The following is a 72,089-nucleotide window of genomic DNA, read 5'->3' as shown; positions in this document are numbered from 1 at the left end:
CCTAAATCTCCTGACACAGAAATATTGTGTCAAAAATATCGTTGACAATAATATTGTTTTCCTGTACTTATATTGTAAATACAAATATACACAAATATCATTTTTTAAGATACATATGGTTTAAATAGTAAATACATTAAAATATACCATTAATATAATGTAAAAATAAATATATTTAAATAATATATAAAATATATATCAATATATACTTACTTAAACAAAAACACACACATACATGTATATATGTATGTTTCATTACACATATATAATGTAAAGTAGTTTTAAACAATGATTTCAATTAATATTCTAATTTTCAAAAGTTTTTAAAGTTAATAATATAACAAATATTTATATATATATATTTTAGATATATTATAGATAATATATTTATATATATATATTACCTACTGGCGGTCGCCAGTAGGTAGATATAGTTAGGACCTATTTTCAATAGGAAATCCGTAACATTCTATTTGGAATAACTTTGGCGCCGATTGACAAATCTTCGCAAAATTTTCCAAACTTTTGGCCAGCTCCGGTCCGCTCCTATCCAGAAAGTTTCACGGTGATTCGTCAAGCAGGGGCTGAGAAAAACGGGGGTCCCAAAACACATTTTCCCATAGAACTTTTAGCCGCAGCTACAGCCCGAACTGCTGAACGGAATTACACCAAATTTGGCAAAGAGGTAGTCCTCAGTTCAAACTTGTGCCTTTTCCTTAAATGGTGTAAATCTGTTCAGTAGTTTCTGAGAAAATTAGAGTTAAAAGTACATCTATATCTATGGCCTCAGAGGATCCGTGCACCCTTCCGATCACGAGCTGAATTTTAATTGGCTGCCAACACTCTGAATCAGGAAGTGTTGGCAGCCATCTTGTGCCTCAGTAGAACCGATGCACAAGAAACCCTCCCAAAAAAGGCACAAAACGCGAAAAGGGGGCAGGGTAGAAACACCCTGACCCCCTAGGCCTGCTCAGGGGGTCCCACAAGGAGCTGAATTTCTACGTTTTTTTTTTTAATGGTTTTTCACCGTGCGCGCACCCCGTGATTTTTAAAAAAAAAAATTAAAATGTTTTTTTCTGCCTTCGGGGTCCTTCAGGGACCCCCTGACAAAGGCTAGGGGGTCAGGAACTCTCTACCCTGCCCCCTTTTCACGTTCGCCACCTTGCTTTTTCACTCTCGCACTCAAAACAAACAAAATGGCGGCCGACACTTCCTGATTTCGACCGATTCGAACGTTGACTGACATGTAACCACCAATCAGAATTACGCTCGCGCACGTTAGGGTGCGCGCACGGTGAGCGTACGGTGTGCGGCTATAGATATTTATGTACTTTAACTGCAATTTTCTCAGGAACTACTGAACAGATTGACTCCATATATGCAAAAGGCACATCCCTGACCTGAGGACTACCTCTTTGCCAAATTTCAAGTAATTCTGTTCAGCCGTTCGGGCTGTACCTTCGACTAAAGGTCCTATGGGAAAATGCATAGGGAAAACGCGTTTTGGGAACCCCCTTTTTTTTCGGCCCCCGCTTAACGAATCCCCCCGAGACTTTCAGGGTAGGAGCTGAGCGGAGCGCCCCATTAGTTTTGAAAATTTCGCGAGGATTCGTCAACCGGCGCCAAAGTTATTCAAAATAGAATTTTTGAGATTTCCTATGGAAACACGGTCCTAACTATAACTATCTACTGGCGACCATATATATTACCTACTGGCGGTCGCCAGTAGTTACCTACTGGCGATCGCCAGTAGGTAGATATAGTTAGGACCCTGTTTCCATAGGAAATCCGCAACATTCTATTTGGAATAACTTTGGCGCCGGTCGACGAATCCTCGCGAAATTTTCAAAATAGGTGGGGCGCTACGCTCCGCTCCTACCCTGAAAGTCTCGGGGGGATTCGTCAAGCAGGGGCCGAGAAAAAAGGGGGGTCCCAAAACGCGTTTTCCCCATGCATTTTTCCATAGGACCTTTAGACACAGCTACAGCCCGAACGGCTGAACAGAATTACTTGAAATTTGGCAGAGAGGTAGCCATAAGGTCAAGGAAGTGCCTTTTGCAGGTCTGGTGTAAATCTGTTCAGTATTTCCTGAGAAAATAGCATTTAAAAGCATATATATATGTGGGCGGAGCCTAACCACACATCTCATCCTGAGATCTGATTGGCTGTCAGCACTTCATCCAAGAAGTGTTGGCAGCCATCTTGGGACCAATATACATGATAGCACCTCATTAAAAAGCATTGCAGTTAATAGAAGGTTTTAAGACTTTAGTTACATTATAAATCATTTGTTGATGGTACCATACTCATTTTAGGAATTGTGGTATGTTCTAAGGTGATTTCACCATGTGAAAAAGCCTTCTGCTGGGATATCATGATTGAGAGAAAAATATTTTCTCATGCTTTTACCACAGAGGTTTGGAAGGTGATCTATAGGCTAAACTGAGAGCTTATTTTCTGTAAATTCACATTATCTTTCTCAGTCATGTGAGAATGAAGTCTGACATTCTCAGTAAAACATGTACATCCAACAAGGGCAGAGACTGTCAGTTGATTCCTTTGTGTTCTACTGCAGCTTCCCAGAGTGTTCCAAAGAACTACTAGAGCGCTAACAGTCCTACTTATGATAAACGTATGGCACACCTTAAGCCATCTTGCTTGGATTAAAGTGGTAACTCTTAAAACATTTAATTTAAAAAGGAACAAAATGAGGGGGTTCATTTTTCCATAAAAAGTATTATTAGTGCTGCAGAAAGAAAAATTAGGGCACATTTTGAGTGACTTCTCAAATCCTCTTCTATTTCATTAAAAAATTCTGACATGCAGACTGAAACATGCACTTTCAATACCAGCAGCAGTTTTCCCTGGTGAGCAGTAGCTTTACTACAGTGATCTAATGAGCAAAAAGAGTGCTAACATTCTGAATTTATGGCAAATGTGTGACACATCTGAATGCCTTCTTGATGGAATCAAAGTAAAAAACTGAAAGTATTTCCTACTGAGGAGACTGCAGTAAATGAGGAAATTAGGAAACTTCATAACAAATAAGTCTCCCAAGATGGCCACCAGAGACAAAAGAGCCCAAATGTAGCCCAAATATCACCCAGATGTAGCCCAAGTATAGCCCAATGACAGAATGTCCCAGAATGTTCTTAAAAACAACTAGAGCGCTTACTGTCTTCATTATGACAAAAGTAAGGCACACCTGAAGCCATCTTGATTGGAATAAACTGGTAACACTTAAAACATTTAATTTAAAAAGGAACACAATGAGGAGGTTCATTTTGCCATAGAAATTATGATTAATGCTGAAGAAAGAAAATGAGGGCACATTTTGAGTGACTTCTCAAATCCTCTTCTATTTCATTAAAAACTTCTGACATGCAGACTGAAACATGCACTTTTAATACCAGGAGCAGACTTCCATGGTGCAGTAGTTTTACTACAGTGATCTAATGAGCAACTAGAGTGCTAACATTCAGAATTTATGGCAAATGTGTGACATATATGAATACCTTCATGATGGAATCAAAGTAAAAAACTGAAAGCATTTCCTACTGAGGAGACTGCAGTACATGAGGAAATTAGGAAACTTCATAACAAATAAATCTCCCAAGATGGCCACCGGAGACAAAAGAGCCCAAATGTAGCCCAAAATCACCCAGATGTAGCCCAAATATAGCCCAATGACAGAAGTGTGCAAAACACTTATTATTTTGTGTTTTTGCAGTGTTATATAGTGCAGACTTGTCAGGTATTGGAGTGCTTTACATGAGCATTGGTTACATCACACAAGAACAAATTCATTTTGGTTGTAGACATGGGGAGACTAAGTGATTTGACCAGAATCACAGAATGTCGAGCTGAAGCAGAAACTTCAACCTGGTTCCCCAGTTGCAAAGTCTGCAGTTCTGGAAGTAACACCACATCCTCTCCCCTAAGTGCAACATTTAATCAAGTGGTCAACTGGATAAAAAAACATAAAGATAACAAATAATTTAAAAGTGCTTTGTCGCTATTTGAAAACTCAGAAAATATGTCCTTATTTTAGTCTTTTAGAGCACTAACCATAATTTTGATGCCAATAAGACCCTCTCATATATGTAATTTCTAAAGGAAATGCTCTAGGTATTACAGTTTTGATTACATCAAGATGATGTCAGGCGTTCCACACTTTTGTAATAAATATAGAATGTTAGCAATCTAGTTGTTCATTAGGATACTGTTGAGAGGCAGAGGCCAGGGGCACGGACTCTGAAAATTGAAGGCAGGTAGGAGGGTGCAAAGGCAACAATTTAACCACACTGAGCAGGCAGGAAGGGCCGTGGAAGCACAACAGACTATGGAGGGCAGTGGAAAGGGGGGCAGGGGCAACAAACCAACAATACAGGACTTGCAAGAGAGGCTGTTGGAGGGAAGATCTATTACGGGTCAAGGAAGCTAGGGGCGGTCCCCAGATCCCCGGGAGCCACCACAGAACTGAGCAGGAGAGTGAGTCAGGGACAAAAGGGGCACCTTAATTTGAGCCGGGGTGCCTAGGAACGCTTGCTCCAAAAATGAAGAAAACAGACATATGAGACATGGAATTGGAGGCAGAATACAATGGCAGTTTAATGAGAAGATGCAACTTCAAAGAAACCGCAGAATGGAGACATAAAGTACAAAATACAGAATCCAGATAATCATACAGCTGTCATAATATTCTCTGTATCTCAATTAATGTACTGACAGAGAGAGAGAGAAAACACATCTATAAATGCATCATGAGAAACAAGTTACACCAAGGAAAATGTTACCTAGGAACACTCACGTTTACTCTTAGAGCAAGCATTCCTGCAATTACAATACAAAATCTTTTAAATGCAAAAGTAAAGAGAACAATGGTTAAACATAACATGACATTTCATATAGGTAAAATAGAATAAGATACTTCAAGCAAAGCAGAGCAAGACATTTTAAGCAAAGGAAGACAAGAGCTCCCAGCTCTTGGGGAAAACCTGCACTGCCTGTTAACCTACATACAGACGGCGAGGTAGTCCGTCGATATCTGTGGGTGCTCCCTTTTTATATCATTTTGTGGGCTCCTTTGCACGCTACATCTACCTACGTATGCTACCCAAAAGCTTTGTCTGCAGATTTTACCAGACATTTCGTCATTTACCCACTTAATGCTGACAATGGACTGGGTGAAAAGGTCAGTCTCTCAGGCCAATCGCTTATCGTAAGTTCCATAGAGCAAGCAGAAAATAATGGGTATTGTACGGGAATTCAATATATTCATGTATAAAATCTCCTCAGTTCTCCTAACTTGACGCTCTGCGGTTGCCACTTCCTTAAAAGCGGGAAACCTGCCCAGGAAGCAAGTACCAGTCCAGGATGCAGCCTACTGTATGTCGACAGCTTCAGGGGGATGTTGAACTTTGATACCGAGCACGGAGCACTCGGGTAGGGTGGGGGCTACTAGTTTGGATCAGAAGGCCTCGCAGACCTGCCTTCAGACTGCTATACACTAAAATTGCAGAGCTATGGTCAATTTAACAAAGAGGCCTACATATTGAACAGAAGGGCCTACACAGGGGTTTTATGCTGGCTGAGTGGTAAGGATGTCTCAGGATAATTATATAGCAACACAGGACCCGCTGGTCAATTTAATACGGCCTACAAATGCAGCTGGCAGGGCAAGGACAAGGGTCTCATACTTCAGGTGTGGACAGAACGGGCCAGGGGCCCCCTGTGATACAAAATCTACCCTCCTTCAAGGCTGTGGCAATGTAATAGACCATTGTGGGCAGAAGGAAGAGGCAATGGTAGTACAACCATACATGCCAACAGACCCGATTCAGCCAGGAAACGTCCAATGTTTTTAAGCTCAAATGGGCTTTATTTGATCTGTCTCCTGTCTACAATATCCTCTTTTTCAATGTAACTCAAAGGGGAAAATCAATACCCCAGTTTTTTTTCAAAATCTCCCTCTTACCAAGTTCAAAATGTTCGCAAGTATGGTACATTGGATCATGGAAGGAAATGGGATAGGGACATAATGTTCGCAAGTATGGTACATTGGATCATGGAAGGAAATGGGATAGGGACATGGACTTGGATAACAGAGGACAGGAGGGACATGGAGAGGTGCACCAAACTGACCCTGCAGGGCAGGCATCAGGGTTTGCAGCAGCACAATACACCACACAGGGCATGCAGGACGGGAGTGCAGCACAACAATCCATAGAAAGCAAGAGGGAGGGGACAGGACCATGCACATGGACAACAGAGAACAGAGGGGCAAGAGGCAATGGTAGCTAGCTGACCATAATGGACAGACAGGAGAGAAAGCTGCAGTATAACAGACCATAAAGGGCAGGAGGGACGGATCAGGGGCATTACAATGGAACAGACAAGCCAGGAGGGAGGGAGTAGGGCTGGGGGCAAGGGGGCAGGGCAGGAGCAGCAAGATAGCCATGGAGGTCAGGCAGGATGGGCAATAGAAGCAAGACACACCATGAAGAGCAACAGTGAGACTGTGATGGCATACACACAGACCATGGAGGGAAGGTGGGAGGGGGTCAGGGGCAGCTAACTGACCACACAGGGAAGGTGGGAGGGGCCATGGCAGCACAGAAGACCATGCATGGCAAGTGGGAGGGTTAGTGGCAGCACAATGGCTATGATGGGCAAGAAGGAGGGTGGAGGGGCATGCACAAAGGACGATGGAGGATAGAAGGAAGGGTCAGGACCTGTGCACAGACAAGAAAGTTCAGGGGAAGGGACCTCACAACAGACCACACGGGGCAGGCAGGAGGAGCAGTTGCAGCACAACAGACCAGGGAGGGCAGAAGGGTGTGGCAGTACAATGGACCATGTAGGACAGGAGGAAGAGGATAGGGGCATGGCATGTGGACAGGCAGGGTGGAGGTGGCAGGGACAGGTTACAGTCATCTGACAATGCTAGGCAGGTGGGAGGGGAGTGGCAGCTCAACAGAACACTCAGAGTAGATAGGAGTGGCAGGTCCATGGGACATGGTGGGCAAAAAGGATGGAGCAGGGGCAAGACATCGGAGGGCAGGGGGAAGGAGAATAGGGGCAGCAAGCTAAGCACAGAGTTTAAGCAGGAGGTCAATGATGGGGCATAGAATTGGGCAATGGAGGGCAGGAGGAGTGGACTGGTACATCATACTAAATTGAGGGCAGTGGCAGCACATCAGACCATGCATGGCAGGAGGGAGGAGGCTAGTCCATGGATTCACACAACAGAGGATAGGGAGGAAGGGGATGGGGCAGCAAGCTAACTGTTCAGAGAAGGCGGGTATTAGGAACTTTATTGTTTTTAAAACATTGTGTCTGTGCGAACTACTTAAAATATGAACAAGTATGCAGCATAATCTCACTTTTATTCAGGAAGAAGAGGACGTTTGTGACTGTGACTCCGGGCTCACTTGGCAGAAACACCCCCTGACCCTCCACCCCCTATCGCAAAATGTAATGCCCGTGAAAAGGGTAGGTGAACACAGTGTTATATAGAACATAGTCCTGAGAGCACGATTGAAAATGAAAACTAGATATAGTGTATGGTATAAACTATGCACCAAAAAGTGTGATATAAGATGAACCGGGCGTGAAATATAATATGCAATACATTGTGCGCAATGACAGATTCATGGGAGAGCGCGAGATAGCACAGGCACTAGCGCGTGCTATGCGATATGCGCCTTGGAGTGTAATATGCACAGGGCAGTGTTGTGTAACCTAACTAGTCTCTAAAGTTGTAATATAAAATATGTGCTGGGGAGTGTAACGTTGCATATGCACTGTGACAAAGATATGGATCCCAGATTGTAATATGTATGGCATAGCACTGTGCGTTATAACATAGGCATCGAGAAAGGCACGTTAGATGGGGCAATATAACCCGTGCGAAGACAAGTGTGGCATGACATATTCATGGGGTGGTGTTACAGTGCACATGGGCTAGAGAGTGTCATAGCATATGCACTAGCTAGTGGAATACAACACAGAGGTGTGTGGCACTCGGCAGGCAATGGTGGGTGTAACACAACATTGGGCTCTGTCAGGAGCACGCTGTGACTCTCAAGTGATGTTCGTCCCCTTTCCAGAGAGTAAAATAAAAAGTATTACACATCCGGCAGTGGATGTGTGTTTTATTAACCGTGAGGGGGGTTTCTTGCATAGTTTTGGTCGAATTTTTGTCGAATCCCCTTTGAATGGCTTGGTGTGCATGTGTATTAAATGTGCCCGTCAATAGCTACCCATGTTTGTATAAATAAACGACAAGGGTGTCTACCAGGATTAGGCACGGTAGGGCATCAGACATGTCAGAGCTTCACTAGTGGTGTAAATACATTCCACGTGGATTCATTGCATGCATAGTCGCCTTTTAATGAATATCACGCAAATCGTCATGGTGATAGGTATGTACGGTTTGTCCAGCATGTCCTAGGTGTGTCTATAAATATATATTTTTTTAAAATAATAAAAAACAGTGGCCGGCCCTGGGGATTGGGGTCAAAAAAATATAATTAGGAGACTGGCCCTGGGGGATGGGGTCATCAGGGCCAATAAATTAGAATAAGAAGGGGAACCAAACAGCCCCCCTTCTTAAAAAACTAATATAAATAAAAGACTGGCATCGTGCCGGAGGCCATGCCCCCTCCGTGCAGCACTCTGCAAACGCGCCCCCAACAGGCATCTCCAGTATGCGCCAGGGAGCTGCGCTGCAGCCAGGTGTTCTGAGGCCAAGCCCCTTTTTACACCTCTCTGCAACGCAGCTCTGTGGCGCTTACTGGAGGTACCTAGTGGTCTAGTTTGACCCTAGGGACCCTTAGGATTCAGGGGGACTTAATCTCTCAACTTAGAACAGCCACAGGGCGCGTTTACACAGTGGTGAAGGGAGGGGACGGGGCCTGAGGTGACGTGTGCAAACACGCACTATGGCACGTTTTAAATTGGGGATATAATTTCCCTTCAATACTGAGGGCCCCTGGGGGCTAACTAGCCCACCAAGTGCTTCCAGTAAGCGCCACTGAGCTGCATTGCAGAGAGGTGGTCCAGGCCGTGCCACTTTTTACACCTCTCTGCAACGCAGCTCTGTGGCACTTACTGGAGGTACCTAGTGGGCTAGTTGGACCCTAGGGACCCTCAGGATTCAAATGAACTTAATCTCCCAACTAAAAATGGACACAGGGCGTGTTTACACAGTGGTGAAGGGAGGGGACGAGGCCTGAGTTAACGTGTGCAAAAACGCCCTGTGGCCTGTTTTAAGAGGTAGTTTTAATCCCCATGCCCTATTATACACTAGGGGCTTACAGAGGAGGTCATGCTAATCACAGGGGGACCCCAACGCATAATGTTCCCTAGTGTATGTAGGTGTTTTCACTGTATTCTAAGTGTCTTTTAACATAGCACTGGCTCTAGGACTGGTTAGTCAGACTCAGTTACCACCAGTATCCGTCTGAAAAAGTTGAGGGTACAGGATGATTTTGCAACAAGGCTTCTTTCTGCTCTTCTTTTTGTTCTTTCTGCACGTTATCCTTCTTCCTGCACTTATCTTCGTATTTGAGGACTTCTGTTGCTTCTTTCTGCACTTCTTTTGTTTCTTTCTGTGCATTTTTTCTTCTTTCTTCACATGTCCTATCTCTGTAGGCATAGTTAGAAATTAGCATTTAAAAAACCTTTGAAATTCACAGAAAAAACCATAGGTTTCAGGCACGTTATAGTTAGGAATTAGCATTTAAAAAACCTCAGAAATTCACTGAAAAAACCATAGGTTTCAGGGGTGTTATAGTTAGCTGGACTTTTCACTTGTACAAAACCATTGAAATTCCCCCGTTATAGTTAGTTCAGCTAACTATAACTCGCGCGCCCGCAATGCACTGCTGATGACGTCACATATTACATCACTCATGACATGGTCAGTGACATCACTCATGACATCACTGATGACATCTCAAATGACATCACTGATGACATCACTGATGACATCATCCTTGTGATAGAGTGGCAGACCTCCTCTTCCCCTAATATAACCTTTGATACACACATTCAAAAATAGAAATTAAAATTTTAAAAACAATGGACATACCAATACCAGTTACAACAACCTATACAGTAATTCTAAGATCCACATACATATCCACTCATTCACCAACAGTCCTATACAGTCACTCATACATGTACTCACTCATCATATGTACTCATACACCTATACATCCTGTTACACAATGCCACTCATCCATAGAGGTACTCACACACATAGTCACTCATGCTAATAAAGAATCAAACATACATTTACTTGCATATACAGTTATACACACACCACCACACTTACTTCTACGGAAACTTACACATACTTAGTCTTTTAAACAATCACTTATAGAAACACATACTTATTCATATAGGAACTCTTTCAATCTCTCACTGTCACATATACTCGCTTATATACACCAATAGTCACATATACTAGTTTAAAACATATGTAGTTACTCATAAAGACACTATTGAGACAGTCATTCACTCACTAACACACCCATACACTCACTCATCCACCCATAGAGTCCTGCACACATGCTGTCTTCAACACATACAAAGAGTGAGTCATTCATTCATGCACCTATGCACTACGTAATACCCCCACCGAACCATGCAGACACTCAGACTGATACTCATAAAACCAACTAATAACCTATATAAACACCCATGTAGCTACTCACCAACCCATGCAGACACTTATACACAAAGTGAGAGACTGATACAGATATTTACATATTTAAACATTACTCACTAAGCCATGTATTCACTATGAAACACTTAATCAGTCAGTTACACAATCAATTTTTCAAAAACAAATCATCCATTTAGACACTTATATACCCATTTATTCTTCCATCGACCTTGAGATATACATAAAGAAAACATATTTAATTTTCAGAAACACACACATTCACTGGATGATGTCATCAGTGATGTCATCAGTGATGTCATTTGAGATGTCATCAGTGATGTCATGAGTGATGTCACTGACCATGTCATGAGTGATGTAATATGTGACGTCATCAGCAGTGCATTGCGGGCGCGCGAGTTATAGTTAGCTGAACTAACTATAACGGGGGAATTTCAATGGTTTTGTACAAGTGAAAAGTCCAGCTAACTATAACACCCCTGAAACCTATGGTTTTTTCAGTGAATATATATATATATATATATATATATATATATATACACACATATATATCCAACAAACAACAAAGTTTGCCTGCAATGGAGGAGCCTCACAACAGGATGTTCAATAGCCAAAACTTCTTTATTGAGGGGGTTGCAGCGAGGAAACAACAGCCATGCCCCACCAAATAGATTGTCCAGCCTGACGCGTTTCGTGATCTGCATCACTTCTTCAGAGGCAAAGGAAACTGAAGAGGCGGCAGCACAGCAGTTTTTGAAGCACCCCACAAATGCGAGTCTCCGCCCCAGTGGGCGTGGCCTCTTCCCGTGGCCTGATGGTTATCGTAGTGCCCAGTGTTGCTCGAGTGAGATGCCATGCTTTTCCCAGGCTATTCCCCTCCACCCACTGTGGTGTTTTAATTGAACAATGTTTGGGGGCTAAAGAGTAATAAAGAGTAGTAGAGTGAGTAGTAGAGAGTAGTAGAGTGAGTAGTAGAGATTGAGTAGTAGAGAGTGAGTAGTAGAGAGTAGTAGTAGAGAGTAGTAAAGAGTAGTAGAGATTATTAGCGAGTGAGTAGTAGAGAGTGAGTAGTTTAATTTAAAAGGAACACAATGAGGAGGTTCATTTTGCCATAGAAATTATGATTAGTGATTAAAAAAGAAAAATTAGGACACATTTTGAGTGACTTCTCAAATCCTCTTCTATTTCATTAAAGAATTCTGACATGCAGACTGAAACATGCACTTTCAATACCAGCAGCAGACTTCCCTGGTGAGCAGTAGCTTTACTACAGTGATCTAATGAGCAACTAGAGTGCTAACATTCAGAATTTATGGCAAATGTGGGACACATCTGAATGCCTTCTTGATGGAATCAATGTAAACAAGCATTGAAAATGCAATAGGTCTCGCCCTTGTTTAAGTTAAAGCAATTCTGTTTGTAATTAGGTGGCTTTTTAGCTTTGCTTGTATTAGAGTTTTTCAAACTTTCATGTACATACCATGCATATGTATGCATATATGTATATGTTTGCATGAATTTATATTTATATAGATATGAAGATTATATTTATATGTTTATATATTCACTGAAAAAACATAGGTTTCACACACGTTATAGTTACGAATTAGCATTTAAAAAACCTTGCAAATTCACTTAAAAAACCATAGGTTTCACACATGTTATAGTTAGCTGGACATTTCACTCGTAAAAAAACAATGAAATTCCCCCGTTATAGTTAGTGCAGGCAACTATAACTCACGCGACCGCAATCCTCTGCTGATGACGTCAGATATTACATCACTGTATTTAGACACTTATTTACCCATGTCTTCTTCCATTAATCTTTAGCTATACATATATTACAAATATTTATTTTTCATAAAGACACATATGTCATCAGCGATGTAATATCTGACGTCATAAGCAGAGGATTGCGGTCGCGTGAGTTATAGTTGCCTGCACTAACTATAACGGGGGAATTTCATTGTTTTTTTACGAGTGAAATGTCCAGCTAACTATAACATGTGTGAAACCTATGGTTTTTTAAGTGAATATATATATATATATTTATATATATATATATATATATATATATTACCTACTGGCAGTCGCCGGTAGGTAGTTATAGTTAGAACCTAGTTTTCATCGGAAAAGCATTTTTTGATTTGCTAATAACTTTGGCGTCGTTCGATGAATCTTGCGAAATTCTCCAAATAAAAAGTCTATTCAGTTCAGCTCTTATCCTGAAAGTTTGGGGATAATTTGTTAAGTGGAGGCTGAGAAAAAAGGGGGGTCCCAAAAAGTATTTTCTCCATGTTAATTTCCATAGGAAATTTTAGCGAAAGGCTACAGGCCGAACTGCTGAACGGAATTACACAAAATTTGGCAAAAAGGCAGCTCTTGGTTCATAAAGCGACCTTTTTTTAATGGTGTAAATCCGTTCAGTAGTTGCTGAGAAATTTAAAAAATAAGAGTCAAAAAATCTATTTCCCATAGGAAACTTTAGCCAAGGCTACAGCCCGAACGGAATTACACCAAATTTGGCAAAAAGGTACTGCTTGGCTCAGAAAGCGTCCTTTTTAAAAATAGTGTAAATCCATTCAGTAGTTGCTGAGAAATTGTTAAAAAACTAATATTGATATCTAGGGGCACGGTGGATCTGCGAACCCTCACGACCACGAGCTTCATTTTAATTGGCTGCCAACACTACAAATCAGGAAGTGTTGGCAGCCATCTTGTGACTCGGTAGAACCGAGTCACAAGAAAACAGAAAAACAAAGGTGAAAAAAAAGAAAAGGGGGCAGGGTAGAAACACCCTGACCCCCTAGGCCTGCTCAGGAGGTCCCACAAGGACTCCCAGGGCAAAAAAAAGCATTTTTTAAAACAAATCGGCAGAATTCGCGCTCGGGTCATGAATCCCTTTGAAATTTTTTAAAACAAGAAGCGCAGGCTCTTGCACTTTATTTAATTGAGGCCCCCGGGTGGGCCATATCCCGGGGGCATTTGCAATAAATACACGTGTGGAGGCCCCCGCAGCCCAGGGTACGCCACCCCTGGGGCTTGCTTAATATCATGTGCGGGAGGGCACTCGGCCCTCCTGCATCCCTGGGGACAACCACCCCCTGGGGTTTGCTTAAAATGATGTGCGGGAGGGCATTTGGCCCCCCCGCAGCTCCGGGGACCACCACCCCCCCCGGGGCTTCCTTTTAATGTGTGGGGGCCTCCAAGGCCCCTCAAGCCCCGGGGACTGACACCCCTGGGGCTTTTATTAATTATTCACAGGGGGCACATGGCCCCCCCCCGCAGCCCCGGGGACCGCCACCTCCCGGGGCTTCAATTAAAAAAAATTAAGAAACCTGTGTGGGGGGCTCGAGCCCCCCACATGCCCTGGGGAGCACCACCTTCCCCGGGCACTAATATGCAAATGCAGGGGTCTGTTACGAACCCCCGAGGGGCAGTGCATTAGGTGAGAGGGGGGCCCTTCATGGCCCTGGGGACCGCCACCCCCCAGCGCCAGCTCCTGCAGTGTCCTGGGGTGCCCACCCCCGGGACTCTGCTGTTTGCTATGACAGGGCGGGAGCTGTGCGACTCCCGCCCTGTCATAGCACACTCTGGTATGGATTTTGTAAGCGAGAGCAGGTTTCCTGCTCTCGCTTACAAAATCCAAACCAGATTGTTTTTCCACACAGGAAGCTGCATGTCAGTAGCTCCCCATGTGGAAAAGCAATGCCGGCTCCCGCAGGAGGGGGGAAGCCGGCGGGACCGTGGGGAATTGGGGTCCCCGCACTGTCCCCAAAAGATAGGGCTGGCCCTGGGGGATGGGGTCCCCGGAGCCAGAAGTGGCCCGGGAGGGGGGCCACGCGGCCCCCTCCCCTAAAAAAAAAGAAATAAAAAAAGGCAGGCTGGCCCGGAGCATGGGGTCCCCAGGGCATAATAGGCCTCCCTCCCAAAAATTTAAGAAACGATAGCCAGGCCCCAGGGGATGGGATCCCCGGGGCCAGAAGTGGCCCAGGAGAGGGCCACACGGCCCCCCCAAAATCAAATAAATAAATAACAAAAAAAAAGGCCGGCCCCGGGGGATGGGGTCCCCGGGGCCAATAGAGGCCTCAGGAGGGGGGCCACGCAGCCCCCTCCATAAAAAAAAATGTGGCCATGCCCCGGGGGATGGGGTCCCCGGGGCCGGAATTGGCCATGGGAGCGGGGCCCACACGGCCCCCTTCCCATTCCGATTTTCTTTTTTTTTATAAAAGGGGTCAGGCCCTGGGAGATGGGGTCCCCAGGGCCCAAAAAAAGGAAAAAGAAGGGGGATCACACAGTCCCCCTTCTAAATAAAAATACATTTTAAAAATCCCCGCCCCCTCCCAGCAACACTCTGCAAACACGCCCTGTGGCGCGTTTTAAGTTGGGGAATTAATTCCCCTTCAATACTGGGGGTCCCTCGGGGCCTACTAGCCCACCAGGTACCTCCAGTATGCACCACAGGGCTGCGTTGCAGAGAGGTGGTCCGAGGCCACGCCCCTTTTTACACATCTCTGCAACACTGCTCTGTGGCACTTACTGGATGTGCCTGGTGGGCTAGTTGGACCCCAGGGACCCTTAGGACACAAGGGGATTTAATCCCCCATTTTACAATGCACCAGGTGGCGTGTTTGCGCAGTGGTGCTGGGAGGGGGTGTGGCCTGATTTGACAAGTGTGCAAACGCACCGTGTGGCCCGTTTTAAGTTGGAGGATTAAGTCCCCTTCAATCCTAAGGGTCCTTGGAGGCCAACCAGCCCACCAGGTACCTCCAGTAAGCACCAGGGCGCTGTGTTGCAGAGTGGTGGTCCAAGGCCACGCCCCCTTTATACACCACTCTGCAACGCAGCTCTGTGGTGCTTAATGGAGGTAGCTGGTGGGCTAGTTGGCCCTTAGGGACCCTCAGGATTCAAGGAGACTTAATCACCCAACGCGTTGCACACTTGTCAAATCAGGCCACACCCCCTCCCGGCACCACTGTGCAAACGAGCCCCCTGGTGTGTTTGCACAGTGACTTAATAGGGATGTCATAGTTAGAAATTAGCATTTAAAAAAACATTGAAATTCAATAAAAAAGCTATAGGTTTCAGGTATGTTATATTTAGAAATTAGCCTTTAAAAAACCTTAGAAATTCACGGAAAAAAACCATAGGTTTCAGGGACGTTATAGTTAGCTGGACATTTCACTCTTACAAAACCATAGAAATTCCAACGTTATAGTTAGTTCAGCTAACTATAACTCACGCCCCCACAATGCACTGCTGATGACGTCACATATTACATCACTCATGACATGGTCAGTGACATCACTCATGACATCACTGATGACATCTAAAATGACATCACTGATGACATCATCCTTGTGTAAGAGTGGCAGACCTCCTCTTATCCGAATATAAACTTTGATACTCACATTGAAAAATACAAACTAAAGTTTTGAAAACTATAGAGATACCAATACCAGTTAGAACAACCTATTCAGTAATTCCAAAATCTGTGATTAGCATGACCTCCTCTGTAAGCCCCTAGTATATAATAGGGCAGGGGGATTAAAACTACCTCTTAACTCAGGCCTCGTCCCCTCCCTTCACCACTGTGTAAACACGCCCTGTGTCCATTTTTAGTTGGGAGATTAAGTTCATTTGAATCCTGAGGGTCCCTAGGGTCCAACTAGCCCACTAGGTACCTCCAGTAAGTGCCACAGAGCTGCGTTGCAGAGAGGTGTAAAAAGTGGCACGGCCTGGACCACCTCTCTGCAATGCAGCTCAGTGGCGCTTACTGGAAGCACTTGGTGGGCTAGTTAGCCCCCAGGGGCCCTCAGTATTGAAGGGAAATTATATCCCCAATTTAAAACGTGCCATAGTGCGTGTTTGCACACGTCACCTCAGGCCCCGTCCCCTCCCTTCACCACTGTGTAAACGCGCCCTGTGGCTGTTCTAAGTTGAGAGATTAAGTCCCCCTGAATCCTAAGGGTCCCTAGGGTCAAACTAGACCACTAGGTACCTCCAGTAAGCGCCACAGAGCTGCGTTGCAGAGAGGTGTAAAAAGGGGCTTGGCCTCAGAACACCTGGCTGCAGCGCAGCTCCCTGGCGCATACTGGAGATGCCTGTTGGGGGCGCGTTTGCAGAGTGCTGCACGGAGGGGGCATGGCCTCCGGCACGATGCCAGTCTTTTATTTATTTTAGTTTTTTAAGAAGGGGGGCTGTTTGGTTCCCCTTCTTATTCTAATTTATTGGCCCTGATGACCCCATCCCCCAGGGCCAGTCTCCTAATTATATTTTTTTGACCCCAATCCCCAGGGCCGGCCACTGTTTTTTATTATTTTAAAAAAATATATATTTATAGACACACCTAGGACATGCTGGACAAACCGTACGTACCTATCACCATGACGATTTGCGTGATATTCATTAAAAGGCGACTATGCATGCAATGAATCCACGTGGAATGTATTTACACCACTAGTGAAGCTCTGACATGTCTGATGCCCTACCGTGCCTAATCCTGGTAGACACCCTTGTCGTTTATTTATACAAACATGGGTAGCTATTGACGGGCACATTTAATACACATGCACACCAAGCCATTCAAAGGGGATTCGACAAAAATTCGACCAAAACTATGCAAGAAACCCCCCTCACGGTTAATAAAACACACATCCACTGCCGGATGTGTAATACTTTTTATTTTACTCTCTGGAAAGGGGACGAACATCACTTGAGAGTCACAGCGTGCTCCTGACAGAGCCCAATGCTGTGTTACACCCACCATTGCCTGCCGAGTGCCACACACCTCTGTGTTGTATTCCACTAGCTAGTGCATATGCTATGACACTCTCTAGCCCATGTGCACTGTAACACCACCCCGTGAATATGTCATGCCACACTTGTCTTCGCACGGGTTATATTGCCCCATCTAACGTGCCTTTCTCGATGCCTATGTTATAACGCACAGTGCTATGCCATACATATTACAATCTGGGATCCATATCTTTGTCACAGTGCATATGCAACGTTACACTCCCCAGCACATATTTTATATTACAACTTTAGAGACTAGTTAGGTTACACAACACTGCCCTGTGCATATTACACTCCAAGGCGCATATCGCATAGCACGCGCTAGTGCCTGTGCTATCTCGCGCTCTCCCATGAATCTGTCATTGCGCACAATGTATTGCATATTATATTTCACGCCCGGTTCATCTTATATCACACTTTTTGGTGCATAGTTTATACCATACACTATATCTAGTTTTCATTTTCAATCGTGCTCTCAGGACTATGTTCTATATAACACTATGTTCACCTACCCTTTTCACGGGCATTACATTTTGCGATAGGGGGTGGAGGGTCAGGGGGTGTTTCTGCCAAGTGAGCCCGGAGTCACAGTCACAAACGTCCTCTTCTTCCTGAATAAAAGTGAGATTATGCTGCATACTTGTTCATATTTTAAGTAGTTCGCACAGACACAATGTTTTAAAAACAATAAAGTTCCTAATACCCGCCTTCTCTGAACAGTTAGCTTGCTGCCCCATCCCCTTCCTCCCTATCCTCTGTTGTGTGAATCCATGGACTAGCCTCCTCCCTCCTGCCATGCATGGTCTGATGTGCTGCCACTGCCCTCAATTTAGTATGATGTACCAGTCCACTCCTCCTGCCCTCCATTGCCCAATTCTATGCCCCATCATTGACCTCCTGCTTAAACTCTGTGCTTAGCTTGCTGCCCCTATTCTCCTTCCCCCTGCCCTCCGATGTCTTTGTGCATGCCCCTGCTCCATCCTTTTTGCCCACCATGTCCCATGGACCTGCCACTCCTATCTACTCTGAGTGTTCTGTTGAGCTGCCACTCCCCTCCCACCTGCCTAGCATTGTCAGATGACTGTAACCTGTCCCTGCCACCTCCACCCTGCCTGTCCACATGCCATGCCCCTATCCTCTTCCTCCTGTCCTACATGGTCCATTGTACTGCCACACCCTTCTGCCCTCCCTGGTCTGTTGTGCTGCAACTGCTCCTCCTGCCTGCCCCGTGTGGTCTGTTGTGAGGTCCCTTCCCCTGAACTTTCTTGTCTGTGCACAGGTCCTGACCCTTCCTTCTATCCTCCATCGTCCTTTGTGCATGCCCCTCCACCCTCCTTCTTGCCCATCATAGCCATTGTGCTGCCACTAACCCTCCCACTTGCCATGCATGGTCTTCTGTGCTGCCATGGCCCCTCCCACCTTCCCTGTGTGGTCAGTTAGCTGCCCCTGACCCCCTCCCACCTTCCCTCCATGGTCTGTGTGTATGCCATCACAGTCTCACTGTTGCTCTTCATGGTGTGTCTTGCTTCTAGTGCCCATCCTGCCTGACCTCCATGGCTATCTTGCTGCTCCTGCCCTGCCCCCTTGCCCCCAGCCCTACTCCCTCCCTCCTGGCTTGTCTGTTCCATTGTAATGCCCCTGATCCGTCCCTCCTGCCCTTTATGGTCTGTTATACTGCAGCTTTCTCTCCTGTCTGTCCATTATGGTCAGCTAGCTACCATTGCCTCTTGCCCCTCTGTTCTCTGTTGTCCATGTGCATGGTCCTGTCCCCTCCCTCTTGCTTTCTATGGATTGTTGTGCTGCACTCCCGTCCTGCATGCCCTGTGTGGTGTATTGTGCTGCTGCAAACCCTGATGCCTGCCCTGCAGGGTCAGTTTGGTGCACCTCTCCATGTCCCTCCTGTCCTCTGTTATCCAAGTCCATGTCCCTATCCCATTTCCTTCCATGATCCAATGTACCATACTTGCGAACATTTTGAACTTGGTGATTTTCCCCTTTGAGTTACATTGAAAAAGAGGAGATTGTAGACAGGAGACAGATCAAATAAAGCCCATTTGAGCTTAAAAACATTGGACGTTTCCTGGCTGAATCGGGTCTGTTGGCATGTATGGTTGTACTACCATTGCCTCTTCCTTCTGCCCACAATGGTCTATTACATTGCCACAGCCTTGAAGGAGGGTAGATTTTGTATCACAGGGGGCCCCTGGCCCGTTCTGTCCACACCTGAAGTATGAGACCCTTGTCCTTGCCCTGCCAGCTGCATTTGTAGGCCGTATTAAATTGACCAGCGGGTCCTGTGTTGCTATATAATTATCCTGAGACATCCTTCCCACTCAGCCAGCATAAAACCCCTGTGTAGGCCCTTCTGTTCAATATGTAGGCCTCTTTGTTAAATTGACCATAGCTCTGCAATTTTAGTGTATAGCAGTCTGAAGGCAGGTCTGCGAGGCCTTCTGATCCAAACTAGTAGTCCCCACCCTACCCGAGTGCTCCGTGCTCGGTATCAAAGTTCAACATCCCCCTGAAGCTGTCGACATACAGTAGGCTGCATCCTGGACTGGTACTTGCTTCCTGGGCAGGTTTCCCGCTTTTATGGAAGTGGCAACCGCAGAGCGTCAAGTTAGGAGAACTGAGGAGATTTTATACATGAATATATTGAATTCCCGTACAATACCCATTATTTTCTGCTTGCTCTATGGAACTTACGATAAGCGATTGGCCTGAGAGACTGACCTTTTCACCCAGTCCATTGTCAGCATTAAGTGAGTAAATGACGAAATGTCTGGTAAAATCTGCAGACGAAGCTTTTGGGTAGCATACGTAGGTAGATGTAGCGTGCAAAGGAGCCCACAAAATGATATAAAAAGGGAGCACCCACAGATATCGACGGACTACCTCGCCGTCTGTATGTAGGTTAACAGGCAGTGCAGGTTTTCCCCAAGAGCTGGGAGCTCTTGTCTTCCTTTGCTTAAAATGTCTTGCTCTGCTTTGCTTGAAGTATCTTATTCTATTTTACCTATATGAAATGTCATGTTATGTTTAACCATTGTTCTCTTTACTTTTGCATTTAAAAGATTTTGTATTGTAATTGCAGGAATGCTTGCTCTAAGAGTAAACGTGAGTGTTCCTAGGTAACATTTTCCTTGGTGTAACTTGTTTCTCATGATGCATTTATAGATGTGTTTTCTCTCTCTCTCTGTCAGTACATTAATTGAGATACAGAGAATATTATGACAGCTGTATGATTATCTGGATTCTGTATTTTGTACTTTATGTCTCTATTCTGCGGTTTCTTTGAAGTTGCATCTTCTCATTAAACTGCCATTGTATTCTGCCTCCAATTCCATGTCTCATATGTCTGTTTTCTTCATTTTTGGAGCAAGCGTTCCTAGGCACCCCGGCTCAAATTAAGGTGCCCCTTTTGTCCCTGACTCACTCTCCTGCTCAGTTCTGTGGTGGCTCCCGGGGATCTGGGGACCGCCCCTAGCTTCCTTGACCCGTAATAGATCTTCCCTCCAACAGCCTCTCTTGCAAGTCCTGTATTGTTGGTTTGTTGCCCCTGCCCCCCTTTCCACTGCCCTCCATAGTCTGTTGTGCTTCCACGGCCCTTCCTGCCTGCTCAGTGTGGTTAAATTGTTGCCTTTGCACCCTCCTACCTGCCTTCAATTTTCAGAGTCCGTGCCCCTGGCCTCTGCCTCTCAACAGTATCCTAATGAACAACTAGATTGCTAACATTCTATATTTATTACAAAAGTGTGGAACGCCTGACATCATCTTGATGTAATCAAAACTGTAATACCTAGAGCATTTCCTTTAGAAATTACATATATGAGAGGGTCTTATTGGCATCAAAATTATGGTTAGTGCTCTAAAAGACTAAAATAAGGACATATTTTCTGAGTTTTCAAATAGCGACAAAGCACTTTTAAATTATTTGTTATCTTTATGTTTTTTTATCCAGTTGACCACTTGATTAAATGTTGCACTTAGGGGAGAGGATGTGGTGTTACTTCCAGAACTGCAGACTTTGCAACTGGGGAACCAGGTTGAAGTTTCTGCTTCAGCTCGACATTCTGTGATTCTGGTCAAATCACTTAGTCTCCCCATGTCTACAACCAAAATGAATTTGTTCTTGTGTGATGTAACCAATGCTCATGTAAAGCACTCCAATACCTGACAAGTCTGCACTATATAACACTGCAAAAACACAAAATAATAAGTGTTTTGCACACTTCTGTCATTGGGCTATATTTGGGCTACATCTGGGTGATTTTGGGCTACATTTGGGCTCTTTTGTCTCCGGTGGCCATCTTGGGAGATTTATTTGTTATGAAGTTTCCTAATTTCCTCATGTACTGCAGTCTCCTCAGTAGGAAATGCTTTCAGTTTTTTACTTTGATTCCATCATGAAGGTATTCAGATATGTCACACATTTGCCATAAATTCTGAATGTTAGCACTCTAGTTGCTCATTAGATCACTGTAGTAAAACTACTGCACCATGGAAGTCTGCTCCTGGTATTAAAAGTGCATGTTTCAGTCTGCATGTCAGAAGTTTTTAATGAAATAGAAGAGGATTTGAGAAGTCACTCAAAATGTGCCCTCATTTTCTTTCTTCAGCATTAATCATAATTTCTATGGCAAAATGAACCTCCTCATTGTGTTCCTTTTTAAATTAAATGTTTTAAGTGTTACCAGTTTATTCCAATCAAGATGGCTTCAGGTGTGCCATACTTTTGTCATAATGAAGACAGTAAGCGCTCTAGTTGTTTTTAAGAACATTCTGGGACATTCTGTCATTGGGCTATACTTGGGCTACATCTGGGTGATATTTGGGCTACATTTGGGCTCTTTTGTCTCTGGTGGCCATCTTGGGAGACTTATTTGTTATGAAGTTTCCTAATTTCCTCATTTACTGCAGTCTCCTCAGTAGGAAATACTTTCAGTTTTTTACTTTGATTCCATCAAGAAGGCATTCAGATGTGTCACACATTTGCCATAAATTCAGAATGTTAGCACTCTTTTTGCTCATTAGATCACTGTAGTAAAGCTACTGCTCACCAGGGAAAACTGCTGCTGGTATTGAAAGTGCATGTTTCAGTCTGCATGTCAGAATTTTTTAATGAAATAGAAGAGGATTTGAGAAGTCACTCAAAATGTGCCCTAATTTTTCTTTCTGCAGCACTAATCATACTTTTTATGGAAAAATGAACCCCCTCATTTTGTTCCTTTTTAAATTAAATGTTTTAAGAGTTACCACTTTAATCCAAGCAAGATGGCTTAAGGTGTGCCATGTGTTTATCATAAGTAGGACTGTTAGCGCTCTAGTAGTTCTTTGGAACACTCTGGGAAGCTGCAGTAGAACACAAAGGAATCAACTGACAGTCTCTGCCCTTGTTGGATGTACATGTTTTACTGAGAATGTCAGACTTCATTCTCACATGACTGAGAAAGATAATGTGAATTTACAGAAAATAAGCTCTCAGTTTAGCTTATAGATCACCTTCCAAACCTCTGTGGGAAAAGCATAAGAAAATATTTTTCTCTCAATCATGATATCCCAGCAGAAGGCTTTTTCACATGCTGAAATCACCTTAGAACATACCCAGGGCCAGTCTCCTAATTATATTTTTTTGACCCCAATCCACCGGCTCAAGGGAGCCTGAATATAAAGTTAAACCAGATTGGTCGCACACTGCTACACCTACCAGTCGTGTTCCCCCAATGAAAAATGGTCCCTGAAGGTCAGCGTCGGCGGATACACCTATGCTCGAGTGTGAATGCAAGTATGCGTGGCGTGTGCCATCCCTGGACACGTGTTTCGAGGTAGTTGCCTCTCGTCAGCAGGGAGTAGGAAAATGAGTGTGGGGTTGCTGTGTAAGCTGCTAAAATCGTTATCAGGTCTAGTACCTCTCGTAGCGCGCAGGTGCGTAACCAGAGTCCGTCGACTCCACCGGCTCAAGGGAGCCTGAATATAAAGTTAAACCCAATTGGTCGCACACTGCTACACCTACCAGTCGTGTTCCCCCAATGAAAAATGGTCCCTGAAGGTCAGCGTCGGCGGATACACCTATGCTCGAGTGTGAATGCAAGTATGCGTGGCGTGTGCCATCCCTGGACACGTGTTTCGAGGTAGTTGCCTCTCGTCAGCAGGGAGTAGGAAAATGAGTGTGGGGTTGCTGTGTAAGCTGCTAAAATCGTTATCAGGTCTAGTACCTCTTGTAGCGCGCAGGTGCGTAACCAGAGTCCGTCGACTCCACCGGCTCAAGGGAGCCTGAATATAAAGTTAAACCCAATTGGTCGCACACTGCTACACCTACCAGTCGTGTTCCCCCAATGAAAAATGGTCCCTGAAGGTCAGCGTCGGCGGATACACCTATGCTCGAGTGTGAATGCAAGTATGCGTGGCGTGTGCCATCCCTGGACACGTGTTTCGAGGTAGTTGCCTCTCGTCAGCAGGGAGTAGGAAAATGAGTGTGGGGTTGCTGTGTAAGCTGCTAAAATCGTTATCAGGTCTAGTACCTCTCGTAGCGCGCAGGTGCGTAACCAGAGTCCGTCGACTCCACCGGCTCAAGGGAGCCTGAATATAAAGTTAAACCCAATTGGTCGCACACTGCTACACCTACCAGTCGTGTTCCCCCAATGAAAAATGGTCCCTGAAGGTCAGCGTCGGCGGATACACCTATGCTCGAGTGTGAATGCAAGTATGCGTGGCGTGTGCCATCCCTGGACACGTGTTTCGAGGTAGTTGCCTCTCGTCAGCAGGGAGTAGGAAAATGAGTGTGGGGTTGCTGTGTAAGCTGCTAAAATCGTTATCAGGTCTAGTACCTCTCGTAGCGCGCAGGTAACCAGAGTCCGTCGACTCCACCGGCTCAAGGGAGCCTGAATATAAAGTTAAACCCAATTGGTCGCACACTGCTACACCTACCAGTCGTGTTCCCCCAATGAAAAATGGTCCCTGAAGGTCAGCATCGGCGGATACACCTATGCTCGAGTGTGAATGCAAGTATGCGTGGCGTGTGCCATCCCTGGACACGTGTTTCGAGGTAGTTGCCTCTCGTCAGCAGGGAGTAGGAAAATGAGTGTGGGGTTGCTGTGTAAGCTGCTAAAATCGTTATCAGGTCTAGTACCTCTCGTAGCGCGCAGGTGCGTAACCAGAGTCCGTCGACTCCACCGGCTCAAGGGAGCCTGAATATAAAGTTAAACCCAATTGGTCGCACACTGCTACACCTACCAGTCGTGTTCCCCCAATGAAAAATGGTCCCTGAAGGTCAGCGTCGGCGGATACACCTATGCTCGAGTGTGAATGCAAGTATGCGTGGCGTGTGCCATCCCTGGACACGTGTTTCGAGGTAGTTGCCTCTCGTCAGCAGGGAGTAGGAAAATGAGTGTGGGGTTGCTGTGTAAGCTGCTAAAATCGTTATCAGGTCTAGTACCTCTCGTAGCGCGCAGGTGCGTAACCAGAGTCCGTCGACTCCACCGGCTCAAGGGAGCCTGAATATAAAGTTAAACCCAATTGGTCGCACACTGCTACACCTACCAGTCGTGTTCCCCCAATGAAAAATGGTCCCTGAAGGTCAGCGTCGGCGGATACACCTATGCTCGAGTGTGAATGCAAGTATGCGTGGCGTGTGCCATCCCTGGACACGTGTTTCGAGGTAGTTGCCTCTCGTCAGCAGGGAGTAGGAAAATGAGTGTGGGGTTGCTGTGTAAGCTGCTAAAATCGTTATCAGGTCTAGTACCTCTCGTAGCGCGCAGGTGCGTAACCAGAGTCCGTCAACTCCACCGGCTCAAGGGAGCCTGAATATAAAGTTAAACCCAATTGGTCGCACACTGCTACACCTACCAGTCGTGTTCCCCCAATGAAAAATGGTCCCTGAAGGTCAGCGTCAGCGGATACACCTATGCTCGAGTGTGAATGCAAGTATGCGTGGCGTGTGCCATCCCTGGACACGTGTTTCGAGGTAGTTGCCTCTCGTCAGCAGGGAGTAGGAAAATGAGTGTGGGGTTGCTGTGTAAGCTGCTAAAATCGTTATCAGGTCTAGTACCTCTCGTAGCGCGCAGGTGCGTAACCAGAGTCCGTCGACTCCACCGGCTCAAGGGAGCCTGAATATAAAGTTAAACCCAATTGGTCGCACACTGCTACACCTACCAGTCGTGTTCCCCCAATGAAAAATGGTCCCTGAAGGTCAGCGTCGGCGGATACACCTATGCTCGAGTGTGAATGCAAGTATGCGTGGCGTGTGCCATCCCTGGACACGTGTTTCGAGGTAGTTGCCTCTCGTCAGCAGGGAGTAGGAAAATGAGTGTGGGGTTGCTGTGTAATCTGCTAAAATCGTTATCAGGTCTAGTACCTCTCGTAGCGCGCAGGTGCGTAACCAGAGTCCGTCGACTCCACCGGCTCAAGGGAGCCTGAATATAAAGTTAAACCCAATTGGTCGCACACTGCTACACCTACCAGTCGTGTTCCCCCAATGAAAAATGGTCCCTGAAGGTCAGCGTCGGCGGATACACCTATGCTCGAGTGTGAATGCAAGTATGCGTGGCGTGTGCCATCCCTGGACACGTGTTTCGAGGTAGTTGCCTCTCGTCAGCAGGGAGTAGGAAAATGAGTGTGGGGTTGCTGTGTAAGCTGCTAAAATCGTTATCAGGTCTAGTACCTCTCGTAGCGCGCAGGTGCGTAACCAGAGTCCGTCGACTCCACCGGCTCAAGGGAGCCTGAATATAAAGTTAAACCCAATTGGTCGCACACTGCTACACCTACCAGTCGTCACAATACCTTCCTCATGGGCAGCAAAACACATAACAGATGCTCGCATTATTATTTCACTCATAATTTATTCATTGGTGTGACCGCCTCCAGTGGGCGTGTACAACATTGCTTTCTGGGACATTGAGTCCATGCGAGTAATGTATTACCTTTCGTAAGGTCCAAAGTGCGTTTTGCAATTAAAAAGTCCTTGTGAACCTCAGTAGGTGGTGTTGGTATTGGTGCGGGCTCAATCAGTATAAAAGCGCTGTACTGTTCAATTCTTGGAAGTCCAAAAACTGCAGTCTCACAAGCTGGTTTCTGTATTTCCCCAGCTTACGATGGTGCTCTTCCCCACGGCTAAGGCTGCCGTGTATAATTTTGTTCCCCAATGTGCCCTGTGCACGGGAAGTCACTCGCCATATATATATATATATATATTACCTACTGGTGGTCGCCAGTAGGTAGTTAAAGTTAGGACCTATTTTCCATAGGAATTCCGCAACAATCTATTCCCAATAACTTTGGCGTCGGTTGAGGAATCTTCGTGAAATTTTCAAAACTTTTTGCCAGCTCCGGTCCGTTCCTATCCTGAAAGTCTCAGGGTGATTCAGCAAGGGGGAATGAAAAAAAGGGGTCCCAAAACGTGTTTTCCCCATGCAATTTTCCATAGGAACCTTTAGTCGCAGCTACAGCCCGAACTGCTGAACGGAATTACTCAAAATTTGGCAAAAAGGCCTTTTTTTAAAAACCTTTGAAATTCACTGAGAAAACCATAGGTTTCAGACATATTATAGTTAGGAATTAGCATTTAAAAAACCTTAAAAAGTCACTGAAAAAATCCATAGGTTTCAGGGGTGTTTTAGTTAGCTGGACATTTCACTCTTACAAAACCATTGAAATTCCTTCGTTATAGTTAGTTCTACTAACTATAACTCACGCGCCCCAGATCCACTGCTAATGATGTCACATATTACATCATTCATGACATGGTCAGTGACATCACTGATGACATCACTGATGACATCTCATATGACATCAGTGATGACATCACTGATGACATCATCCATGTGACAACCTGATACACCTCATCATACACTAGTATACCCTTTCATCACTCATTATAAAATATGGAGTACCATATTTGAAACTATTGAAACACCAATATAAGTTTCTAAAAACCCACTCAGTAATTCCTAGATCTACACACACATCTAAACACTTACCTATAAATTCACTCATACATGCTGACAAAGATCAATAGAACACTATCAAATATACTTAAATACCTACATCAACATTACACACCAGCATACATCCTATTCGCATATGCAGTCGTCCTACTCACTTATGCAAACAATTGATCATATTTACATTTACTCAGCTACACACTTATACAAACACCACTTCATTTATTCATATAGATAGTAACTCATACTTAGTGTGTTATAAAATCACTATTACAATTATACAGTTATCCATACAGTCACTCATAGAATCACTGAGTCTTATGTATACTTATTTATATACAACAAATGTCACATACACTGCCTTTAATATTTCTACTTTGTTGGACATGTATCATTGAGAAATATATTTACTCATCGCTACACCCATAAAGACATTCACTCACCCAAACAACTGTATCCACATGCAGTCTTAACCTCATGTACCTACTAAATCAACTATTTACACATTTTTGGACAGTCACACACCTCCCACCCAACCACACACACATTCACTCTCCCATAAAAATACTCACTTAACTAATCAATAACTAATATAGACTTTCACATAGCTTGTAACCAACTTATGCAGTAGTTTACACAACAAGAGACAGAGTGATACAGATATTCACACAGTTTAATCACTATCCCATATATTTAGTGAGACACTTTAAATTAGTCTCTTAAACAGTCAATCACACTGTTAGTAAATCCTCCATCCAGGCACTTATATTTCCACTCATTCTTCAATGCAGATTGCTATATATATAATACATATTTAAATATCAAACCAAACCACATTCACTCAATGATGTCATCATTGATGTCATCAGTGATGTCACTGACCATGTCATGAATGATGTAATATGTGACATCATCAGCAGTGGATTGCGGGCACGCGAGTTATAGTTAGTAGAACTAACTATAACAAAGGAATTTCAATGGTTCTGTACGAGTGAAATGTCCAGCTAACTATAACACCCCTGAAACCTATGGTTTTTTCAGTGAATATATATATATATAGACACACACACACACACACAAAATGAATGAAAAAACATAACAAATAAACTGGAATTTCTTTTTGAAAAATACCAATTCCATTAGGCTTAAAAAAGTAACTAATATAAAAAAAGACATTTCACTGAAAATATATTATATATTACAAAAATTGCTATATGAAAATATAATTTTAAGACACAAACACATAATTATAATAATATATTTTTAAAGAATATTAACAAACCTATTTACATTCTAGGAATAATACATAGACTATTCACTGGCTCAGTCTGTGAGCCAGTAGAGAAAGCGTTGGACACAAGAGGGGTAAACTTTACTAATTCCACTCCAGTCTGTGCAACATTTGGGAAAGCATTGGGCTTCGGAGGGGTACAATGTACTATTCCTACTTCAGTTGGTGCAATAGTAGGGAAAGTGTTTGAATCAGGAGGGGTAAAACTTACCATTCCCACTCCAGTCAGTGTAACAGCAGGGAAAGTGTTGGACTTAGAGGGATAAAATGTACTATTCCCACTCCAGTTGGTGCAACAGCAGGGAACGCGTTGGACTCAGAAGGGGTAAAATGTACTCTTCCCACTCCAGTCTGTGCAACAGTATAGAAAGCATTGGACTCAGGAGGGGTAACATTTAGTATTCCCTCTCCAGACTTTACAACAGTAGGAAAAGCGTTAGACTTAGAAGAGGTCACATTTACTATTCCCACTGCATTCATTGGCATAGTACAGAGAGAGTACTCCACTTCAAACAAATAACATATTTTAACAACTCTATTAAATATAAAAAAGTATTAAATTCTACATATAATAATTGAGGGGGTCATTATGATGGAGGCCGGAAGAACGTCAACCACCATCGTTGCGGGAGTGGGACTGGCCGACGAGTAGTCGGCGATCCCACCCGCTAGATTCGGGTGAGACCACCATGCAGACGGTCGGAAAAATCCCTTTTTCAATTGCAGCTTGTACTGCGGCCCACAAAAGAGTGACAGCAGAAGCCGCAATTGAAGAGGGGATGTTTTCAAGCATCCATGCACCATGTGCTAGACACTATGGGCATCATTAGGATGGCAGGCGGATCCTGATGTAAAAAGGGACCGCCCGCCATAAGTGCGGCGGTCCCGTTGGGGGGATTAAGATGCACCCGCCACACTGGCGAATCCTGCATTTTTAACATTGCAGCAGGCTGTGCTTTCAGCATCACCCGCCGCAATGCTAAAAATGCATGTTGTGCATATGCATGCACAACATGGCAGGCACCGCACGGTGCCTGCCATGTTGTGCATGCACATGCAGGGGGGTACCATAGGTGCCCCCCTCCCCCCAATATCCTGGGGGCCAGCAACGGGCCCCCAACTTCAAGATCCGCATGCCCTTCCGTGAAAGGCTGCCCCCACCTGCATCCTGATATGGATGGTGGTGTCTAGCAGACACCACCACCATATTAAACCCTTTTCCGCCCGGTCGACTCATCGACCGGGCGGAAAAGCGGCAGACGGTCTTACCGTCCGCCGCGGTACCCCCGCCATAATAAAATGGCGGGGGAAATGGGTGGTGGGCGGGGAAGGATGTAGGGCAGATCGCCACCACCATGCGGGCAGTGACAATCCGCCCTACATCCTAATAGAACCCAATGTGTTACCTGGCACATGGTGCATGGAATTTTGGGGGGCACCACATGTGCCCCCTTGGCCACATAGCGGAGGCCGAGGGAGAATGTCCCTTTCTTACTGCCTGTTCATGGCCGTGGGAATGACATGAACAGGCAGAAAGAAAGGAATATCCTAATCCCTTTGGCGGGCATTTCCATTGTAGCGATTTGGAATCCGATAGGATCTTTGATCCTGTGGGAGGCAGTGGTCCTACCCCCAACCTCTACAGTCCCATCAGCTGCGGCCTGATGCCCTAGATGGCAGGCAGACCACCAACAATGGCCTGCTTGTTATGGTTCATCGTAATGAGGGCCTAAATGTCTTAGTTTTAGCCAAAAATGTTAAAGTATGAAATATTTTAATAATTATTTTCAATTAACACAAATATTCATAATATAATAAAAACACATTATATTCCCACAAAACATAACAGCCAACAATTAAAATGTAATAGAACTAAACAAAGCATAACACAATTACCATGTTAAATAATATATACATTTTTTTAAATAAATTAATAGTTTTTTACTTAGGATTACTTAAATAACTTCCCCCAATTCCTCTGCAAACTAAACACATACCTAAAGAATAACATAAGTTCAAAATAACATAATTATCAATTAAATAATTAATAGTCACAATGAATTATCAATAAATTATTTCTTAATTAACTTCCCAACCTGTAACCCTAAAACACAAAAACCTACATTTGACATATCATTAAAAAAATCTTAATTTCACAATTTACATAATTAGCATTTAAAATGACATAATAATTTAAATACATTATTAATTAATTATAATAATATACTTCCCACCTTCTAACCCTATAAACCCCACAGCCCTTACCTAAAACAAAACTTAAAAAATAAATTAATGACATCATGTCTATAATAAATGATAAATTAAACAATTAATAATAACTAAAAACCAAATTATTAATTAATTAATTATAACTAAATTACTTCTGAGCCTATACACCTACAAATCCCGCAACCCGCAACTAAAATGTAACTGAAAATAATAAATTAATGACACAATTTACATAATGATTTATCAATTATATAATTAATAATAATTAAAAAGTAATGATTTATTAGTTATAATTAAATTACTTCCCACCCTATACCCCTACAAAAGCCATAAACTGCTACAACACAACCTTTAAAGAAGGTCATCTTTCTTAAAGAAGAAGAGCTGCAGAATAATACCAGGTGACACAATCTATCTATTTGAAGCCATATCTAACAAACACAGATTATGAATTGTATTTGTAACAAGCAGTGGCATTAGTTGATTTACAAATACAACTATACTGTACGTTGGGTTTCTGTAGAGTCTTCATAAATACTGCAATGTAGTTTAAAAAACTACACACATTCCTCTTACCACTGAACAGAGTTCTAAAGGTCCTCAAATGTTTACTAAATTATCCTAGCTTCTCTGACTATTTGAATAATGTATGTGATATTTTCACCTCAATTCATAAACCATTTCATATTAATTTATCTCACAGCGTGAGGTAAGACGAGCAAACATCTGCTGTGGAAAACAATCTGAAAAATGTATTAGTGACTACTTTGGACAAGTACCAGATAGAAAAAGTTCAGCCCGAACTCTCAGGCCAGGTCCCTCTTGACAGGAACACAACCAACCCCACTTTGGTTCTGGCCTAAGTAGGTATGAATAGTGAGATACCTTCTTGAGTCGTGTGGCACAGTGAGAATAGGACCCACTTCTCTTCTTGGAACTGGTTCTGATGTACTGTTTAGCTTCAAGCATGCAATTGTGGTTATAGAAATCCTGACGTTGGCATAAGTCAAAGAAAAGCCAGCTTTCGACAAAATAGAGCAAAAAGAAACACTTAACACATTTAGCAGTATTCAAAACTTAAACATTTAGTCACATTTAAATGAAGTAAATTGTCCCAAACAAAAAGGCAACTATACAATATAGAGAAATGCTAAGAGACATTAACATTTACACTCACCGATATGATATGAAGAAGGCTTTGATGAACAGCATAGGAAAAATGTATGTGGTACAACCAGTGCTGGTCCACCTGTCACAAATCAGCTGTTTACAGAAAAAAGTGCATAAGTCAGGCCAACACTAGATGACAGTGGAAAATGTACCTATGCAAAGTTGCATTAAGATGAATAGGCAATTGTAGAACTATAACCATTGATTGAATGGATCATCAGGGAACTCATTTTTCACTATTTCATAAGTCCATTCAGAGGCTAAGCTGTAACAGAACATTCACTTACTTTGCATAATTGTTTAAGTGTTGAGTAGGCCATAGAAAATGGTACCATGAGGCACTTGATCAATTTCAACATTTTCTCAAACAGGGATGACAATAGTAGAGTTGTCTAGTCACCATAATCTGAATACATTTGGATGTTGATATACAAGAGGCCTTTTGTTTAAGGATTTAGGTGTTCACAAAGAACAGTTTCCACTGTCTCTTTCATAAGAAATCACCATTCAAAAGTCCTGTTAGTGTTCTTGCAAGTCGGTGAAGAAGAACATGTTCCTGTTTCAGGATGTTTCAAGATGTTTTTGCACTCAATTATGTATGGTCCATCGAAAGATTTAACTATCATCACTCCCCCACCTAGGAACCTCAGAATGATTTTTGTATTTAACTATACCAGGTTGTATGTCAGTCGTTTTTTAATGTATTACAAATAAAGCAGAAGAAAGCAGGTCCGGATCTGGAAGCCAAAAACAGCACTGGCAAAAATGCTTAAACCAGCCCTGCTCTTTTCACCTACTCGAGCTATAACTTTCTAATGATCTTGCTCCCCTACTCTCCTCTCTCTCTACTCCCTCTCTGATCACTTTCTCCCTCTTTTTCTTGCTTTCTTGAAGCCTCCCTGTGCTTGCTGCAGTTAACCTCCGGGATCTAGGGAAAGTGGCAGAGGCGCAAGAAATGCTCTATTACTTACCGGTAATCGTCATTACTCCGGGTCCGGTTGTCCTCATCCCATTCATGACAAAGTGGAGATGACCATCTCCCGACAGAACAAAGCAAGAGGAATGCTGGGACCCTAATACTGCCCCTCCCACCGGGAGTACATAAGCAGTACTTACCCAGCATCCCGCCTGTACAACCAAGCCCATACAGGAAGGCCGGCCGTCCGAGAGGGAGGGAGGGGCGTATGAAAGGGATGAGGACAACGGGACCAGGAGTAATGACGATTACCGGTAAGTAATAGAGCATTATCCCCAGGTCCCTTATGTCCTCGTCCCATTCATAACAAAGTGGAGAATACCAAAGCAGAAAGCCGGCCTTCCGAACCCACAAGCACACCCAGGAAACCCCAACAAAAGCAGCAACCCAAGGGAGTACCGAGAAGGGAGGAAAAGGGAGACCAAATGAAGCAACCGACCCGCAACCCACAACAGGACAGCAGGGACTAAACAAGGACCGGAGACAACCTAGAAAAAAACAGAAGGCCAGGGCCCCAAAAGGAGGCCACAAACCAGAGAAACCGGAGACAGGGCAACCGGGACCAAGACACAAAGGACACAGCCAAGAAACCCACAGGACAAGGCCGCCCAACCCAGAACCACCTGAAAGGCACACAGGACCCGGCAGCCACACAGACACAGAGCAAACCGCGACCGCCCCGAAGAAGGCCAAAGAAAGAAGCCAAGACCGGCCAACAGAGCACAGGCACAAGCACCCAGACCAACAAGTAAGGAGGAAAGCACAGGCCAGAAAACCAGCCCACCCCACCAAACCAAACGACCCGACCCCAGAGATCCCAGAGGAGAAAGCCAACCAAATTCCGCCAAGGAGGCCCAGGAACCAGGAAAGAAAAAACAGCACCCCCAGGGCCATCAACGACAACCACCAAGCACCCAGCCCAGAGGGAGGAAACCCAGCAGCAAGAGCCCAGGGGCTGAACAGGAGCGAGACCCCAACCAAACTGTAAAAACAGGTAAGGTGAAAGAGACCCAAAACCCCAGGAGGCCAAAAACCCCACAGGGAAGGAGGCCGCCGACCAAACCAGGAAGGCCACCAAACCCAGAACAGCAGGGGCAGAGGAGGCCAACCCAGAGACCACAGGCCAGAGATGCCCCCAGAAAGCCGAGAGCTGACCAACAAAGGAGAGGCCAACAAAACCGGAAACCAACAACGAACAAGCCCAACAAGGGCGGGGACAGGCCACCAGCCACAACCCCCAGAAAACCCCCAACCCCAAAAGGGAGGGAAAAAAAGACAGGACGGGAGTCCAGAGCAACCAGGAACTTCCAGCAGCCCCCAAACCAGGAAACAACCAGGCAGGAACCCTCTGAACCTTAGAGGTCAGAATAAAAAGGCACCAACCCGGCAGAGGACCGCACAGGCACCCCACACCCAGGCGAAGCACGCAGTAAGGGCAGGAGCAGTGGAAAAAAGAAACGGCCCCAGGGTGCACAGCACCCAGACCAAAAGTACACAAGGCCCAACCCCAGCAACACCGGAGAGGAGGCAAGAAAACAGCACAAACCAGGGCAGCATACGCGAAAGGAACCAGGAAGCCAGGACCAGAGCCAAGCAACCCGACGACGCAGGAGGACCCGCAGGCCCAACCAATGCCCGGAAGGAGCCCACGCAGCGCCCAGACCAAAGCAAAGGGCAGGGAGGAACAGGGACCCCCAGCACACCACCGTCGGACCACACAGAAGGCCGGAAAAAGAAACAGAGGAAACCGCCAAAGCGGAAACCGGAGGAAGCAGAGAAGGCAGAGGGCCAAGCAGCAGGAAAACCCCAGACAACCCACAGCCAGGAGGGAGGACCCCACAGAGGCAAGAGCACCACAGAACCACACCCCAACCAGAGAGGGGGGGGGGCACCCAAACAGACATACACTGGGAACAAAGCCCAGGGAAGCAAGGGACACCAGAATCAGCAAAGAACCAGGAACGCCCAGCAAAACCCTCCCCAGAGCTGGCGAAAAAGCGACAGCACAGCCATAAAGCCAAGGAGGCACAGCCCGAGGCCACCCCGAACCAGCAGGAAGCTGGGAGACCCGCAGCCACAGGACCCCACACAGGCCCCAACACAGGCGAAACAAGCCCGGGAAGAGAACCGCCACAAGGAGCAGGCCCAGAAGGACCCACCAGGACGCAGCCACAACTGCACAGTGCCCCACCAAGGCACACAAAGAGAGCACAGGCAAGGACACAGAGCCCAAAAAGGCGACCGACAGTCACACAAAACCCCGCAGGAGCGGAAAAGCCCCAGCAGACACCCAGCCAGGCACCCACGGCGGGAACCAGATGAGACCACAACCCCCAAGGGAGCAAACACACCCAGTGCGCAGATGGACTCTGAAGCCAACAGCACCCGGTATTCCCAGGTGGTCACCCATGCAGGAACTAACCAGGCCCAACCAAGCTCACCTTCTGAGATCAGACGAGAGCAGGTGCAGTCAGGGGGGTAAGGACACAGACTTCCAACCGGGAGAACTGCAGAACAGAAAAGGTGAAACAGGCGCCACGCCAAGGACAGTAGCGAAAGACAGCCAGGCCTAAACAGCAGCGGCACGAACCCCAGGGATCAAAAGGAGAACCACCACCGGAAACACACCCCGGGGGGGCCGCCATGGAAAGGAAGAGCAGGTGCCCAACCACACCAGCCAGAGAAGGCCCCACCAGGCACCCCCAGGGGGCCCCAACCAGGAACAAACCAGACCCGACCAAGCAGAACCCCAGAGACCAGACGAGAGCAGGAACGTCGGCAGAACCAGGAGGGGCGGCCAGGAAACACCGAAGCAAGCCGAAGGCAAGCACAGGGAGAGCCAGAGCAGGAGCAATCAAAAACAGAAGCACCCAGCAAGGACGAGGCAAGTAGCCGGAGACAGGACCAACCAGCCAGACCCCAGAAGCAACACAAGCACACAGAAGGCCTCGGGACAAACACCTGAAGCCCCAGGTCGGAGCAAAGGAGAACAGAACAGCCACACACAAGGCAGCACAAGCCACCCAGGCGCAGGCAGAGGGGGCAGAGCGCCCCAGAGAGCACCAGTCATGACACCAGGAAGCCCCAAGAGGAACCAGGCACAGCCCAGGTGCAGCCCAAGGGACAGGAGGAACAAAGCCAGGAACCAGGAGCCCCCGCGCACCAAACCCCGACCAACCATGCAGAATCCAGGAAGCAGAGGCGAACACCCAGCACACTCAAGCTGAGCAGCGGCCACAACACAACAGCCAGCCCACAGCAGAGGCAAAGCCCCCGAAAAAGGGCAGACAGACGAACAGACGGACCCAGCACACCCAAGGCCAGGCCACGACACCCGCACCCGCGACACCCCGATAAGCAGCGATGCAGAGGGGCAGCAAAGAAAAGCGGGGAAGACCCCGGCAGGCCAACAGGAACCCAGGGGAGTCAACAGAACCCCCCCATGCAGCTGCCTAAGAAGTAGGAACACCGACCCACCACCAGCCGGGGGCGGGGAGCCGTGGAGGAGCCCAGAGTAGGGGGGACCAGAAGACCGAGAAGACCGAGGAAGCGAGAGGCAACCCCGACACAAGAGCAAGCAGCAGAGGGAAAGGCACAAGCAAGTAGGCAGGGAGACCCCAACAACACAGGGAACCCCAGGTGCAAGCACAGACAAAGCCAGCGAAAAAGGAACCAGCCACCACAGTGGCAACAGGAACCCACGCCAACCCGGGGCAGGCCACCAAACGAAAGAGCAAATGCCAACAGTACAGAGAATCAGCAAACGAACTCAACGGAGAGGAGAACCCCCCATAGTGCCCCAAAAGAAAACAGCAGAAGCACGCACGGCCAGGAGCAGGGGCACTACCCGGAGGGAGCGACCCAAAGAGAGAAGTCCCGCAGTACCAACAGGAACACCCACCACGCAGTCCAAGGGAGTGGAGCACAGGAACCAGAGCTGACCGCAAGCACTGAACTCGGAATCACAGCGCACTAGCAGCCAGCTCTAGGCGGAGAAGAGGAAGAGGTGGGGGCGGGAGCCAGAATCTGGAGCAGGAGAAAAGAAGAAGGAAGGAACGAGTACAGGACACGTAACCCCCATCAGGAAGGCAGCGAGGCAGCCGGAGGGAGAATCCAGGGCCGGACCCAGAAGCAGACACAGAGGCCCCTGAAAGAAAAAAGGAGCGAAAACACCCAGAGCGGGGGCCATCAGCACAACAAGGCCCCCACCACCACTGGGAACAGCAGGAACAGGCAGCAAAGCAAAGTCCGCTGGCAACTCACTGAGCCTGGAATGAACCCACAAGCTGTAAGGAGAGACATCACCATCCTGCTGGCGCCACCACCACCACCAGGGCAGCGACACATGCACCGAAGGAAGGAAAACATGAAAGCCCAACCTCCGACCAGCTCAGACAGCCGGCCACCCTGTGGGAGAGAAATTTCGTAAACAAACACGCTTCCCCAGTGCTTGTTACCGTACATCACAAACACCCTTTCCTTAGTTCCATGAGTTTAGCAAGAAGGAAACGAAAACCCGCCAAGCGGGACTCACCCGGAGGGGGGCCAACCCCAGGAACAAGGCCCCCCACCCCAACGGCCAGGACACCAGGAGACCGGCAGGAACACAGCAAGCGCGGCACATCCGCCCAGCCAGGCTCGGGAAGAGGAGCACGCGACCCAGAAGAAACCCGGGAGACCAAGCCCTAGCCGTAAAGGGCTGGGAGGTCAAGCAGGACACCGGCTCCAACAGGGACAGACTCCCAGCAAGCCCAGAAGGCAAGGAGGAAGCCCACAGAAACCCCACGCCCGCACAGCAAGGCAGCCGGGCAAGGGGAGAAGAGAAGCACCGCTACTCCAGCCCTACAGGAGCAGCACCAGCACACCATCCATTCTGTTGACAGACAGAAAAAAAGACCAGGCGGGATGCTGGGTAAGTACTCTTTATGTACTCCCGGTGGGAGGGGCAGTATTAGGGTCCCAGCATTCCTCTTGTTTTTTTCAGTTGGGAGATGGTCATCTCCACTTTGTTTTGAATGGGACGATGACATGAGGGACCTGGGGGTAATGACCCTGGGGTCCAAAGCAGGCCTCCAAGGGCTCCAGCCCATAAAGAAATGCCTGGTGGAATAAAAGGTTTGTGTGGCCCTGTAATATGAGTACTTCTTGTGCAAATTTAAATACGCACTTAGTTCAAATTTGAACATAGCTGAAAGTAGACAGAATGCCCTACTAGAGCTATTAGCAGTTAGTGCACTTGAAAAACAATCCTAATTAACTAATTTCAAATATGGTGAACTGTCGGTAGGGAGAAAAGACATACACAGTAGCCATCATATGTGAGACAAGTCATTTCTGGGAACTTTACCATGTGCCTTAATTTCACTAATCATTAGAGCCTTTCTCTTGTGTGAGATAATGTGTTATGTTTATATTTGATTCATTTTTAGGATTTGAAACGTTTTGTTGATTAATGATGTTTAGGACATGGTAGTGGTCTTCATAATTTACTCACACAGAAGTTATAATTTAGCATGGATATTACTAAATTGACAGTAAATGGTAATTATGAAATATCTCCTCAGAAGCCACATACTTGTGAACAATTATTGCTAATGTCATTACTAAAGCAATGGCTTTTGGCTGTAGCCTGGGCAATCAAATGCTGTTCACTCATTGCTTTATGCATGTACATTTCACACATTTTCCTTGTAAAACCTTGTTTGTTTTCTCAATAACAGCCAGTGGTAAGGCTTTACTTTTTATTACCATACTAAACAGTCATTTTCTATGCCCTAATTAAGTGCACAATAAAAACTGCTAAATATATTATCAAGGTATTTCTTAAAACTCCGAATTGGGGATGCCATCAATATAAATAAACCTTCCAAAGTTGAGTTGCTAGCTGGTCTGAAGCAGTCAAAAAAGTGGTTTAACCCTGAAGACTTAGGGGCAGATTTACTAAAGTGTCACCCAATGCAGCGCAGCAGTAAAAAATGCTGCGCTGCTTTGCATGCCAGGGAGGGAGCAGGAGAGCACCATATCTGCAGAGATATGGCTCTTTCTTCCCCTCTCCCTAACGCCGGAGCTGAATTTTGCTGTTGTACACCACACACACACCTTTGTGCCATAGTGCAAATGTGTGTGCGAGAGACTACCACAGGTTGTGTACTACAAGGATTCCCTTCCAGTGCAAAATACTCAGGAGCAGCCCTTGCAGGAAAGAGCTGTGGGCCTGTGAGGGGTGGCGGGGGAGGGAGGGGGAATCAACAGATGATGGGAGAATGACATTTAAAAAAATAAAATCACTTACCTTGCGCTCGCAGCATCGCCAACTCGTTGATGCGGCGAGCGTAAGGAAAGCAGTTTTCTTTTTTCAAATGATATTTTTTCTCATCATCATCTATCGCTCCTCCCGCCCCAAACACCGCTCTTACCTGCCGCTCATGAAGATACTATGCCTAGACAGCTTTTAAAACTTATCCTGCTTTGTATCTGTGCTGTACAGTGCAGCACACATGCAGTCAGAAAAGAATGGAGAAATGAAAACATTTCTCTTTTTAACGCCTGTTTACAAAAGGCATTCTTTTTTGATGCACCACCATGTCTCACATTGTTGGCAGATAGTGTTTTGTGTCAAAAAGGGTGGGTGGTTGCATGGGAATGCCCATGTAATGCACCCTTGACAGTAAGTAACGCAAAGCACAGCCTTGCTCGACTTTGCGTTACTTTTAGTCAATTTACAGCGCAAAACTATTTTTGCGATGAAAAGTAAATAATAAAAAAAAGTTGGTGCTGGTTTGTGTCACTTTTATGATATAAACCCATCGCAAAATGTTAGTAAATTACACCTCAAGTCTATAGAGGGTCAGTGAGGGCCCTGTCTGCTTTACCTGCTCTGCAAGCTGCAAGGCTGTGCCCACCCAAACGCCCAATGCCCATTGTGAAAGGCCTAAAAAACTGACCATACATGGTATTTTTGGTGTCAAATTGCTGGCATTAGAAAAGTAGGCGATTGTCAACAAAAGAGCTGCCAAAAGAAACATTTCCAAACAAGAAGCAAGCATTGTTATTCAACCTCTTAAGGAAAAACGCAGAATGGTTATAATGAAATAGTGTGCCTCTCTTAGTAATTTTCCATTTCATAATGGATGCTCTTTGAAACTGGAAAGTAGCTTACTTCTTGAAGCTACATTATTAAAAATGTAATGACTGACATAGTAATACGAATTGAATTTAGATTTTTTTTACCATGCATCAATAATGTTCTTTCAAGTGCAGTGGTTTTCTGCACCTTGACGATTTTTCCCATTGTTTTTACGCGAAGATCAAACAACCCAAATGAGCATTACGCAGTAAACCTATTGATGATTCTGTTGTTGTGTGCAACCCTGTGATGACTCACGCTGCTTATTGCTAAATACTGCTTAATCTTGCTAAATTGATATAGTGCACAGTTAGATACTGTACAGAAAGGATTGTGCAAAAATGGGACACGGGAGTGTGGTTTTCACGCCAAGCAAGATGGCGGCGGACTGAGCTCCGTTCCAGCACGGAGCTCTTTTTGTCTTTTCCAGCTGTTTCCAGGGCCGTTCACAATGCTGGCAGTTTGTTGGTGGAAATGCATTGCCCCAACATCATTTTGAGCAGTTTTGCAGCTCTATTTCACTGTTATTTTGTTCCCAGTGCTTCGGCGGTGGTCTCCTGTTTAGACAGGAGCGGCTGCCGTTTCAATAGCGCTTGGCTTGCCTCCTCAACACCTGTAATTGTAATTGTAATTGTAAAAGTATTTATTAAGCGCGATTGCTGCCCGTAGGCGTCCAAGCGCTAAGTTGATCCGAGAGGTGAAGGGAGAAGGAGCTAAGGTACGCAGGATTTGGCGAACAGCAGTGTCTTCAGGTTTTTACGGAATGAGGAAAGATCCGGATTGGAACGAAGTGAAAAAGGGAGAGCATTCCAAAGCTTGGCGGCATTCAAAGAGAACAGCCTGCCCCCAGACCTGGCTCGCTTCACTCTGGGAACGACGGCAAGGAATGCCTCCGTCGACCGAAGATTCCTGTTAGGGTGGTAGGGGATGACAAGGTCGTTATTAATAGCTGGGCCCGTTTTCCAGAAGGCGCGGTGCAACAGGCACAGTGCCTTAAAGGCCACTCGCTGCCTCACTGGCAACCAGTGGAGGCTTTTTAGAGCAGGTCTAGCCGACTGGGTGCGCGGGACTTTCAGCAGAGAACGTGCTGCACAGTTTTGCACAACCTGCAATTTTCGGAGGGTCATCTCAGGAGCCCCCACGTATAGGGCATTGTTCGAGTCCAGGCGAGACTGTATGAGACCTTGTACAGCCACCTTTATTGCCTCTAAGGGAAGTAGCGGGAGAACCTTCCTCAAGATTCCAAGTAGGCCAAAACATGAGGCGGACAGTTTTGTGGCCTGGATGGAGAAGGAAAGTTTGTTGTCCAACCATACTCCCAGGCTTTTAACACTTTCCTTAGGGGAGGGGGGGGGGTCCCAGAGTACTGGGCCACAGGGAGGTGAGAGGTACAGGAGAGGTTGGACCAAGGAGCATGAGCTCCGTCTTTTCTCCATTTAGTTTGAGGGAGGAGGTGGTCATCCATCCCTTGACGTCCTCTAAGCATTTTAACAGATTGGCTGGGGAGTGCCTATCATTCCCAGTTGTCAGCGAGACCACAAGCTGGGTGTCGTCGGCGTATGACACCATTTTAATGCCATACGGTTCGACAACACCCCCCAGCGGCCCCATGTACACGTTAAACAAAACCGGGCTTAGGGAGGAGCCCTGTGGTACTCCGCAGCTCAAGGGTTTGTTAGAGGACGTTGTCTCACCGTCGAAGATCCGAAACGACCTACCAGACCGGAAGGAATCAAACCACCTTAAAGCATCACCTGAAACTCCGATGTTATGGAGACGGTCCAGCAAGGTGGTGTAGCTGACCGTATCGAAGGCGGCACTTAGATCAAGGAGGATCACTGCCACTGATCCTCCCTGATCCAGTATCCTTCAAGTTTCTTCGGTGACCGCTAACAAGGCAGTTTCCGTACCATGTTTTGGTCTGAAGCCTGTCTGGGATGTGTGTAATAGAGAATGCTCTTCCAGAAACTGGACCAGCTGTGCATTTATATATTTCTCTAGTACCTTACTGGCCCAGGGGAGAAGTGAGATGGGGCGGTAACTGGAGTGGTCGTCTGGGTCTAGACTAGGTTTCTTCAATAGCGCCCGTACCATGGCTTGCTTCCAAGCAGTGGGGACAGAGCAGGCAGATATGGACGAGTTCAGAAGATCCAGAATTACAGGCAGGATGGCTTTGCTAGCCTGCATCAGGACTTCTGGGGGGGCCGGATCACAGGGAGAGCCCGACTTGACCTGTCGAGCCACTTTGCTTAAAGTGTCGAGGTCCAGAGGAGGGAAGTGATCGAGACGAGGCTGGTCAGGGTGACAGGGTGATCTAGGGGGGGGTGGATTAATCACGTCCGCGGTGATTGCTGTAGTTGAAAAAGAAGAATACATTTTTAAAACTTTATTGTAGAAGAAATCTGCAAGCTCGTTGCATTGGTCCTGGGTTTTATTAGGAGGGGGTACCGTGTTGGTACTGGTACATTGCTTTATAATTTGAAAAATTTCTTTGGGTTTTGATTTTGCTCCTAAAATTTTCTCAGCGTAGTGGGTTGCCTGGGCCGCTCTGATCCCTTCTTTGTAGGCTTTAATCGCCTCTTTATAGGCGGCCTTTTTGTCTGGGAGGAAGTCTAAACGCCAGGCTCTCTCTCGTTGCCTGCAACAGCGTTTTAACTGTCTTAGAGAGTCAGAGAACCAGGGGGCAGATTTCTGTGATCTCTTCGAGGAGGATCTATGAAACGGGAGGATCGGATCTAGCGAATGGTTGATCCAACTTTCATAGTTGACGTTTGCCACATTAGGGTCTAGGCAGGGTGCCGGGCGAGTGGCGTCCAGGTTGTGCAGCCAGGTTTCCAAAGGGAGTTTTGACCAGTTCCTCCTAGTGGTGGCTTGAGGAGGTGCTTTGGAGGTTTTGGGTGCGACCCAGGTAAACGGGACCAAAAAATGGTCTGTCCATGGAAGAGGGATGGGTTGGTCAACAGTTATATCCGGGCAGTTACTGAATATAGGGTCCAGTAAGTTGCCTTTTTCATGGGTCGGGGCTTCAACCAGCTGAAACAGTTGGAGGGCTTCTAGGTCGTCTAGTAGTTCCTGAGCAATATGGTCTGACGGGGAGTTAAAATGGAGATTCAAGTCCCCTAGAATCGTATAGATAGCAGAAGAAAGAATTCTTTCCGCTATAATTTCCGGGCAAGACCTGTGGAAAATTTTTACAGGCTCAGGGGGGCGGTAGATCAGGGTGCCTGAGAAGGAGCTGTTTGCGTTGAACTCTATGCAGAATGCTACACTCTCGCACTCAGAGATAGTTTCTGCAGTAGTGCGGCCTCGGTATTGATTCTTCAATATGATCGCTAGACCTCCCTAATTTGGGAGTGCTCTTGCGCACGAAGAGAAGGCGCTGGCGAGAGAATGGGGAATTCAGCTGTGAGTGGATTCCACAGTGACGTGCGAGGGGAGGGGATCCTCCCAACGGGGACGAGAGGAGCCACGGACGTGTGCAACCTTCGAAGGTTGCCCACGTCCGTGGCTCCTCTCGTCCCGCTCTGATTCATTCTCTGATCCGCTGCTGATCTCCCATTTACACCGCGACCGCAGCCTTTACTCCAGCTCCATTAACTATCGGGCTGTGTACCGTTCCTCCCCCTCTCCGGACCCCTGTACCGGTTGCCCTCCCTGCGAAGTTTCGTTAATTCACTTTACACTGAACCCCGAGGGAGAGGATCCCCTCCCCTCGCACGTCACTGTGGAATCCACTCACAGCTGAATTCCCCGTTCTCTCGCCAGCGCCTTCTCTTCGTGCGCAAGAGCACTCCCAAATTAGGCGACCCAGGTCCTGATGATGATCCTAAATTGACAGGATCGAAACGCCGTCGACCACTATCCACCAGCCCAAACGTCTTTGGCGCATACAAACCTGGTTCATTGAAATAATGAAAAATACCAATTAGACCATTGAGTAAATTGTTATATGAACCTTTTATTGTATATATTGCTTCTTTTGCGCCTCTTGCTGTGGTTTTTTCACGATGTCACTTGCGCCGTTGTCTCACTAGCACAAGCACTTTGTACACCTTCTCCACTAGGGTTGCCTGAGTATTTATACCCTGTTGTGCTCTTACTACTACTATTCGAAATTCTTTTTCTAAATATATGACGCCTATTGGCGCCTTGAAAGAACAACCTTAAGTCTCCTCTCTTTTGTTTTTTGTAATGTCTTGTACATACCATTTTAAATAATTCCAATATATCCTGCTGAGATATTGTCGATTTTACACTTGATAGAGGCTAAACGCTTTTTCCATTCCCCGGGTTTCTTAAATGTGGTTTTGTCTAATAATTCATATACTAAGCATTTCCGTTCAATGATCTGAACCAAATCGAGTTTACTCAAAAACTTGCTAAAAATGTTATATGACCCAAGGAGAAGGAAATCATTTGGAATTAAATGAGACATTTCAGCTATATTCAGCCATCTACCATTCCTTGAGAAATTGGAGATTTTCCCAAAGCCAACCGTGGCCCATTTCTGTGTAATTGCAGACGAATCTCTAATCCCAGATAACGATATGAGGCCAGATATTGGAGTTGAGGAGTTAATTACGGGGATTGGAGATCTTCTATAAAGCCTGAAGTTTATGAAAAAACAACTGCATACACTTATAATGTACCAGTTTAGGACATTTTACAATTTTTAGTGGACAGTGAATCTGATTCTCTTTACAAATTAAGTTCACAAAATAATTGATAAATAGACCCATTTGTAATTCCGGCTTAAACCTTGACATATATTGTGCAAAATATGCAAAATATTAATCCCTAAGATTAGGGAGAGCTAGTCCGCCATTTTCCAGCTCCTCATATAAAGTATTTAGTGCAATTCGGGGGACCTTCTTACCCCAAAGAAAAGATGTAAACATAGACTCTAATTTAGCAAACAAAGAGGCAGTTAAAACACAGGGAATCGCGGAAAATAGGAAATTAAATAGCGGACATTTTAATCAATGCGACCCTGCCCATAATGGTTAATGAAAGAGAATTCCATTGAAGGAATAAGTCCTGAACTTTTCGCAGAAGTGGTGCAACATTTAAATCATATAATTCGGAAATTTGAGCCTTAAAATAAACACCTAGATATCTTTTTGGTTTTGTATTTAGACAAGGAAGAATATTGAGATGTAAATCCGTAGGCTCACAGCTACACTGTATTATTTCTGTTTTTTTTTTTAAGGTTATATCCACTGAGCAACTCAATTTGCTCAAAAATATCAAAAGCTTTTGCTTGCACCTCCTTCATAGGCTTTATTATGAGCATGATATTGTCTGTGTATAATTTAAATTTTCCCATAGTTGGTAGGGGAGAACAAATACCCATACTATTCCGAATTGCTATCGCCAATTGCTTAATAAAAAAGGTGAATTACTCCGGAGACAGTGGGCAGCTTTGTCTAGTTCCCCGGTTAACCCTGACTTGGCCAACCTCCGAGGCATTGATGATAATGTTTGCTTCTGCATTCAAGTACAATTTCTGAATCAGCCCCGTAATTTTGGGAGGTATGCCGAATTTTAACAGAATAAAAAATACGGTCTCCCAAACAACTAGCTCAAATGCCTTCTAGGCATCTAATAAGAGGACCAGAGCTGGTATCATCCAAGTCTCAAAATAATCAAGTGCTTCAGCCAGATAGTGCGTATTGGTCCTGAGCTGCCTCCCTGCGATAAAACCAATTTGGTCAGGATGAATCAGGTGCGAGGAAATTGAATTAAATCGGTTGGCTAACAGTTCAGTAATAATTTTATAATCAGAATTTAAAAGCGTGATGGGGCGATAAGAATTCGGGTCTTCACAATCCTTTCCTTTTTAAAAAAACAAACTATATTCCCTTTTCTAAAGGAATATGGTATTAAACCACCCTCTAAATTGAGTTAGCAATCAGCAAAAGATATTCCGAAATGGCGCTCAAAAAGGTTTAAAAAAATTCAGCCGGGAGACCGTCCGGGCCACAAGCTTTGCCATTCAGGAGATTTTTAATAACATCCCCCAGTTCTTCTTTCATGAAAGGACTCACCATACTCATTTTTTCAGCATCTGAAAGTACGGCCATTTCATATCTCTGAAGAAAATTTCCCAAAGGTCCCTTATAACTTCCGGGTCATCAGAACGAATACAGGTTATGGGACATCTCAGTGCGCTTATCTGATTGCTTACTCCCTGGCCTGCCATGCGAGAAATCTCCCAGTATAGTTACTCTCTTCATAGACCTTTTGCCTGTGGTGCTGATAAACTGATTCACTTTTAGCATAATATTTTTTGCTAAGATCCCGTTTAGCCTTATCAAATTGTCGTTGGTTAAAAGAAGAGGGGCTACTGAGAAAGATAAGGATGGGTATTCTTTTTTTAAAGGTGCATCTCCATCAGCAGCTGGGTGTGCCAGGGGTGGACTTCTTACCCTTGGTTCCCACAAAATCCCTTGTAGGCTAAGCCTAGTGGAAAGTAAATCTACAAACATGCTGTAGACTAAATTGTTTTTTTTTTAAATCCCCGCTTTTAGTCGGAGCTCTGAAGCCGAACATATACTTGCATTGTGACTAAGTGTAGATCAGTATGCAGGAGAAAGAATTATACACTGCCAGGTTATATAAATGGGCAAATTTGATGTTGATGTTTGCCAGACAGGTTGGATCGTGGTAAATATTACATCAGATGTAATTCCAGTGGTCCAGCGGTCACCCATTTCAATACGGAACAGGGCAATCTACTTGAAGAGCATTTGGCAACTAATAACTTGCACTATCTTATTCAGACCAGGGAGGATAAACTATTCCTTCTTTTTCTAGAAGGAGCTGTTCCTCTGTCATAGATTTTATTATGTTATCAGTCTCTTTGGCAACCTTAGTCTACTCGCTGTGAATTAGTTAGAATAACGTCAGTGATCATAACCCCGTTTTATTGGATTTGGTCTGGGACTCGGAAATGGATAATAGTATGAATAAGAGCCACTTCAACAAAATCCTAAGCACAAAGGATCATGCCAGGAGGTTAAAATAGGATAGGGTGGTAGCCGAGGCTTTTTTCAATAAAACCTTTACATTCAAAATATGGTTAATATTGCTCTTTTTTAGACATTGATTCTCAGGCTATAGGATATGGTTGTCCTCAAGGCTTTTAACAGACTTAGTGGGCAAATCACTACAAATCTGTAGCGCTAAGTCAAAACAGTACCCGATAAAGTGGAAAAGTGGTTTAATCGCAGTTGCTCCGAGAACCATAGAGTTCTAAAGGCTTCCTGAAAGCAGCAACCCAGGGATGGGGAAAAATTCAGGGCCTGCAGGAAAGCATATAAATTAGCTGTGCAGCAGAGGAAAAGGGACATCAAGGAGCAAGCCTGGGAGGACCTATGCAAAGCTTCTATTACAGTGGGTAGTACTACATTTTAGGAGATAGTTAACAGAATGTTTGTTAATGACCTTGTAAACAGTAGGCTGGATTGTACTATCGCACACGATAGAGGGGTAAGCCATTCCAAGGGAATATCTAGTGGAAAGGACCTGGTAGGGTCTGATACCCTTTGGGTACCAGAAAAAGATATTCCACTCCTTATTTTCACCACTGAGGAGGTGATCAAAGCTATTCTGGCCACAGCGGTTGGTAATGCGCCAGGGCCAGATGAGGTTTCCCCAGACGTTTATAGAGCAGATTATCTGACGTGGGCTAATATCTTGTCTCATGTTTTTAGTACAGCTTTTAAATCTGGTTGTTCCTCTAACAGGTCTTGAGCAATAATTCTGCCTATTTTTAAAAAAGGGGCCAGGGACGATGCAACCTGCTATCGCCCTATTTCCCTTCTATACTCAGCTGCTAAAACAATGGGGAAAGTTTTCTTGGAATGTCCAACCTTATGGCTAGAAAACTGCAATGTAATATCAGATTTACAATATGGTTTCAGGCAGGGAAGAATGACCCTAGATCAAAGTATCAATCTTCAATTGCTAGTGGGCAAATATACGGTAAGCAAGATCGGCTGCCTACACATGGCATTCATGGACTTCACCTCAGCATTTGACTAAGTCAATAGATCCAAACAATGGCATATTTAATGGAGTTGAGCATGGACATCGAGCTTGTGTCATCCTTACACAATTTTGATTCTAATCTCTGCCAGGTATGACAAGAATGGCAGCTTGACTGCCCCCATAGGGGATTAAGAGAGGGGTAAGCGAGTGGTGCATTTTGCCCCTCCTGCTTTTTACCCTATACATTAACAACCTTGGGGACTTTTTGACTGTAGCCAGCAGGCATATTCCAAATGCGGGGTCTAAATTAATACCATCCTGTTATAAGCAGGTGCATGGTCCTGTTTGCCTGGACTGATATGTGTCTCCAACTTTTGTTAAATGCTGTCATTAATTTTATGAACTCTCTAGATCTGTCCAACAATATTACCAAATCACATACAATAACAATTGGCTGCAGGAAGGCTGGTGGGCAAAGGTTCTTTGGAAATCGTGTTGAACTTACCAAGGTCACAACCTTCCCTTATCCGTGGGTCTAATTTGACAACAAAGGCTCTTGGGCTGCTCAAAAAAAGAATGTACTGTTGAGGGCAGTAGGCCCTACCATGGATTTTGCACGCAGACTGCGGGCCAAACCAGTAGCTGCTTTATTGAAGGTATATTGAGAAAAGTGCGTACCAATGGCGACATAGGGGAGCAATGTCTGGGGGCATAAAGATAGGAGAGAACTTCAGGTGGGTAAAAATATTTTTTTGCGCTGTCTGCTTGCTGTTCCAACCAGCCCTTCCTCATTCATGTTACATGAGGAGGTTGGTCTGGGCTATATTTCTGATCTCATCGCACTAGCACCCATCACTCGTTGGTTGAGACTTTGGTCTAGCCCTGCCCTTGTCTTAAATCAGTAAATCATTGAGGATTGTAGAGCACTAGATCGGGCCTTATATATCCCGTGATTAAAATATGTAAAAAAATCACTTTCGAGTGTGCATTGCCTGGATTTACTTATTAAACCTAGCCCCTTTTGACCCATGGAGTTAGAAGCTGTAAAAAACTTGCTTCTGGAAAAGTAGCAAAATAAATGAGAGGGAGGGAACTCGCCAAACCAACTATAAGCAGTATATTTTATTGAAAACACGTCCAAGGGGGGAACCTTACCTTTCAACTGTTAGTAATGCTTATCATTGTTTATTACTGACAAGGTTTAGGTTCAATATCTCTCAATGGTTGTTAGTTGCTCCAAGGGGCTTTTGCAAACAGGAAGATCTCAACCCATGCCCTTGTGAAATTTCTTAGACCAGAATATGATGCACTTTATAATCTTTTGTCATTTTTATCGTACCCTGAGGAAAAATTGTATACACCCCCTAGGCAGAAACAATAACTTCTCTCAAGTAAGACCTGCCATGCTGTTTCTATAATTACTTGCTTCGCCTTTGATGTGTTTTGGGGTCGCAAATTTTCTTTCCGGAGCCATTAGCTATGGATATGTGATTTCTTAACAGTTGTAAATCATTTTAGCTTAACTACAATGTATTTTGCAGGTTGTGATTAATTTCTGATAGGTTCTGAAGGATTTTTGATGTCAGTTATTTGTTGCTCAGGTCTTTTATACTGTGTGTTATCTTTGTTTTTTAACTATGCATTACCGTCTGCCATTTGCACATAGTTTATTGGCACAGTAGTATTTCTATAGGAGGCATGTGTAAAATGTTTTACAAATTTCCAATGTATGTATTTGTAATAATTTTTTGCACTCTTATGGTCGATATTGACTGAATAAAGAATATGCGACTGACTACTTCATTTATGTTACAAATTAATATGGAATGATAATTTTCTTTGCTGCACATTTCTTTCTACCATCTGTGGCTGCCTCAGTTGCTGTACATTTAATATTGGATTATAGTTCAATTGAGCGCCTTATTTATTCCTGTGATATTTGCCTCTGAATTGAACTCTGGCCTATTACTATATTTATTTATTTATTTATTTATTTGTTGTTTTCTATAGCGCGAATCAGACCCAGAGTTTGGGTGTCAGAGCGCTTTACATTTCAACCAACTTCGATATTCGCAGATATCAGATATCCAATTCTTTCACATCAAGAGCAAGTCTAAGTAATCACTAACATTGGCATATATTTGTCCATACATCAAACAGAAATAATCCAATTCTTTCACATCAAGAGCAAGTCTAAGTAATCACTAACATTGACATATATTTGTCCATACATCAAACAGAAATAATAAAGAATAATAGAGATCATTAGGTTGCAATCGGGATTGCCATGTCGTGCTTACATTTAAGATATTAACATTCCTGAGTTTTTCTATATCCAAGCTGTTTATAGTATTGTTATGTTAGACTCATTGATACGTTATGGGAGAAATGTACCCATCAGAAAGGTCTTGGTCTCCTTTTTAAATCATGGAGCATAGGTGTTTCTTATGATAAATGGTGGGGGCGAATTCCAAATCCTTGGGGCAGCTCCCTTGAACGCTCTATCGTACGTTTTTTTTCTTACGGAGCAATGCTGGTTTCAGGAGAAAATCCTCTGCTCCTCTAGAGGGTCTACTGCCTCCGGATTTTATGGGCTAGGTAATGGGGCGTTTTGTGGTGCATTGCCTTGTGTGTAATGCACGCAATTTTTAGATCTATTCTTGCCTCAAATGGAAGCCAGTTGTGCGCTTTCAGATGTGGTGTGATGTGGTCGTATTTTTTTGTTCCTGTTATAAGTCTGGTTGCTCAATTGAGACATGCTTTTAGGGGAGCTGTCGAGATCTTAGGGAGTTCTGATACAGTTGCGTATCCATATTCAATTCTTGATATGACCAGTGCCTGTACTGCCATTTTCAGCTCCCCGGGATCGATGAGTGGCTTCAGTCTTCTAAGGTAATTCAGATACAAGCAAGCATTTCTAGGTCTCGCCTGACCCAGCGCATGGCTGGTCAGGCGAGACATATTGTGAGGGCTCTAAAAAGTGCTACCAGGCCAGCCTAGAGCTACAGTGCATGTGCGCGGGCACGCGTGTCGCGCTTTACTGCGATTACTTTCACTTTTGCGGCCGCTTTGATGATTGATCTCGATCACTTTCGCAGCCGCACGGCCGCTTTGATGTTCTCCGTGAGGCTTCAATAGATTGTAGCAGTTAAAACAAGCATTGGCATAGCCAATAGGTCTCTCGCTTTTGGGACCTAATAAGTGTTTAGTTATGCAACTGTTGCATGGCTAAACACTTATAAGGTCCCAAAGGCGAGACCTATTGGCTATGCCAATGCTTGTTTGCCATTGCGTTGATGTGTGCTCGCATGTTTAGATTTTTATCCAGTGTGATACCGAGGGATTTGGTTGAATCAACTATTGTCGGGGAACCGTTTAGTGCTGTGTCCATCTTGGTCCATAATTTAATCTTGGCTGAGCTTTTAGGAGGGGAGATCAGAAGGAATTCGGTTTTCTGAGAATTGAGCTCAAGATGATTATCAGCTAGCCATTCAACTGTTTTTTTGAGTGCTTGGTTCATAGTGTTGATCTCTTCCGGTGATGATATCTTCATATGCAGCTGGGTGTCGTCAGCATACATGTGAAAGGAAATGTTGGCCTCCGTAATGGTTCGACGTATAGGTTAAATAGTGAAGGTGATAGAGTTGATCCTTGTGGAACCCCAATTTGAATCGGAGATGGTGGGGATATCTTGTTATCTACCAGGAATCTTTGCAATCTGTTCTCTATGAAGGAGTAGAACCATTTCAGTTCCGTTCCAGATAAGCCCATCCTATTTTCCAGGCGTTCTAATAATTTGGGGTGGATTACTGTGTCAAATGCAGATGATAGGTCCAGAAGGATCAGGAGACAGGTTTCATTACGGTCAAGGGCTAACAGAGCATCATCTACTATGTGTAGGATTGCTGTTTCCGTGCTGTGGTTTGGTCTGAAGCCTGATTGGCAGTCAGTTAGTAGTTCAAATTCCGTGATGTGTTGACTTAGTTGATTATGCGCACATTTTTCTAGTACTCTGGCTAGTAGGGGAATGGTTGTTACTGGGCGAAAGTTGTTTGGATCAGATGGGTTCTCCGCAGGTTTCTTTAGGTGAGGGATAACCTGTCCTGTTTTTAGGCAGTCCGGAATTGATCCTTGGACGAGCACTTCATTAATTATCTCAGTCCAGTAGGGAATGATCATGTGGTTGCAGGAGGGCCAGCATTTTAATGGCAGGGGGTCATTGTAATGATTGTTCGGTTTTATTGATATTAATATTTTGGTAATGACATGCTGATCATATAATTTGAAGGTTAACCAATGGGCATTATATTTGGGCATTACTTGTGTCGGTAGCGCCTGGTTCTTTCCCTGATCACTCCTTAGGTTTGAGGCTTTTTCAGAGTTATTTTTTAGTTCTCTCTCCAAAGAGCTGACTTTATCAGTAAAGAATGTTGAAAAATCTACGCAGTTCAGATGTGATTTAGATGTTAAAAGGGAGGATTCGGCTAATTTGTTTGATTGTTCTCTTAGTAGATCAAAGAGTTTCCCCGATCTGTTCTTTGCGTTTTCAAGTTCCTTTCTAAAAAATTCTTTTTTGGATTTAAGTACACTTTTATTGTAGGTTTTTCTGATCATTCTTAGTTGTTGTAAGTGGGGGAGGATGGAGTTTATCTCCATTTTCGTTATGTTATTCTTAGTTTACATCTTTCTTCATTAAGTGATCCATTGAACCATGGGTTTTTATCTTTGATCTGTATTCTTTTATGTTTTAGGGGGACAATTTTGTCAATTATTTTACCTATCGTACTATTGTAGTGGTCTGTCAGCTCACTGACGTACGTTAGATCAGAAGGTGGTTGAAGTTCTTTCTCGCCCTGCATTGTTAGAGTCTCCGAGTTCAGGCCTCTAGTGTCTCTCACCCAATGTTTGGGTTTGATTGGTTGTGAGAGTGTTTTCTTTTTATTTGGCTGGTATTTGGAAAGTGATGACATGGGGATCAGACCAGTCACACTGAACAATTGAGATTGCTTGGATCATATTTTCTTTGGAGATGATCCAATCTAATGTAGCTCCTTTGGAGTGTGTTGGTAGGTCACATGCTTGTACTAGTGAATAGTCGGCTAGGAATTCTTTGAGAATTTAGACCGGATTATCTTGGCTGTAGTTCCAGTGAAGATTGAAGTCTCCTAGGAAAATATCATTGGAGTGAAGTTCTGACTTAGTTGTATAAAAATTAGGTTTTTGCCCGGGGGTGATAGAATGCGTGTATTTTGTACACTTGGTTGTCTGTGAATTGAGCTGTGAGCCCCAGGGATTCACACGAGTCTATAGGGTCTGAGCGAACTTTAGAGATGGTGCTGTTTGACCTGTGGATACAGGCCACTCCTCCACCCGGTTTGATTAGCCTATCTAGTCATATAATGTTATAGTTAGGTGGCACCAGTATGTCTAGGCATGGGGACAATGATTCAGATAGCCATGTTTCAGTTAGAATAGCCACGTCAGTATATTGATACAAAATTAGGTCGGCAATGTCAGCGGCACATTTCATTGCTGAGCGGCAGTTGATAAATAGGCATGAGATCTTTTTTGTGGGATTTTCTAGGTCCGAATTGGAGTCGGGCCATTCTGGGCTTAGCGTTATTTCTTTCAGGTTATTCGCGCTTGCTTTCCTTTGATTTGTATGTGATATTCTGTTGGTATTAATTGGTACCACCTGAATTTTCTTGTCACTTGTCTTATCTGAGAGGTTGGACATCATGTCGTAGGAGAGTATTACGTTTTGGGTTTCTATGTCCGACAGATATTTAAGGAAGATACATGGCCGGTAAATCCTGTTGGAAAGAGGCAGTGGGGTTATGTTGAGCTTCTTGTGGAGATTGTGAGCTGAGTTTTGGCTCTGGATAATTTTGGAGAGATAACTTTCTGAGAGCAGTAGAGTATTCTCCATGTTCCTGATAGCATTTTGCATGTCTGTAGCTATTCTCTCTGTCCGGGCCATAAGCTTTTCTAATTCCTTTCCTGAAGGTGCGAGTTGTTTTTTTTTGTAGAGGGACTGCTGATCTGTGGCTCATTAAATTGGCAGGTTCAACTTCCGGCTGTTTGTTTATAATTTTCACTCTTTCAGGAGTAATTTTTTTGCTTTGAAGGGCAGGTCCTGTGTTAATACTGGTCACGTGATTTCTCCACCCAAGGCCCTGATTGTTGTGTGCTGTGTCCGATAGATCAATGATTTATGAGGTTGTGGAGGTATTAGCATCTAATGTGAGCCGATTGGGCGGCTTGTTAAATTTTCCTTGTATTGCTTCTATAGGCTTATTGCTGCTTGTTTTGTGGATGTCTATTCCTGGGTTGTTTGATGTAATGTGTGTCTTTGTGTATTGACTAGTATTACAGGATCTAGAGTGTTGACTCTTCTGGTCTGTTCTGCTGTCTCTCTTTTCAGTTACCCTCATAGGAGTATGTATGGAGGTATCTAAGCTGTTGTCTTGTTGGTGAGTTGAGATAGGGATGTTATGGACCTGATCTTTTAGCGTGGTAAAGTACTCATCAAAGAACTCAAGATCCTTGTTGGTTGCTTGGATGAGTACCGTGCCATTTTTTGTAGAAGGTTATATTTAGTATTGCATTTAGATTTTTAAAGGGTTTTATAGTCAGCTTCCTTCCGTATGGGATGTTTCTTGATTCTTTGATGTTTAGCCGTTTCGAAGTTGCGATGCGCCATTTAGCTTGTGATCTCTTGTAGAAAATTAGGTCGTTAATAATCACTCCGTTTTTTTGAGTTAGAAGAGGGGTCTAAGATAAGTGTTTCAGGGTTTTTCCTGAGCAGGTTGTATTTAAAGGTTTTGGCAGTGTTTTTAGAGAGATTGGAGTGGTAGGCTATCGCTCTGACTTTGTTATCTGCAGGAGTCAGCATTGCTCCTTTCATTTTGTAAATGCTGTATATAACTCCTCCTGGGGAGCCTCCTCCGTAATAGAGACCTAGTTGGTGTTTTGGTGTACAAAGTACTCATGTAATTGTTGCTGAGAGTCCCCTGACGAGGGTGAAGTTACCTCTTTCCTAGTGTACTCTTATTCCTTGATTGATTAATTATTACTGCGTTAATCAGTTGTTTTATTTATTCTGGGAATGAGGTTATCCATTTATTTATCTAATTTATTAAATATACAATTACTTATTCTGGGAATTCTGGTTAGATGTACTTAATTAATTAATAGAACAATGGGTTTTTCAGGTAATTATCTAATTCACTAACTGTGCCAGTCCTGTTTTTATTTCTGAGGTTTATTTGGTCGCTTCTTATTAGTTCTCTTTCTGTGTTTGTTGTGTAGCTGTGCACCTATAGCTTGTTTGTCACTTCTCACTAGTCTTCTTTTTGTGTTAATGGATTCAGAGTCCTGGGGGTGCCAGTCCTGTTTTTGTTTCTGTGTTTTTTCCCCCTTCTCATTAGTCCTCTTTCTGTGTTTGTTGGGGGGTGTTAGTTTACTCCTCGGCCATTTTGGTGATTTCGAGTTCTGAGTGCTCTGCCAAAATGCCGGACACTATTTGGAGCAAGTAGATTTCCTCTGTGCTCGGCGCTTTCCTCCTTCTCCTCTAATTCCTTGACATATTCCCGGTCTCGGGCGCTATCCTTGCTGCTCCCTAGTTTCTCTAGGTGACTCTCCTCACACCCTCTTCTCTGCCCTCTGGTTGTCGCAAGGGCTATTCATCGGTCATGTTCCCTCTTTTTGCTTCGCTCTGGGCCCGGGGGAGAGCTCTTATACCCTTTTCTCTCTTCTAGTATGCGTTGTGGGAATGGGGGGATTACACCCACCCACCTCTTTCTCCTGTCTGTGCACAGCTCTATCTTTATCCCAAGACGTCTTCGCCGAGGGGGAGCACCGTCACTCAACTCCTCAGGTCCGGCTAGGGAAGGTCTGCTCCGCATCTCGAGTCGTTCTTTCCAGCCTCTCCTCGTTGTTAGTCACGTCTTCCTCCGTGTCCTCGTCCCCTCTTGATGCAAAGCTGCAGTGATTCAGCCGGAACCACGCATTGTCGGGTGTGCAGGCATCGGTGAGTTTTATGCTCCAACTTCTTCTTCGAATCCTTCGTAGATTCTGTGTGAGTGTTTCGCTGATTGTGTGTGTTGGTTTCGTGGATTTCGTCGGTTGTGTATGTGTGCAGGCTTATTTTTATCTTGGAGTCACTATATTCCAACTTGTTCTTCTATATACTTTGCCATTCTAGTAGTATAGTGCATTGGCAAACTCAGACTACTCCAAAAGATCTATCATCATCCACTGCATTACGCTCAAATGGCCAGCGACCTTCTAGCTACTTCAAAACTCTCCTCGTCTGGCACAAAACTCAAATGTGCGAAAAATAAACCTCCATCACCTATTCTCTCTTCTCATAATCTTGTTTTAGACATTATACTGGATGAGGTGAGAGGACTGGTGCCTTTCATGAATGCCGCTGATAAAAACATAAACAAATTGAGGATCGATGGATAGCAATGGAAAGTAAAATGTTTGATATGGAACAATGTATAAGTGACCTCCAGGATGCCGCTGCTCAGACTCAATTGTTGGAGCAGGAAATTTAAAGACACAAACTACATAAAGAAGACCTTGAACATAGAAATAGGCTACAAAATCTCCATCAATAATGTCTGCCAGAAAATTTGTTAGGCCCTGATCTTGTTTTTTTGAAGAAATTTCTACCTGAGTTGCTGGGTCTTTAGAATAGTCCATCGCTAAATCTTCAACAAGCTCACCCTCTTGGTCATCCTTAACCACACTCTAGCATACCTAGAGGCACTATTATGTTATGTTTGGAACTTACTGATCTGATGCGTGTTGTAAGGGCAGCCAGAGAAAAACCACACCTTATCTTGCCTGGTCACAACATCTTCACATCTCAAGACCTTTCTAATACCACAAATGCCGGATGAAAAGAATTTCTTGCTCTTCGACCACAAATGAGACAGTTGAACATTTGTTTTTGCATCATACATCTTTGTTTGTGTAAAATTATTTACGAAGGCACTACACATACTTGTGATGATTCTGCCAAGTTAAAATTGTTTCTCCAAAATATCTTCTTGTTCTCCATGCTGACACGCCTCATGCTCATTTTCCATGCTCTTTGTTTCAGCTCTGGATTTCTTTCCCTGAACTGTTTCCTTTATCTTTTTATTATCTCCTCTCTCTATTCTTTTGCTAATTTTTTTATTTCAAGTGTGTGCTCTATTGTCTTATGTCACTACAATGTCTACTGTCTACATTGGATAGATTTTGTTTTATTCTACTTAATAAATGGTGTCATTTTGTTTCCTCTTACGCTATTGCAGCTTGTTACTCATGTTCCTGTTACCCTACTTCCAATTCCTAACATGTTCAACAGTGTTTTGTGGAATGTTCATGTTCTGGGGCACCCTATCAAGGGGCAAAAAGTACTCTCTCATTGGTCTAAATTTAACCCACATGGTACCTTTTTACAAAGAATTCTTTGTAATGAAATTGAATCACTTAAATTAAAAAGTCAATGGGTAGGCCAAGTTATTTACTCACCTGCCAATAACAGTTACATTGTTGATGCTATAATTTTTCATAAATCAATCCACGCCCAGATTGTATCAACTCAATGTTTCACTAATGAACAGTGGGTACTGGTTACAATTGTGATCCACAATAAACAAATTTCTCTTTTCAATATTTACGGTCCTGTTAAACCTAATCCTGATTTTTGGAATGACATCAAATCGAATTGGCCTCTAAGGAGACTCGCAATATTATTGTTGCAGGAGACTTTAATCAGTGGTTAGACCCTTTTACTGATCGTCAATCTAAATTGAAATTCAATACCTACAAAGCCCATGAGGAATTTCAATCTAGAATTGCCCTTCGTCCATTAGTTGATGTTTGGAAAATTAGTAACCGTTATACCCGTGAATTCACGTTCTTCCCTAATGTGCACAATACCAGGTTTAGAATAAATGATAATTTGATTACTAATCCCGTACGTACCTCCATTTTATCCTCAAAAATTGGTTACATTTTTATTTCATACTATGCTCCTGTTTATATCCTCTTTTGATTTATCTTCTACCAATCTTAAAACTGGTCATTGGAAATATAACAACTCTCATTTGATTGGGGGGCGTGGCCTGACAGCATTGCTGTTTAGACGTGTTTTAGGAGAGCTCCGTGCGGCAGCCCGCTGTAATTAGGAATCCTCCATTATCCTTCATTTATACTGAACCCGGTGTGAAGCTTGTGCTGAGATAGACCCCAGGCAGCTATCGAAAAGACCGCGGTGGTGAATGCGCATTAACTCGATTGGATTACCGGGACTGCCCGAATTGTGCTGTGGCGCCATCTTGATCTGGAGAAATGCGAGACGTAGGCCAGCGGGGGAGTATAGAGTGTCCTAATGCCTGGAGACTCGTCCCGTGGACCGGCCGAGGTGTTCTGAGTGGACCCGGGGCTCTGAGGCGACGGCCTTGAACCTGCAACTGTATTATACCACACTCTGTGCCATAGGGAGACTGCTGATGCTCCGAAAAAGAGACTAACGCCCAGTGACGGAGGAGCCCTCTGATCTCTATCCTGTGTGGAGCTGCTGGGGGAGACATTGCATCTGAAGACCGGAGCCAGCCACGCGGCGATCCGGACCTGATCTGGCTGGAAGGTGACTGCCTCTCCCATATGGGCTAAGTGCTTGGGACCCTTTGCTCTGGCCCCGGGTGATGAGACAAAGCTGACTGGGCCTCGCCTTCGCTCTATGGTGAGAGGACCCCCTGCGCAGGTACTGAGGGTTCAAGGGCAACGCAGGACGACGTTTCAGGAAGCAAGACACGGACCTTCCATTCAATTCCCTAAAGCCAGTCATTTGGGGCTGCCTCACTGTGCCCTCCTGCCATGAAGGGAACACAAGATATATTTTTCACACATAACCTGAGCCTGAATTTAAGTCCTCAGCCACAAGACATTTAATAAATCCTTTTTTACTCCACATCAACAGCATGCTATATGGCAGGCAATATGGGAGGCCGGTTACTAGTTAGCTAATTATTATACTCTAGAATCAGGTCAATGGGGGCCACAAGTGGGTTGGTGAGTTATGCTGTGGGCTGGCTTCGCCTATCGTGGAGAGGAACCATACGGACACCTCTACGTATACCGTGGACCACTATGTGGAAAGATAAAACGGTGAAATCACAATCCAATAAGATCTCCAAATACGCTCAACCCATGTCCTATGGTTTGGAGAGTAGAACAGAGGACCCCAGGATGGAAAAGGGAGTACCAGTGGAAGAGGCTGGTGCTGCTCCAACGCTGATGGATGTTCTCAGAGCCGTCCAATCTACTAGGGACAAAATGATTAAGAAGATCAATGCGGTGGCTATAGATGTTAATTTATTATGCTGCGACCTCAGGAAAGTTTCTGACAGGGTGAGGACCACTGAGAAAGACACGGAGGCCGCCCTTAAGAATGAGGTAAAGAACCTTAGTGAAACAGTGGTGGAGTTGAAACGTCAGGTGATCAGGCTTGATGATCGGGCGGAAGACGCAGAAGGTCGCTCCAGAAGAGGGAACCTGTGATTTGTGGGTTTTCCGGAAAAAGCGTAGGGATTGGATGTGGGCCTGTTCTTAGAAGAATGGATTACTAGAGAAATGTCTCCCAAGCATCTGTCGAAGTTCTTTAGTGTGGAACGGGCGCACAGTTCACTGGTTGCTCCCCCTAGACCTGGAGCGCCTCCCCGAGCCATAATTGCAAAACTGTTTAACATCTGGGATAGGGACCTTTTGCTGCAGCTCTCACGTAGTGGCAAACGATATTTCTTTGAGGGACACTCTATAGCACTATTTCCGGATTACACGCAAAGGATTCAGGAACAACTGAAAACCTTCATCGTAGTGAAAAGGAGACTACGAGACTTGAACTTAAAATATAGTCTCATGTTCCCGGCTAAGCTCAGGGTGGAGAGCGAAATGGCGAGCATTGTTCTTTTTCTCTGCGGGAGAAGTGAATGACTGGCTGGATACCATGGCCTCGGGCGGGAGACGCATAGTCCCCTCTACGAGTTCCATTGAGACACCATCTTCCCTGTCCTCCTTGAGGGGCCAGAGACAGCCCATGCGCCAGAGATCACAGAAAAGAACGATGAGCCTGGGTCGGGTCACAGTCCGACACAACAGCACATTGCAGGCCTCCGATTCGGAGGTAGTACCAGATTCGGTGGACATGATTCCTGACATTGAGCTGTGGTCTAATGGCCCTGGCAGTGGACACGAAGGAACTTCATGCCCTGGACGCTACCTGCTGTACTGTATAGATAAGTTCTGTTTATATTGCAGTTAAGATTACGCTCTGGTATTTCGGATCAAAATTGTAATATTATGGGTCCACGGGGATCTTTCTTTCTAGACTTAGGGAGCATGGCCTATGGTTGCTCCATTAAGTTTCTCCTCAGTGGCCTATTCTTCGTATGCAATTTGTAGAAACTGGGGGTTAGATGGTGCATTGAAACAGATTGGATCGTGGGCGGCTGCAGGAGCAGCGACGCCCCCACTAGAGACTAGGGCCGGTGGGTAAGCTTGAGAGTAATCTTGCGCCCCAGTGTCACCAACTCTCTCACACAGCATTTAGTAGATACAAGTTTTGTCCTATTAGACAATGAAGGTTTGGGACAATCTCCTAAGCAACACATACTGTTTTTGGAATGTTTAAGGGAGGGGGAGGAGGGTGGTTTGGGGTGGTATGTATTGCTTGGTGTGGGGAACAGGAGTTGAGATTTCCAATTTATACTACTGCCCGTGGGAGGGTGAAGGTACAGGTTCGTCCACTTTTTACACGATGTTGTTACGCAGGGACCGATAGAGTCACACAGGATTATACTCTAATACACAGGCTGGGGAACCATTGTGAGGTGCGCTCTGGCCTCGGGGGTGTATATAGTGGATGTTTATGGCCCTATTGCCATGACAGTACAAACCTTGGAGGTACTTAATTGGAACGTCCGGGGAATGATGGGTCTGGATAAGCGTTGACAGATTCACGCCTTCCTGAAGTGAAACGGGGTAGCAATAGCGGGTCTGCAGGAAATGCACATATGGGGGACCGCAATACAGAGTCTACAGCAGAGGGGGAGGGGGCAGATCTATGCCACATGCTATTCTGGTTATGCACGAGGGGCACTTTTGTGGGTGGCACCGGGGTCCTGTTCCAACACTTTCAGCATGTTCTTGACCCTGATGGGCGATATGTTATCCTATTTGGGAGATGGGATGGCAAGGAAATATGTATAATTAATGTCTGTGCCCACAATTTGGACTGTCCCGACTTCTTCCCTACTATCCTACAAGCAGCCACTCCATACTTGGGGGCTGAGGTCCTTCTTTTTGGGGATTTTAATTGTATATTTGACGGAAACCTGGACAGGGAACCCCCTAGAGATCCCAATAAGCCGTGCATGTTGGGGTCCCTCATGGTACTCCTCCAGGGAATGCGAGCTAGAAATCCCGTAAAAAGGGAGTTCTCCTGCTAAACCCCCGCAGCCCAGACCTTCTCCCGCATTGATCATTGCTGTCTCTCCGAGGGCCTGTCTGCTGCCACTCAGGCCATTTCATATTTACCACAATACCTTTCCGGCCATGCGCCATTATTGTTGACTCTCCAGCGGCCCGGGATGTCCACCCATTCCCCTGTGGTGTCTCCGAGCCGAGACCCTTACGGACCCCCCATATGTGCAAACAGTGAATAAGGCGCTGAGTCATTACTTTGGAGAAAATAGGGGATCCACGGGATCAAGGTCCATGGAGTGGGAGGCAATGAAAGTCGTTATCAGAGGGGTTTGTATGAGAAAGATTTATAGCATTCGACAGCAACTCATTGCTGACATTGACATTTCAGAAAAACGCCTACAGTCCCTAGAGCATATACTATATAAGTAGGCTATCTGGTTTTAGGTTTAAACCTATAATAACTGATAAAACCTCACCGTAAGGAAAATAGCCATCATGGGTGTAAACATATAAACACTGAAAAAAACACCTTTGCAACCACAAACTAAGTGCCATTCAAAGAAAGGAAAAGATGAGTGAAAGAGACATTTCTTTCTCTTCCTGAAGGTGCCAATACAATGTAACTTTGTTATACAAGGTAGCATCAAGAAAGACTGGGCTAACATTCTGCTTGAGTTTTGTTGTTTAGGGATGTCACTAAAACATTGTCTATTCTTTCTTCTGCTTTTTTCAGTTTTGTGGTCTTTGGTCTAAAGATGCAGTGTTTAGAAGCATGTTTTAGGTCTTATTTAGTTATTTTAGTAACTGTAGACCATCAGGAAATATCAAAATCATATTTGATATATTGGCTACTTTTGATTTCACTGGTAGGTAAAATGGCTGGTTTCATAAGAATCTTTCCTAATATGTGCCATCACATTTGCCCACAGACAGAGTGAGTAAAATCCTTTGATACATCAGCCCCCTTTTCTGGTAAGTCATATTGATTGTAAGTGAATTGCCAAACACCCCAAGGTTTAAACATTCAATGCAAGATGTAGTGACAGGTATATGTGAAAAGAATGTTGTCACCGAGCATCTGAGATAGTGGTGAAAACATAACACCAGACGATTGGTAAACATTGAACGCAGTGTCACTTGGAATGCTACTCTAAGTTCCTACCAAGTTCAATAAAGATTGGAGTGATATTGTTTTTATATGCAGTAATTCACCTATGTATGTGAAAAGGTTGTATGATGGTCTGTCAAAATCGATACCTGAGCTGAAGAGCTTCCGTGTAAGAGATCCTTGTAACTTGATAGATGGTATGCTGAAAGCATCTTTACAATCCTCAGAGTTAATGAAAAATGCTATTGACTTTGTAGCCCATTCTGGTGCAGTGACAATGTATTTGGACCTCTTATACTCTGTGTACATACTATCTATACGCATGCACCATCAGTGCAGAAAGCAAGTAATAATTCAAATTAAATTAAAATTCAAGAAACACCGGAAAAACACTGTTTCTATTGTTTTTAATGGCGCAAAAACCACTGATAACCACTTTTTTTAAGGTATTAAAAAAACTGAAAAAACCCCACCAGAATTTACCAAAAGTAGAAACTGAAAACAGGAAAGCCTATATATAAGACTCCTGCTGACATGACGGAGTGGACGCGACTCCGGGGTGGCCTTCTTGAGGCTTGGTCGAGACTGGAAAAACACAACTATACGACTTACAGACAACGATTGTATATGGAGGGAGATAGATCAGGAGGGCTCTTAGCACACCTCATCTGCACTGAGACGGTACAGACCCCGATCTTGAAGCTCTACAATACCATGGGGAATGAGGTATATACTCAAGATGCGATCATACAGGAATTCGCTACACATTTACGCCAGACAGGTTCGACTGGGATGCAGACTCGACCGCAGACACTGACTGATTTTTTGGGGGACATAACACTTTCTGTCCTGGAGGACGATGATGCAGAAGTTTTGGGGGCACCACTGACTAAGGAAGAAATTTTGGCAGTGATTAAAAAGTTAAAATCTGAAAAGTGTCCAGGTAGTGATGGGCTCCCTGCTGAATTTTATAAACAGTTTGCTCCGCAGCTGGTAGATCTTCTACTGGCGGTATATAACGAGGTTCTAGATGTGGGGGTCCTTCCTGCCACCACGATGGAGGCGCTAGTGACCATGATCCTGAAACCGGATAGGGATCCCCTTTCCCCAGGCTCTCACAGGCCCATCTTGCTATTGAACATAGATGAAGAAATTCTGAGTGGAGTGTTAGCGGCGTGACTCTTGCCATATATGACCCGTTGTTCAGGGTCGCAATACTACTTACAACCTCTGCAGCCTTGCACATGTATAGCACGCAACACACCTGCAGGAGGAGGACTGGGCTTTGTGTCTCCTGGACATCCGTCAGGTCTTTGACTCTGTTGAATGGGACTATATGTGGATGGTGCTTGGATGAATTGGGCTGGGGATAGATATCTTAGATGGTTAAAACTGCTGTATAATAAGCCAACAGCCCGGATCTGCCTTCGCAATCAGGACTCAGAACGCTTGGAGCTCCAGTAAGGCATGCGACCGGGTTGCCCCCTGTCGCCACTCATTTTTGCTCTTGCGATGGAGCCCTTGGCGGCCTCTCTTAGAGGCAGAATGGCACATCGGGGGATCCGGCTGGGGGCAATGCTTCACGTGGTGTCAATGTACACCGATGATACCTTACTATTCCTCAGGCACCCGAAGGATGCGATCTCGGAGCTCCTCCAAGACCTAAATGGATTTGGCAAACTGTCAGGACTTTGCTTTAATCCAGGGAAGTCTAAGATGTTCCCAATGGGGAGCCTGGCCGGCAAAGAGGAGAGTGAGTTACCTAGGGTGGGGATGACCTGGATTAGGGGCTCAATCCGCTATCTCGGGATTAAGCTATCGCACACGGGGGAGACCTACCTGGAGCGAAATATAGGGAATTGTGTAGATGGCATCTGCAAATCGATCGATTTCTGGAAGGACTTACCCCTGTCCTTGATGGGACGAATAGCGTTGATTAAAATGTTTTCTCTCGTGTTGCTTATATACTATGCAGAACTCCCTCTACCATATTCCATGGATATATCATTTCGTAAGATTGATCGTCTATTGGTGGATCTTTCAATGGGGGGGTCAAAAAGAAAAGGGTGAAATTAGATACCCTACAGAGGACATGGGACAAGGGAGGCTTAGAGGTCCCCATGCTGGGCTTTTACTACATAGCGACACAGCTACAACATGCTGTCCAGTGGCTAGATGGGGATGAAAACTGGGAGAAGCGGCTGTTGAAGGGCACACACGGGGGATGCCTTTACCGGATCTTCTCATGATGGGATCTCGTGTGTCAGAAAGTGTCTCATATATTATAAGGCATGTGGCCGCAATCTGGGAACTAGTAATTAAAACTGTAATGAAAAGAGCACCCTCTGCTCCAGAGGCTCCGCTGTGGGTTGAGGTGCCGTTTAAACAAATAAGTCAAACAATGTCTATTCTTAGATGGACGGAGGGGGGCTGCTCCATGATGGGAGACCTTTATCTGGGGCAAAAGTTCATTACCAGAGAGGAGGTGGAAATCACGTTTGAGCTGGGTAGGGGGCAGTACCTTCAATATGCCAAGATCTCGGTGGTAGCATGTGAGGTGTGGCCATTGTTCCCTGAGGAACCATCTACTGCTGCTATGCTTCAGGCTCTTGTGACATTAACGGGAGACCGAAGTCTGGTATCACATATTTATAAGGCATTGAGAGAGGACCTGAATACGCATCTGCTCCCTCTTCAAGCTCAATGGGATGCAGTGCTGGGGGAGCCCTTGACAGATCCAGAATGGCAAAAGGTACACAATGGGGTTAAAACGATAAGTTCAAATACTAAATTCAAACTCACAAAATACAATATAGTGCACCAAACCTACCTGACACCGAGTGTACTACATAAAATATACCCTGATGAATGTCCTCGATGCGGACATGGTGACACCCAGTTCCTACATATGAAATGGGATTGCCGGGGCTGGGTTCCTTCTGGAGGTCAGTAATGGAGACTTTGCGCCGCATGACGGTGTGGACACTACCCTATATCAATTAAAGGGGTGCTGCTGGGATTGCTCTCTAGACCCAAGGTGGAAAAGCTCACGCGTAGATTCATCCAGTTGGGGTTGGTTTTGGCTAAAAGAAGAATTGCAATCAGTTGGATAAGTTTGCGACCCCCCTACGGCGAAGCAGTGGATGGGAGATTGAAGGGAATGGGCGACGGCAGAGCTAATTCGGATGAGACGGGTCCGGAGGGATGAGAGGCTAGCAGAAGACGCAATGGCGTGGAACGTTATGATTATGGAGGTACACGGGTGGAAGGTGGGCCCTCACAGGAATCAGAAGAACAGCGTACTGGAGAGGATGCCTCTGTGGAGGACGCTTGTCCTCAGGTCTTGTACCCAGGGCACAGTGTAAGACATGACTATTTTTATTCAGTATCTGACCTGTAATTGTACTAACAGGATGGAGCTCTTCTATGTGTGACTCGGGGGGGTGGAGGTATGGGTCAGTTAGTGTTAAGATGTTATGTTCTTTCTAGAAAAGAGTGATCGGTATACGTTCTTCTTCAGCTCTATACATTCGATAACATGTTGGGGATTTGCATTGTTTTCCTTGCTCTTTTAAGATGGTATATTATCCTTGTGAAGACACCTTATATGTATATTTGTACATGAAATGGAAGGCTAATTCAGAGCGTTGTGTTTGAAAGTTTAAAATCAATAAACATATACATTAAAAAAATACTGCTCAACAAATAAAGAAGTTATTTCTATAAAGAAGACGTTTGTGTCATTACAGTAACTTACTTCTTTGTTTAAAAGTCTAAATGTGAAAGAAATTTTGGGTGAATTTGAACTTAAGTAGAAATAATAAATCACTATTTTACAAAAAAAAATCTCTAATTTGTGTGAAAATAATTTTATCACAGACACAACTGCTTTTATTAATGAATTCTTTAAATTTAATCAACCCCTTGTAACATCCATTCCTAATAATTGGGATGGTTTCAATGCCTCATTTTGAGCCTTCACTATTGCCTATTCTGCTAAAAGGAAAAGAATTATCAAATGCTCAGTACCTTGCTTCATTACAACAAATTAAAACATTATAACACACTTATTTCACCCCTAACCCTCCTTCAGTATTACATAAATTGATCAAAACTAAATCTACCCTCAATAAACTACCCACCATTGAAGATTGTAATATCCTGCATAAAATTAAATCAAAAAATCACCAAGGTCAAATCAAAGCAGGCAAAATATTGGCTAATTATTTAAAAATTAAATCTGAACATAAAAATATCAGACCTATTCAGAATGAACTCATTAACAAAACTACATCCTCTGATGTTCATATGTCTAATACCTTCAAGGAATATTATAAATCATTATATTCAGATGACACCAATCCTTTAGAACACGCCATTCACACTTTTTTAATGATATTCTTAAACCTTCTTCTCTTCCTGACAAATTTAAATAATTAGAAGAGGACATTACCTTACAGGAGATTACAGATGCTATAAAATCCCTAAAACAAGCTAAAGCCCCTGGCACTCATGGTTTTTCTATTGAACTTGTCTCTTCTTTTTCTACTGTTTTTGCTCCTAAATTGTTAGAACCTTTTAAGTCATTTATTCTAAACTCTAAGGACACTGGATCTTTTCTAGAAGCAGTGATTGTTATTATTCCTAAACCTGACACAGATCACACCTTTTGTATAACTATTGCCGCCCTCTTTTATTAATTAACTACGATTGTAAATTTGCTAAAAGATTAGCCTCCCGGTTTGAAAATATTGTTCCCGGACCTTTTAAATCTGGCCAATCTGATTTTGTGAAAGGTAGATTTGCTGCAGATAATGCAAGAATGTTCTCTAACATTCTCGCATTTGGTAAAAAATATCCTTGCCCCTTGCAGCTTTGTTCCTTGACGCCAAAAAAGCTTTTGCACGTATTAATTGGCAATTCACGTTTACTACTCTCCACTGGTTTGGTTTTGGCCCTATTATTATTGCACTCATAAGATTATTATATTCAGACCCTTGGGTCAGTGTTTTTGTTAACAGACGCTTCTCCACATATTTTCATTTACATAGAGGTACAGGGCAAGAATGTCCTCTTTCCCCCTTACTCTTCATTGTTTGTCAAAAAACTTTTCTTGAGCTTATCCATTGTAGTGCACTTATATATGGCTTCAATCTTAATTCCCTTAACAAAAAAATGATTGGCCTATGCTGATGATATATTAAAATGTATGTCTGAACCTCTTTCCTTTTGAAGACCTTTTTTTAAAAGAAATCAAATTATACTCTGTTTCCTGTTATAAACTCAATTTCTCCAAAACTGAAATTCTACCACTAAATTCCTTGTGTTAGCAACATATGTTTTCTGACACTAATTTTACCTGGTGCCCTTCAAAATCAAATATCTTGGCATTTGGTTTTCCTCTACTATTTCAAAGACACTTAACTACACGTTTACTACTTTAAAACTTAAACTTCAGAAATTACTTTCATCATGTTCTACCCTTCATTTATCATGGTAGGGTAGGCTAAACACTATCAAGATGATGATTCTCCCAAATGTCTTTTATATATCAATGCTACCTTCTAAAATACCTCTTTCCTACTTTTGTCAGATTAATTACATTTGTTCTAAATTATTTTAGAATAATAAACATGCATGTGTTGCCTTATCTAAACATACACGTCCAAAGAATGAAGGTGGTGTTTGTTTTCCTGAATTTAAGTTGTATCGCTCATCCTTTTTGATTCAACTATTTTCCGCTGCAACTAATGATTTTCAAGATTCTCCCATACCACAATGGATTGTCTTTCAACATTCTTTATTAAAAGATTTCTCACTTACTGATCTAATTTACATGACCAATTGTACTATTATTTCTACAAAACCTAGTCTAAAATATTTTCATCATCTGCTAATGCAATATTTACTGCCAGATTTGACTCTTACTAATGTTTTCTCGCTTCTTCTATTTGGTACAACAAATGTATTATATGTCACAGAAAATCATTCTATTTTAAACATTGGAAGGAGAAAGGCATCATTTTTGTCTATCAGCGTGTTTAACACAACTCCATAAGTCCTTTTCTGTACATATAAATACAATTTATTATACCAAGCTCTTTCTTACACGAATACAATTTACTATCGTCTGCACTTCAAACCCTTCTCTCAACCAACACTTTTCCTCCTGATATTTCATTACCTACATCTCTGACACCATTACATTATTTCCTCATAACTCTATACCCAAAGCTGCTTTCTTATATAACATTTTATTATCTCCCAACACTATAAGATCCAAACCTTCTGTTGAATTACTATGGGAAACTGATCCTATTTAGATTTGGGATAAAATATGGCTTAAAATATTCAAAACGTGTAAAGCTGCACGCATCATCTGATCTCTAGTCTCGAGTCAGCAGATTCAGTTGGCAAAGGAAGAGATGTTTCTGGGCAGGGCCTCGTCTTCTCACTTCTTCTTCAGTGGTCCAGCCAGGAAGCCTAACAACTGAGCTTTATATTTACTGTGCTCATCTATGGGTACTCTGACTTAGGACCAACCTCATCACTACCAGCTGGGAGAGCTATGATCTTACAAAAACACTGTGTTTGCACTGCAGCCAGAAAATAAAATGTGAAAAGGAACCATACCATACTGGTTCCTGAACTTTAGACAGTGGACCACATATCCTGTTTGGAAATTGTTTATAAAGATTGGACTCAAACTTTTTAACTTTGTTCTAGTTACAAGCTATTTCACTGGCCATAGATGGGGTACTCAACGGTGCATTCAGAGATCTTTTGTGATCCAGGACTGGAATCACTGATTGTCAGTATCCCTGAGGTGAGAAGATATCACTTTAAGTTTATGCATGATAATGGAGAGCTGTAAGTCCTTTTGAGACCCAAAAGCCTGCTTATCTGGTTACTTGTAGGAGAGAAGGATACATTTTTTCTGCAAGAGACATCTGTTCGAGGTGAGAAGCCTATCCACCCAGTTTGGTGAGAGGAGCAGCTAGGGAGAAGTGGTTTGCTGTGAGAGTGGGCCTGGAGTTGACTAAAGTGTGTCTAAGCATCTACTGGCTTCCCTACATCACAAAGATCAGCCAGCGAGAACCTGTGACTTGCCAGTGTGACAGGAGCTGTTATGACTCTGTCATTGCTGCACCCTGGGATCTGCAGCCCTGCACACCCACTAAGGGAAGGAATCCTGAGCTGTGGCTGCGGGACCAGCCAAGTTGGAGTGCATTTTCTGTGCTAAAAAGAGGATCAGCCCAGAAGACTTAGGGGTAAATTTATTAAAGTGTCACCCAACGCAACGCAGCAGTAAAAATTGCTGTGCTGCATGCCAGGGAGTGAGCAGGAGAGCACCATATCTGCAGAGCTACGGCTCTTTCTACCCCGTTCCTAGTGCCAGAGCAGGATTTTGCTGCTGTACATCATGTACACACCTTTGTGCCAGACTGCAAGGGTGTGTAAAAGAGTATACTACAGGTTGTGCACGGGAAGGGTTCCCTTCCAGTGTAAAATACTCAGGAGCGGCCCATGCAGGTAAGAGCTGTGGGGTGGGGGGCAGGGTGGAGGGGGAGTCGAAAGACGACGGCGAGGGAAAATTACATTAAAAAAACAAAATCACTTACCCTGCGCTCAATCAATCAATCAGTCAGGGGTTTATATAGCGAGCTACTCACCCGTGAGGGTCTCAAGGCGCTGTGTGGGGGGGGCGGCTGCTCCGGGTCAGTCAAAGAGCCAGTTCTTTAGGTCTCTGCTAAGGCAGTGGAAGCTGGTGGAGGTGACGGCATTGATCTGGCAGTTAATTGAGAAGGAGGTGTCAAGGATGATGCTGAGGTTTCGAGCGTGGTCTGTAGGGGTGGGTGGGCTCCCAAGGGGGAGGGCCACCAGGTGTTGTCCCAGGCAGAAGTGCGGGGTCCGAGGATGAGGATCTCAGCTTTCTCTGAGTTTAGCTTTAGGCAGCTGTCCTTCATCCAGGTTGCTACGTTCTTCATTCCTTCCTGGAAGCAGAGTCTGGTGTCTTCGGGGTTCTTTGTGAGCGAGAGGATGAGCTGAGTGTTGTCTGTGTAGGATACGATGCTGAGCCCATGCTGTCTGACGATGGCGGCGAGGGGGGCCATGTAGATGTTGAAGAGCATGGGGCTGAGTGATGATCCCTGGGGTACTCCATGGGTTTGGAGAGGAAGGGAGTAAGTCAGATCCTCTGGGTTCTGCCGGAGTGGAAGTATTGGATCCAGTTAAGGGCGACTCCTCCTGCGAGGGTGCGATGTGAGACAGTGTCGAAGGCTGTGGGGAGGTCTAGGAGGACGAGGGCCGCGGTGTGTCCCTGATCCAGTAGCATGCGGATGTCATCGTTGAAGGCAAGGAGGGTGGTCTCGGTGCTGTGATTGCTGCGGAAACCAGACTGGGAGGCGTCCAGGATGGAGTTGTTTTCTCTGAAGGCGGTCAGCTGGGTGTTTAAGAGTCACTCAGTGATTTTGGCCGCAAAGGAGAGGAGAGAGATGGGTCGGTAGTTTTTCAGGTCTGTAGGGTCGGCTGTTGATTTCTTGAGGAGGGGTTTAACCTCCGCCCATTTCCAGTTGTCTGGGCAGATGCCTGAGCTGAGGGAGGCGTTGACGTGCATCCTAGTTCGGGTGCAATGATGGCGGCGGCCTTGTGGAATATGTGCAGTGGGCAGGGGTCCGTTGGGGCTCCTGAGTGGGTTTTCTTCATGGTCGCGGTGATGAGTTCGATTGTAGAGGGATCCCAGGACGTGATTGTAGGCTTATCAGCGGCGGTGGGTAGGGGGGTTGTGATAGTCGTTGGTTCACTGAGGTTGTCGTAGAGGGCCTTTATTTTCAGATGGAAGTAGGAGCTGAGCTTGTCGCAGAGTTCCTGGGAGTGTGTGACGTCTGTAGCTTTGCAGGTGGGTTTGGCGAACTGATGTATGACGTTGAACAGTTCCTTGGCGTTGGTCACGTTAGTCTGAACTTCGTCTCTTATGAAGGTCCGTTTGGTGTCTCTTATGTGCTGCTGGTATTCCTTCAGGGCTCTCTTGTGGTTGTTCCGAGATTCCGTCGTTTTCAGGTTTCACCAGGATTTCTCTAGGCGTCTACAGGGGCGTCTGGCTTCTTGAATCTCTGTGGTGAATCAGGCGGCTTTCAGAGGGCATTGTTTGGCGGGGCGGAGGGGAGAGAGCTTGTCGGCGCAGCAGGAGATATAGCTGTGAAATTCCCTGGCTGCGGAGTTTTGTGTCGTTTGTGGTGAAGGGAGGGTTTTGACGGAGGGTGGTGCTGAGGTGCTCCAT

The sequence above is a fragment of the Triturus cristatus genome, chromosome 8 (assembly GCF_964204655.1).
Source record: "Triturus cristatus chromosome 8, aTriCri1.1, whole genome shotgun sequence".
NCBI classification, from domain to species: Eukaryota; Metazoa; Chordata; class Amphibia; order Caudata; family Salamandridae; genus Triturus; species Triturus cristatus.
The sequence above is the reverse complement of the archived record's forward strand: the minus strand, read 5'-3'. Positions refer to the sequence as shown.